Source organism: Miscanthus floridulus, chromosome 6 (genome assembly GCF_019320115.1).
Source record: "Miscanthus floridulus cultivar M001 chromosome 6, ASM1932011v1, whole genome shotgun sequence".
Classification (NCBI taxonomy): Eukaryota; Viridiplantae; Streptophyta; class Magnoliopsida; order Poales; family Poaceae; genus Miscanthus; species Miscanthus floridulus.
The window spans coordinates 2,555,674-2,626,664 of NC_089585.1; the positions used below are offsets into that span (position 1 = coordinate 2,555,674).

The 70,991-nt window shown below is 45.1% G+C and overlaps 5 protein-coding genes and 1 long non-coding RNA gene across 20 annotated transcripts in view; 1 reads left to right on the forward strand and 5 right to left on the reverse strand.

Annotated features, from left to right (window-relative positions):
• LOC136457413 (uncharacterized) overlaps positions 1–3,570 on the reverse strand; it is a 4,389-nt gene extending 819 nt beyond the window's left edge. For 2 of the 13 annotated variants that reach the window (XR_010759714.1, XR_010759718.1), the window contains exons 1-3: positions 2,944–3,563; positions 2,747–2,833; positions 799–922 (exon numbers count right to left, since the gene is read on the reverse strand). This is a non-coding gene — a long non-coding RNA (uncharacterized lncRNA). Of the gene's footprint in view, positions 94–798; positions 950–1,118; positions 1,292–2,316; positions 2,458–2,746; positions 2,834–2,943 lie in introns of all 13 variants that reach the window. The other 11 variants (XR_010759721.1, XR_010759717.1, XR_010759715.1 and 8 more) reach the window with 11 other exon arrangements.
• Positions 3,571–6,651: 3,081 nt separating this feature from the next.
• Positions 6,652–15,887, forward strand: LOC136461519 (FRIGIDA-like protein 3). Its single transcript, XM_066460783.1, has 4 exons — positions 6,652–6,784; positions 7,110–8,144; positions 13,336–13,505; positions 15,246–15,887. Exons 2-4 carry the CDS (start codon positions 7,130–7,132, stop codon positions 15,657–15,659), a joined length of 1,599 nt encoding a protein of 532 aa, XP_066316880.1. The 5' UTR covers positions 6,652–6,784; positions 7,110–7,129; the 3' UTR covers positions 15,660–15,887.
• A 2,060-nt stretch (positions 15,888–17,947) lies between these two features.
• LOC136457415 (uncharacterized) lies at positions 17,948–48,101 on the reverse strand. Of its 3 annotated transcripts, none has more exons than XM_066457441.1 (5): positions 47,823–48,101; positions 47,638–47,715; positions 35,702–35,741; positions 18,956–19,284; positions 17,948–18,755 (listed from the first exon to the last, which is right to left on the reverse strand). In XM_066457441.1, exons 4-5 carry the CDS (start codon positions 19,262–19,264, stop codon positions 18,264–18,266), a joined length of 801 nt encoding a protein of 266 aa, XP_066313538.1. In that variant the 5' UTR covers positions 19,265–19,284; positions 35,702–35,741; positions 47,638–47,715; positions 47,823–48,101; the 3' UTR covers positions 17,948–18,263. The 3 variants fall into 3 exon arrangements, with proteins under 3 accessions (XP_066313538.1, XP_066313540.1, XP_066313539.1); XM_066457443.1 differs by having other exon boundaries at positions 17,948–18,805; XM_066457442.1 differs by lacking the exon at positions 35,702–35,741.
• Positions 31,244–31,945, reverse strand: LOC136457357 (uncharacterized). Its single transcript, XM_066457384.1, has one exon. The coding sequence runs from the start codon at positions 31,943–31,945 to the stop codon at positions 31,244–31,246; it is 702 nt and encodes a 233-aa protein (XP_066313481.1).
• Positions 48,102–48,625: 524 nt separating the features above from the next.
• Positions 48,626–53,462, reverse strand: LOC136461520 (uncharacterized). Its single transcript, XM_066460784.1, has 7 exons — positions 52,982–53,462; positions 50,779–50,817; positions 50,605–50,675; positions 50,040–50,104; positions 49,871–49,960; positions 49,537–49,629; positions 48,626–49,265 (listed from the first exon to the last, which is right to left on the reverse strand). The coding sequence occupies exons 1-7, from the start codon at positions 53,368–53,370 to the stop codon at positions 48,843–48,845; spliced, it is 1,170 nt and encodes a 389-aa protein (XP_066316881.1). The 5' UTR covers positions 53,371–53,462; the 3' UTR covers positions 48,626–48,842.
• Positions 53,463–68,240: 14,778 nt separating this feature from the next.
• LOC136457416 (uncharacterized) lies at positions 68,241–69,494 on the reverse strand. The gene has a single exon (XM_066457444.1). The coding sequence runs from the start codon at positions 69,295–69,297 to the stop codon at positions 68,659–68,661; it is 639 nt and encodes a 212-aa protein (XP_066313541.1). The 5' UTR covers positions 69,298–69,494; the 3' UTR covers positions 68,241–68,658.
• Between the last annotated feature and the right edge of the window lie 1,497 nt (positions 69,495–70,991).

Sequence of the window (70,991 nt, forward strand, 5' to 3'; positions counted from 1 at the left end):
GAAGTGAGCTGCAGCCCCTTCTGCTTCTAGAAATCGATAAAAAGAACATGCACCTCAGCAGTGTCTACTATCAGGTTGCTGTTGCACTGAACACTGAGGAAAAATGCCGACATACTGAACTTAATGCACGTGAACAATAAATTGAGCTCATTGACACAATGACATAATGACAAATAAAATAAACATATTAAGCATGCAGAAACAAAACCGCCAAATATCAAGCAAGCGTATATCATGTTGTAGTCGACGACTAAATCTGGGATTTAGTGCGGCCTTAGCTAATTAAATCTAAGCAAACAGATTCGCCTAAAGATTTTAGCTATAATATCGGGCATCTAGGTCGTCTGACCACCATTTACATAAGTCAAAAAAATGAAACTAGGGTACTGGGAAATTTACTCCAAAAGGAGCCTCAAATTTACTTCAAATTTAGTTCAATGGCTAGCTGAACTGATCTAGCTATCCACACATGCAGACTTCAAAACTCATTGCAAGAGAAATTAAAATAAAAAAAATAATTGGTACCTACAGCTCAAAAAAAGACAAGGCAACTTTGATTAAACACAAGACTTGCCAAACTTGAATAAAGAAACATAGACCACAACTGCAAAAACCGAAAGGCTCAGGTACTAAAACACTGAAATGTTGATCTGCAACTGAGCTACAAGTACCCATCTGCCAACGGGCCAAGCATCCAACAAAGACAAGCAATGATTGTTTTAATGTAGTATGAAAATCAGAAAATGACATGGTCATAAATTGAATACACATTGACTTGCTAAGAAAGAGAATGTAAACCTGTAAGCAGGACTGAGGTATCGTCTGCACCACCAAAATGCCACTACAGCTGAACCAAGTACTCAGACTGCAGTTGCTTCTGACCAAACCAAGCCACACCTAGACAAGATACAGACTTGAAGTGCTGCACGAAGTAACTGAAATTTAGTACCTGAGTCACGATGAGACTAAATTACTTATAGTGAAGCTACATAATACTGAAAAAAGAAAACATGAAACACAAAACATGCACCTGCCTAGATTAAAAAAACTCCACACCAAGAAAAAAAGGAACCAATTAAAACTAAAGATACATTCTACATATATTAAAAATGACGTACCCAGTACAGAGAGCTCCCGCTCTATGCGGGGTCTGGGGAAGGATGTCAGTGGCAAGCCTTATCCTCGCCTGTGCAATGCGAGGAGACCGCGACTCGAACCCGGGACCTTCCGATCACAGGCGGTAAGACTCTACCGCTTGCACCAAGAACGCCCTTCTATTCTACATATATTACTATTACTGAAATTAGATTGAGAGAAACTTCTACTGAATATATACTGAAGCTACTTTTAAGAAACTTATATTGTAGATTGAGAGAAAATACAACACTTATACTGAATATACAATTAAGATGACATAATAAAACAAACTGAACTACAACTTAAAAACTTAACCAAAATAATTAGAGTTAATTAAAATTTGAACTAATAACGGTAATGAACCTAAAACTAAGTCTAGATACTCTGAAACCTCAACTCTAACTGAAAAAAATTAGGGCGTACCCAGTGCAGAGAGCCCCCGCTCTGTGCGGGGTCTGGGAAAGGGTGTTAGTGGCAAGCCTTACCCTCGCCTATGCAATGCGAGGAGACCGCAACTCGAACCCGAGACCTTCCGATCACAGGCGGTAAGACTCTACCGTTTGCACCAGGCCTGCCCTTCCTAGCTGAAAAAACTTAACTAAAATAAAAGTAGAGTAAACTAAAAATTGAACTGATAAGTAACTGAAACTGAAACTAAAGTCTAGGTACTCTGAAACATGAACTCAATCTCAAAAAGTAAAATCGAACAAAACTAGAATTAACTAAAAACTAAACTGATAACTATACTGAACCAGAAACTTAACTGAAAAATACTGAACTTGGACCTGAAACTAAACAAAAAAAATGAAAGGCTTAGGAACTAAACAATGAAACATTGATCTGAACTGAACTTATTAATTAGGCATTAAAACTGAACTCAACTGAACGTAATTGCTAATATTGGTCGCTGCAACTAAATACACTTTACATAATAAAACTGAACTTAAACCTGATTGCTTAACTGAACCGGAACCTTTACCCAATAGGCTAGACGAAGACTACTACATCGAACTAAACCTAAACTTGATCTTGATTGCTGCAACTAAATTAAACTGAACCTCGAAACCATACAAAGAGACAGACATGGCTATTCCAAGTTTCTAATTTACTGCAAGCAAGTAATAGATCAAATGCTCTTGAAAGCCAAGAAAGTATATTGGAATGGCAGTGCAAACCCACCGTATCAATGCGACTCTTAGTACTAGACTTGTGTATTCCCTTCGTAACTGCGATATGAAATGTGTTCCGAGCACAGTAATGTGACAACTCGACAACCAAACCATATAAAGAACAAATTTGACAGTCCAACGTATCCTCGTTCTGACACGAGTAAAACAGACATTTTCAGTATCAAACAAAGAAACTGAAACTTCGAATATTGACTCAACTATCTGCAAAAATCCTGAAAGTGCCATTGCTCAGAGTCACCACAGCAACACCCACATACAGTAATATAGAAACAGCAGCAGGCAAAACACACCATCACCAAGGCCAATAGCTATGGCCGTGGTTAGAGCAAACAGATCAAAATGAACTTAGAGCACACCACAAAGATTAGGGATCTGATGATCAGACTTTTTGCATGATTCAAGGGAGACTGTCGAAATACCTTTAGAATCTGATGAATTAAGACCAAATATCTGCAGAATCAAGTGTCCGATTGATAGACGACTGAAGAAATTAAAGAAACCAGTGCCTGCATATGGGGAAAAATCCATTCAGAAAACAAAAAAAGGAGCTAAACAACCTGCACATAGGATTCGTGTAAGGGAAGAGAAAATGCGCCACAACAACAGCAACACTAACGAGCTCATTGGACGGGTTGGGGGAGGCGAACGAGCTCTCCCGCCGGACGATTTGCGGGAGGTGAATCAACAGCGAGCAGAAGACAAAATAGAGAAAATGAAAACCACAAAACCTAAAACTCGAATCAGTGGATAGGGGAGGGGCGCTACAGCATAATAGGCGTCCTGCGAGCTGCGGCAAGCAGCGCCTCCCCCACCCCGCTTCTGGAAGAGGAGGAGTGCGCTGGATATTTCGAGAGAGAGAGAGGAAAGGTTCGGAGGGGAAAAGAATCACGATGAAACAGTAGAGGCACATTGCTCAACAAAAAAAAAAATTGAATATCCAAACTCCGAGCGTGGAGACCCAATACATATCTTCGTCTTGCCGTATATACAAAAACCTGGCTGAACGAGGGTAGCCCACGAAGACAAGCCAGCCCACAAAAAGATTCGACCGATGAGGAACAACAAAAACAGACCACAGATGGTTAGAAAATAATGTCAAAACGTTTTATAATTTAGATCGGGGAGTATGTTTTTGGGTTGATCTAATTATCCAGTATTATTATTAGAACTTGCATTCCCGCTCCCCTTGTATTGGACTCTGAAACAGGGGCGAAACTCTAGTGTCCTTCGGGGTGAAAATGCATCCCCAGCAATTGCGTGCATCCCGCTATGCCTATTAGAGGCAGAAATGCAGGATGAATGCAGATTTATAATTTACATGACAAATTCTAACGCTTCCAAAACCAAAATCGACGTTCGCTGCATTTTTCTTTTCCCGACAGTACCACGCTAAAAATGCCTGATTCAATTTATCTAATCTGATTTATGAGATAGAAACAGGCAACATGTAACACCCAGGCTCGACACATGGCATAGGCCCACTTTACCGAGGGGTGAGCCCCACCTACGTAGCACCCTGCTTACGTTTTCGTCATCGCTTCGCGTAAAACGATTAACCAAAGGTTACTACACGTCCTTGGCCTGACTATTTAAGCTAGTTCGGCGAACTCAGAACTCATGACACTATACTAAGGCCCTCTTTGGTTTCTGCAGTGCCTCCTAAAATTCCTGTCACATCGAATGTTTGGACACATACATGAAGTATTAAATATAGACTAATTACGAAACTAATTGCACAACTTGCGACTAATTTGCGAGACGAATCTTTTAAGCCTAATTAGTTCATGATTTGACAACGTGGTGCTACAGTAAACATGTTCTAATGCTAGATTAATTAGGCTTAAAAAATCATTTCGCAAATTAGCCTCCATCTATGTAATTGGTTTTGTAATTAATCTATATTTAATGCTCCTTATTAGTATCTAAATATTCGATGTGACATAAATTTTAGGAGCGACCAAAGAACCAAATACTCTCTAAATTCGCAGCTACAGTGTTTGCCACCGCTACAGTACTTGGTGCTGCAGTAGCCATAATTCGGTCCGGCCCAACTTGGTCCAATGGCCTGGGTCTCACATCCACCCACCCTTGAAGACTCGACGAACTATCGAACTAGCCTACCCAAATGGGACAAATATCCAGAATCGACTCTCTTGGTCCACGTCCATATTCCTAGCTCCCCGGGCCAAGTGTCATGCTTCTGCAGAGCCATACACAATTTGTCCGAGCTCCTGAGCCGTACATCCGTAAAACCGCGAGAGTTGGCTCTGAATACCATTTATAACATCCCAGGCCCCGCAAACGGCACAGGCCCACTCTACCGAGGGGTGGGCCCCACCTACGTAGCAACCCGCTTGAGCTTTCGTACTCGCTTCGCGCAAAACGGTTAATCGAAGGTTACTACGCGTCCTTGGCCTATGTATTTAAGCTGGTTCGGTGAACTTAGAACTCGCGATACGCGAGTAAACTTCGGTGCTACAGTAACTCGGTGCTACATCCACCCACCCTTGAGGACTCGACGTCCTTATCGAGAGCCGAACCAACCTATCCAAGTGGGACAAATGCTCAGGATCGACTCTCTTGGCCCATGTCCATATTCCTAGCTCCCCGACCCAAGTGCTATGCTCTTGTAGAGCCATGTGCAACATGTCCGAGCTCCCGAGCCATATATCCGTGAAACCGCGAGAGTTAGCTCTGATACTATTTGTAACACCCCCGCCCGGCACACAGCACAGGCCCACTCTATCGAGAGGTGAGCCCCACCTATATAGCAACTCGCTTGCACTTTCGTTCTCATTTCGCGTAAAATGATTAACCGAAAGTTACTTGTCATTGATCTAGCTTGAACTCAAAATCCAACATAATAAACTTCGCAGCTACACTGTTTTACGTAGCTACAGTACTTGTTGTTGCAGTACTAGAAATTCGGTCCGGCCCCGCTTGGCCAATGGCCTGGTCTCACACAATACGAGCAGAGTTGACGATCGAAACAGAGCACAACCGATCGACGGAGGAAACACGAGATCAATGAAAGGGACACCTGACCTAACGTGGAATTGATTGATGCGTCAGTAGATGTTGGCAGGGCGCGGGCGTGGGTGATGGTAGGGGTGGAGGAGGTTGAGACACATGATCTAGGCCGTTGAATTTGAGTGAGCAACGAGAGAGGAGGTTTAGAATAGACGTTGACAGTTTGTTTTAAAGATGTTATTTTTCTAGGTATAATTTTATCGGTGGATGGATAGAGTTTCTCAACGAGTGACGTTTATTTTTGTGTGGATTTATCAAAGAAAAAAAATGGTGAATTAGTAGAATGGATGGTAGGGGGAAGAGGTTGACACACGTGATCTTGGCCGTTGAATTTAAGTGAGTAATGAGAGAGAAAGTTTAAAATAAATCTGGATAGTCTATTTTAAAAAATGTTATTTGTAGGTACAGTTTTGTGGATGGATGGATAGGTGGCCTCTCAATGAGAGACGTTTTTTTGTGTGGATTTTTAGCGAAGAAAAAGACGGTGAATTAGTGCGTCGATGGATAGGGGGCCTCTAAGCCCGAGACGTTCTTATCGTGGATTTAGCAAAGAAAAATACGGGAAATTAGTGAGGCAGATAGATAGATAAAAACTGGGGCTGGAAATGTCCCATCATCCATTCCGAGCATGTCGACATTCCGGATTTTCTGGAACTTTGCTGTACTCCTAACCGTGACAAGCACTCCCCAGCCTCCGCTCCCCATCCGTCCCACCAGTGCGCCCACAGCGAAAAAGGAAGCCGGCTAGGATTTCTTGTCCCATCCTAGATATCCAAACAAGAGCTTATGCTATTCACCTTCCCTTATTTCTCATTTCTATTGCCCCTTTCCCACGATCTAAATGCCACGTTATCTTTTCACTGCTCCAGCGAAGGCCTACAGCCCGCTGCCGTTTCTTCGCGCCTGTATGGCAGGGCTCCGGCTTAAAAAAAAACAGCTCTAGTTCTACTCATCTGAATGAGCAACTTCATAAGTGGAGTCGCTGTTGTTTTAGTAACTTCTTCTAAGACATAAGAAGGCTGAAATATCTATAATACTCTTGTTTTTTTTTCTTATTATATATTTATTTTGTTCTTTCCCCACCACCCACCTCTCTCGGCTCGGGAGAGGACACCGGGATCCCGCGGCTCGCGCACGAGCACCGCGAACTTTCTTCTCCGCCGTCCCACCGCTCCCGCTCGGACTACCACCACCACCCCACACCTCCCGTCGCGCCGCCGAGCGACGGCGCGCATCCGCCTCCTCCGCTCCGCCTCTCCCGCCCTGCCTCCCGCGCCGTCTCGCCTCTCATCGCCGCCCCTCCTCCCTCCGTCGTTCCTGGCCGCCGGGCTTCTTCTCCGTCGCCGGCTACGCGCGTGAGGAGGAGCCGCAGCGCGTGGATCCAGGGGCAGCGGCGTCCATCCCGCGTGAGAAGGGAGAAGGAGCCGGTGAGATCTACTTTTTTCAGCTCCTCCATCTCTCTCTCAGCGCGTTTTGCGGAGATATGTCGGTGGAGCTGGTTGCTGTGAACCCAACGGGGCCGATCTTCCTCGCAGCGCCGGCGCTCCATCACCCCCCCCCCCCCCCCCCCCCCCTCTCGCCAGTCGCCTCGCGCCCTCGCCAAGGCGGGAGCCAGCAGCCGCTGGTCCACCAAGGCGGCCGCGCCGCTTTTTAGAACCCTAATCAAGAAATTGATATGATTTGTAAGGTTTTGGGTGTTTCTACTGTTTGGATTTATACCCTCTTTCGGATGTGCTGTCTTCTTTGTTGCAGGAGCATTTGCCATACCTGACATGGAGTCCGTCGCGGCCCTTATGGAATCGACAAGCTCCAAGATACAGCAGCTTCAGGAGGCATTTGCTGAGCTTCAGAGCCAGAGCGCTGTCTCCATGAACCTCAAGTGGAAGCAGCTTGAAGACCACTTTCGTGGCCTTGAACAGTCCCTCAAGAAAAAGTTTGATGAGCTAAAAGAGCAGGAGGAGGAGTTCCAGGAGACTGTCGCAAAATCAGATCTGATGCTGGAGCAGCGGGAGGCAGCTGTTGTGGCCAAGGAACTGACCTCTTTGGAGAGGTTGCAGGAGAAGAGGGATGCTGCGTTAGCTATGATCTTTAGCAAGTCCAGGCTTTCCTTACCTGTACCTGCCATCAATCCAATGAACAAGGCACTGGATAATCTTGGTGTTAAGTGGCCTAAACCGGCTTCTGAAGAGAGTGTGCACTTGCAAGATGGTAATGCTGCAGTGAGGCCTCGTTCTGAGCTTGCCTCACTCTGTGAGGAAATGAATGTGAAGGGGCTTCATAAGTTCATATCTGACAACAGGAAGAACTTGGCAGCCATCCGTGAGGAAATTCCCAGTGCACTGAAGAAAACATCTAATCCTTATGGCCTGGTGTTGGATTCCCTGGAAGACTTTTATTCTGGAGATAATCTTGTATTAGATGGAAAAAAGGATGGAGACCTTCTGGGTGTTAGAAGGACGTGCCTGATGTTGATGGAGTCACTTGGACAGCTGCAAACTAATGATATAATAACTTGTTTCTCTTCGGAGGGACGCATGCTTACAACTAATATCGTAGAGCGAGCAAAAAAGATTGCTTTTGAGTGGAAGTCCAAGTTAGATAATCTTGACATTGATGCTAGTAATGGGAACTGTCTTGAAGCTCATGCATTTCTTCAACTCCTGGCAACCTTTGGTATTTCTGCTGAATATAATGAAGATGACCTGTGCAAATTGCTTCCATATGTCAGCCGTCGTCGTCAGACACCTGAACTTTGTCGATTGCTTGGGTTGTCGCAGAAAATGCCAGGTGAGTGCTCTGGTGGACTAATGATTTATCTGTCTCAAACAACATTGAACATCTGTGAAAGATCTGTATTCTTTCAGTGTATTGAAATGCTTGACAAATATTCATAGGACATTGTTTCACACTTATGTTACTTTGGGTGTTAATTTCTGTGTAGTTTTGACTTTCTTGTTTTCTGGTTAGTGGATGTTGTGAATACTGGTCAAGGATACAAAAAAAAAAAAAACAGATTAAAATTCCAATATTACTTTTGCTGTCAAAAACTTCACATAAGCTGCATACTTCCAAACTAGCTATTCGTTTTCTTGCAATAAAGTGCCTATTGTTTGTAAAGTGTGCCAAGATAGTCTTATCTGGTCATAGGACCACAACATTTTAAACAATTGTGATTACTTGTTCTTTGAGAGCAGATCTCTTTATAATTTATACTCAGAATTTTAGTTGAGCTTAAGGTGTTCCATTGTTTTGCTTGTCTTGTTTGAGGTCACTTCATTATGCTATACAGCTTTTGTTTTGCTGAATTCCACACCGAAGAATCTCAAGTTCTTAAATGGCAGTTCTTTCTCTATCATATGTATTTAAATAAATGAAGCCATGCTTTATTCAAACCATCTTCCACTGATTTTCCCGCCAACTTATCTTTTGTCCTTTCTATTCTTTTATAGATTTGAGATTTCATACACAAAAATTAAATATTTCTAGTTTATCGTTTCACATATTGGTGTACAGTTGCTTTTGAAGATGTTCTTTATCCATGATGCACTGATTACAAGGCGATTCACTATTTTTCCCAAAATTGCTGACACAAGGCAATGCATTTTATAATTACTAATATTTGTGTGCATATTGTAAAGTGCAAAGCTAAGTAAATGTACCTGTAATCCTCACCTCCTTGCAGTTTCTCCATTCACCTAGACAAAGAAATAGCATGATGAGCAGTCAGCACATTTGTTTTTTAACAAACTAACAATACAGGGTAGTAACCATTAACGCATTTACACATCAATGAAGTTCAAACAGAGATAGCTTAGGGTTTAAATAGGCAATTTAACTTCAAACAACCATTAACAAGCAAATAGCAAACAGCCAAACAGTAAAGAATGGGAGTTCAACTTAAGTTACATTACGAACCCAAGTTTTAATTTAAATAGAAGACATTTGGACAGTGGGAGAGCATAAATCTCCTAGATATTTTCAGCTGTCTTCCAAGAGTGTTCTCTGCCTCTTCAAAAGATGCCGTCTCATCTCTCTGGTTCATCAAGAGAAAGTATCAAATTATAAAATTTTGACACCAGTAACAGATTCAAATAACTATGATGGAGTGTGTGCCAAACCGTGCTGGAAACACGCGACACCTTTTCATTGGCGTAGCCGCGTAGGGAGCGGGAGGCAGTCGCCAGCCTCCAATTCCTGGTGTGGCCATGAGCCCACGACAGAGCCCATACGAGGGGACATGTGAACTGGTTGGAGGTAAGGTGTTTTCGTTATGAGATGAAGCCCATACGAGGGGAGCAGTGGAGTGGAGTGTTACCTTTAGCCCATCGATCAACCGATATGCTGTAACAACATTGTAAAAATGGGACCCTTCACTGCCTTCCCTTCATGATTGTAGATAGCTTTTTTCACATTCTCAATCATTGTATCCTACATCTTACAAATCAAATCAGTGATGGCACGGTGCCACAGTGTGTCAGTGTCCGCTGCTTGTAGCATTTCATAGATTGGCACAGTGAATTTAACAATGTAATTCACATTGTGCCACAAGTCCATACTAAATACTCATAAATTGAGTTGGCCCATCTTGATCATCATTGCAGGTCTCCCACATATAACTAATCACCATTTGTCAAAGAGCCTGGTGACCATACAAAACCACTTCAGCATAAGAGCATCTCCAAGAGTTCCCAAAACAATCTCCCAATCCATGATTTTTGGCAAGATTGAAAAAAATACATCTCCAGCAACTCCCAATCCCACCTCCCAATCTTTTGGCACTTGGAAAAATCGACCCGTGCGCGGATAAATACGCGCGTGTATCCGTCACACCAATCTAAAGTGGAAGGATGTGGGAAAGAATAAGTAGGACAGGGTTCTGATACAAATGTATAAGAGAGAAAGAAAGTATAGAAGTGGTTGGGGTTGGGGTGATTTAGAAATAGTTCGGGATTCCTGATGTAAAATTGGAAACTGTTGGAGAAACGTTTCTTTGGTGCTCCCTATACTTTTTGCCGACTTGGGAAACTCAATGGTTTTGGGAAAAAAAATTGGGTGCTCATGGAGATGCTCTAACACAGCTGAGGCAAATCTTGTATTAGCAATAGCATGTAACTGTTTCCCCCCCTTGAACACACAGGAGAGCTGCGTATAATTATATTGAGTATTAGGAAGGAAGAGGGGCAAGAGCTCCCCCCCTCCCCACCACCCACCCACCCAAAAAAAGTACATTACAGTTCACGCCTATCCAATGTAGGAAATAGAAAGTCACTTCAGCGTGCTAAACTCAGTAAACATTGCTAGCATCATTCCATGTATTAACACTTGTCATGTGGGCCCACAGTGATATGGGTGCCCGGAGGGCTGCATGCATGGGCACCTGAAGACCAAGCAATCATGGCCAGTCCAAGGACCCCGTCTGATTGAAGGGCGCGGCTGTGGTGCTGCTGCATGCTGATCCAAGCCTAAAAATAGGGGTAACCGCGTCTCCTAAGTTTAGAGGCCAAGAGCCTATTTATTTCCCTGTAATAAGGATGATCAAGCAAGCAATGACAATATGCCTGTTCGTAATCTACCTTGTTCTTCTTAATCTCACCCCCTTCAACAATCGGGCGCTGAGGGGTAAAACCTCGCCCCAATCCTAGTGATCAAGGCTACGACCTATGTTGCCATGGTCCAGTTATCCACGACCCCAACGTCCATGACAACACTCTTCAAAGATAATTTGTTCTTCATTAGCCCATGTCATTTTAGCAGCACAAATACTCTTCAGAGCAAGATTAAGTGTATGCACAACACAAGGAGTTGAGATACTTCAGTGACATTTATGAATTGGCAGCATTGTCGGTGATGGCTTGGGCCTCATTTCTTGGACCTACTTGAATAACAGTGATAAACTTCTCAGCTTTGTAGTCCTTTGACTTACATCTTCACAATTGAGAGCTTGCAAAAACATAGTTACACCCTCAGAAGTTTCAAGAAAGTTGATGGGTGGCCGATCTGTGCATCTGTCCATCCATCTGAACAAATGGCCATACCCTTTTTAGAACATGTGCTCCTAGTCCTATCCAGTAAGATTTTGATGTGAGCCCTTTGCCTTTGAAGAAAGGTAGTCCTCAACCTGTTATATCCAGGAGGGATGTATCCAGAAATACTAATGCTGGGGGCAAAGGTATATGAATCCTGATAGTTTAGTACCGTAGTGTGGATTTCCTGCAACGTTGAAAGACAAGCCTGTAAATGTAACGCCCTAGAGTCCAAACGGCTCAGATCCACTCTGCACACTGAGTGAACCACACCTACCACCACCCCATTACGCTTTCGTCCTCGCTTCGCGTAAAAGGATTAACGCGGGGATGGTGGGATGGACTCTAGAAGCCTTATATGTTGGTCTATCCCACCTTTAACAACCAAGGTGGGACTAAACTCTCCACAATATCTCATTAACATGCACATGGGCCACTATGGGCCAAATTCCAAACTGGGCCGGATGTCACAGTAAATAACTAAATACGGAGTACATGGTTTTTGAGGCGCTGTGGCGAGGCACTGTGTCCTACCCCCCTCACAACACCTAGGCGACGCCTTACGCACATTCTAGGCGCCATGAAGGCATTGTGTAACCTATAGTTTAGATACTAGTGCAGCACATAATGTTTGTTCCTGATTCTTGAGCCCAGCACATACTAGTACAGCTAAGAGGCACTACTAATCAGTATGTATCATACTAATCAAAGAAGGAACCTTCTACTTTGTGTTCTGTAAAATTGTAAAGATAAAGAAAGAACCCATACCCTCCTCTCTTCACAGCATACATACATACAATATATATATATATATATATATATATATATATATATATATATATATATATATATATATATATATATATTAATGGGCCAGCTAAGGGTGGGCCAACTTCTTTCCACCATACAAATTTCTTGGGCTGGCCTAACTAGTCGTCCAGATGGCCTGATCGGATGACTAATTAGTCGGACCACTAGTTTTCTAGTTGAGGTAATCGTATCGAAGACCCTTATTGTGCCCTATGTTATGATAAGGATGACTAATCTTGATTAGTCCGATCTGATAACACTGCTTCACATTTCCTCCTGCCTCATCACCCTATCTTGAACCTCAACATGGCACCACAAAATAGCCCTGAGCTGAGCCTTCCATTATTCTGCCCCTCTATTCGATCACTTTGTATATTGGATTATCTTAGCAAGAAAAAACGAACAAATAAGAAAAGAAATAATTAAGCACTCAAGATCTAGAAGACAAATGAGAAGAATGGGGGATAGAAACACATTGGCATTTGGGAGGATGAAAAGGACCTCACCAATCCTATAAATGGGAATCTGCAAGGAATCAAGGGGCCAAGCCAAATTGTGGAGGAGCAGCAGTCTTGTGTCGATACGAGGAGGGGAGTTCTTGAATCGAGCTAGAGACCAGAGATGCCGTGGCGTCTACCTGCAGGTGCAGTTGAGTGTGGGGGCGAGTGTAATGAGGTGTGGGGATCAGGGTTGTCCAGGGAGGAGGGGTTGCTTGTCAAGCTGGCCATGTTGCTGAAGTGTCTGTTAATAAAATTTCTTATTTTTGGGCTTTAATTATTCGAAAGTCTGTAGATATGTGTTGGCAGCGTATCTGTGTTTAATGCAGCATTGGACACCGATATGGTGACAAAGTGAAGTGTGGGTGCATCATAGTTCTCTACAAATGTGAAATATTCCTTTCTAGTATGACAAGGAAAGTTTGATTGCAGAGTATGTTGTCGTCTTGTATCTTTCTCAGTTACAAGCCTAGCAATGTATTCACCATTGCTTTTTCATGTTAGCTTTTTCCCTGCTCTGCTGCTTTTTTTATTTTTCCATTTTCCTCTGTAATTTTACCTTTCTATATTTTATTTTTAGTTTTCATATATTACAAGGTTTTCTCTTTCAACATAAGTGGTTTACTAATGCAGTTTCTTGAAATCCAGGTGTCATTGAAGTTCTGGTGGAAAGTGGAAGACCTATTGATGCAATTAATTTGGCTTATGTGTTCGAGCTTACTGAACAGTTTGAACCAGTGCAACTGCTTAAAGCATATCTGAGGGATGTTAAGAAAGTGTCACATGCCAGGAATGTCAAAGTTTCTCCTGGGGCACAGGTACATTTTAGTCATTGTAGTTTTAAATTTTGTAATGTTTTTTCTGTAGTAGAGTTTTAAAAACTGCCCCTGTACATAACCAAACCATCAGCTTCAAAACCTGTGAATTTTGTTAGGAAGGCTCCTTCCTATCTGAGGAGTCTAATAAGGTATTTTGCTCATTGGCATAATGGACTAGCATACTATAATCTTCCCCCGCTCAGCCTTCTTTTTGAGTACTTTCTCATGCTGTGGTTAATTATTTTATCAAGAAACAGGCTAGAATAGTTGCTTCCTTTCGGGAATGTTTTTCAATATATTTTTAAAGGGAATGATGTGTTTATTTCCTCCTTTATATGTTGTAAGTTGAAACTAGCTCCACACAATTTTGGAATCATTCAAATCTTGAAACACCGGCATACAATGATGAAAGCATGTTAAGGTTATCTCAGTTTGTTTCTCATCTTACATACCTTTTATAGTCTTATTATGCCAGAGCGACCGCCGACCAGTCATTACACCCTCAGTGGAGAGCTCTGATGTTGCGACCACAACTTGATATCACTCCTGAATACTAGTACTTTTTATGTTTTGGTTAGCCGTAAGAAGTCTCTGCTGCATTTTTTTTGTTGAAACGATCAGGAGTTATGGCCGGCATATATTAATAAAGAAGAGTTAGTTTAAACATGGAATAGAAGTTCAAAAAGGAAGGGGGGGGGGGGGGGGGGGGGGGGGGCGTAAAGTCATAGACCTCCACTACAGGACTGCTCCAGATAACCTCATTGAGCCTATTGCCTCCTGGAAGGCACAAGGTCCTTGCTTCCTCCTTGTTTTTCGCAATCAAGCTTTCCTGAGTGCAATGATGTTGCTGAAAAATCCTAGCATTGCGTTCCTTCCAGTTCTCCCATGCCACCAGGATTGCCAACAACTGAATGACTTTAACAAGCCCAGCCCGAAGGGTGAGGGAACTGTCCATTGGTCCAAGTCCTCAATGCAAACCAAACTTGTTGCCTGTATTGAAAATGTGCAAGCAAGCGTACCACTGATTCATCTCTAGCTCAGTGTATCAATCCATGAAATTGCACCATGTAAGCTGATTTTGTCGAATATTCACCATTGGTGTTGAGCGTCCTCTAGATATGATCAGCTGTGCTCACATTGAGGTGTACATGCTGAAGACGATCCCAAAGGGCGACGAATTGTGTCAACTGTTGATAGAGGACAAATTAATTCTGAAGTGATTTGGTATTGAACCTTGCTGTCACAGAGCTTCAGTTAGGTTGTGGAGAAGTAATATACGAGATTGCTGAGTGCTAGCTTAGCTTGCTTTCAATAGATTAGTAATTGCTAGCTGCTCTTGCAGTTTTTATCTGGTACTGTCTCCCAAAATAAGCGAACATCTATCGAGGAGTCAAAATTTTCTAACTTTGACTAAATATATATAAAAAAGTATTAATATCTATGATGTGTAATAAGTATCATTAAATTGATTGTGGAATGTACTTTTATTATAAACTTATTTGGAGATACAAATATTTTCTATACTTAGTCAAACTTTAGAAGAGTTTGACTCCTCGATAAGCGAGATAAGCAAAAATGTGCACTTATGTTGGGACGGAGGGAGTACCGCGATTAGCTGTGGCAGTTCGTGTTACTTTTTTATTCTCTTTTATGTGTGGTTGTGAGCATATGCCTTTGTTTAAATGTTTGACATATAATACATAGTATTTAATGTTAACTAATGGCCACTTTTGTTTTCAGAATGAGATGAATGAACGTGAGTTGTCTGCACTGAAATCTGTCATTAAATGCATTGAAGAGCACAAACTTGAGGAGCAGTACCCTGTTGATCCACTTCAGAAAAGGGTTTTGCAGCTAGAGAAAGCAAAGGCAGACAAGAGGAGGGCTGTTGAAGCAGCAAAGCCACAGTCCAAGCGGCCTCGTGCCAATGGATCGGCCTTTGCGCACCGTGCTACAGGCTTTGCTGACAAGAGCTTCTACCCAGCAACCCCAGAGAGGCATCCCTCCAATCCTTACGAGAGGCAGTTTGTGTATGGTGCTGAGGCTCATCTTCCTCCAATGGTGAGCTCAGCGTCTTACACCATGCAACCTGCCCACGGACCTTATTACGGTAATGGCTACCCAGTTCAGTACCAGGTCCCGTATATCCACTAATGGAGACAGCCAGGTGCAGGTGCTCTTTCCTAACTATCTAGCTTAACCTGCTGCCCTTCGTTGTAGTTGTATCAGTTACTCTGCTAGTTTGCCTAGCTGGAATTAGTTGGACCACTCAATGTGTGTGTTCTGAGTGGCTGTTGTGAAATCTGTTAATCTTATGCCCTAATGACATGACATAAATTACTCCTAATATTTAGCTATCGATGGATATCCCTACGTACTTCATTCGCCGTCTTGTGGGGGGTGGTGTTCAGGAAAATTAGTTATTTTGATTAGAATTTCACCATACATGCATCGTCTATGACACAAGTCTATGGTTCTACGGTACAAGTGCACCATCCTTCAACTTCCTCTAGCTTTGTCACTGCTCGCTCTGAAAGACTGAAAGTGAAGCGGAAGTGGTAGTACACAGTGGCAACAACTATCGTTGATAAATGAGACGTCGCAGGTGGTGTACGGCGACGGCGACGGCTTGTTACTCGACATGGTGATCGGCGGTGACCCGAGGCAGGAGTACTACAGGTCTATCAAGCTTGTCGGCACGTCTCACGCAGGTGTCGTCTCAGGCCCCGTTTGCTTCGCTGAAAAAATAAGCTGAAACACTGTTCCGGCTGATTTGTTGAGAAAGAAAAATAATGTTTCGATTGAAAAAATAAGCTGAAAAAGATGGATTATAAGATAAGCGAATAGGGCCTCAGATGCTGCGGCCTTGAAACGTGTCGTGGATGAGATTCTTTGGAGTAGTCCTGCGTGCGTGTGTCCCTGTGTCACCGTTTGACAGTAAATCGATTTGTTAGTACTGCCTCCGTCCGAAAAGAGAATGACACTTTAGATATGGAGTAAATCAAAATTTCTAAGAATTAGTACCGTGTTGTATACTCCATTCGTGCTAAAAAAGGAATGCAATTCTAGCACTCAATAGTGTTCTAAAACGAATACAGCTCTAGTTTATGAGTAGGCGTGGTTGGTATTCTAAAAAGACGTGTTATATAGATGTCAAATGTAATAAAGCAGAGTTTATAAGTGTAGCATTTGTTGGATAATAAAATGAGTAAGTATATATGCTTTTTTTTTGTTATGTACTATTTTTTCTTGATGTGTGAGAATTGTGTTCTTTCTATGACAGGGACAGTAAGTTTATTGACCCATGGAAAAGCAAAAATGATATTATTTTTGGGACATAGAGAGTAGGTTTTCACTAGCAAATGTATTCGTCTCCTATGTTGCAATGAAATATATAGCTTGTTATGATACAAATACGTTTAGAATCAAACTTCGTACCGTAGTTTGACAGGTGTTGAAATAGACTCGATGAGCCTGAAGGTGTGTCAGCATCGTACCTATTCACCATCAGGCAACCACGGCAGAAGGAGGAGTCTGAGGCACAGCTGAAGTAGATGGAAGAATGGGCCGGGAGCCCAGGCCCAAGACCAAGAGCATGCGCTTATTCGGCCCAGAGTGGCAGCACGCGTGAGCAAGCGAGCGAGGCGTGCACAGCTCTGCCCCTCGAGTAGGCGTTAGTCTGAGAGAAGAGACACGAACATTGTCATGAACTATCTTCCCAACTGAATCGAGATTCGTCTGTTCGTTGTCCTCTGCTCTGCTTCCTTCCCCAAACTCCGATTCCTCTGTTCCCTTCCTCGCCTGCTGCTAACAAGATGGTACTGCGAAGCGAAATGACTTGCTCGGCTGTTGGGGAATGGAGGATGTGTCGTTGTACCTCTGGAAGTCTGGATCGTGCAGCGTTGGCTGTTCCAATAAATTTGGAACGGTGTTTGGATTCAGGGGCTAAGACTAGCCACAATGTTACCGAGGTCTGAAACTTTTATCTGCATGCGATGCCAGAACTTGTTTCGGCTCACAGCGTTCGGCATCGATTCTGTAGGGACCACTGAACATTTAAAATGCAAGAAACAATTCGTTTTACTCTACCTAGAAGACACATGCAACTGCATATTAATGACCAAGCATTGAGGCATGTAGAATCACCGATGCTAGCTTTTTTTTATTCAGCATCGCCTCACACAGCGTGTAAATCGATGCCTGGTTAGGAGAGAGAACATTTCAGCATCGGTTGGAAGGGCACGCTGTGGGCAGTCTAAGGGCCACCTTGGATCAGATCCAAAAGTTGTGCTGCCAAAACTAGGGCATGTCAAATTTGGTTGCCAAACTGGGACAGCCAAAATTTTGGATCTTGATTGGTTTGATGCCAAAATATATATGCCAAGGTCCATGATTCAATACCTAACCCATACAATAATCACGGTATGCATCACAGATTAAGTCCAGATAGCATATTACTATATTATGTGCATGTACAGATCATCATATACATCCATCTTCATCTAAGAAGACCACATCATAATATCCACTGTGCTAAAATAATACAAGGAGATACTGAAATCCTAACCATATAAACAAGTTCATATGCTGACGGCATGAAGCACGTCCAAAATACCCAAAATAACACCAATTTAGTCAGTGCATCCATATGCTTTCCACCTGAAGCATGGCCAAAATACCACAAGTCTCAGCACCCATATTCACATACAACTACCATATTCATAGCATACCCACTGCCACAAGTCTGAGCATCCATATTCACATAGAGCTACCATACTCACCATCATCCACACCAGTAACACGATACTTGGCACCTAGGTAATCAGTGACCCAAGTTCCAAATGACTGGTCTGATGCAGCATTCAAGTAGTTCCGCAAATGAACCTGCTCCGGCTTTGAAAGGTAGGTCGCAATGTCAACCTTGTCCCTCGGTGGGAAAGGTATATCCTCAATACGCTTCCAAAGATCAGCATACGAATCTGTAGTTGCAGGGCAACTTGATGCGATAGATTTGGCAAGCATAACAATACTTGTAGCTATTTCATCATCCCCTGTTGCTCTAGCACGCTTTGCTTTATCCTTTACATGCTTCTTCCCAGGCGACTTCTTATTCTTTCGTTTAATGCTGAAACTAGAGCCTACAAGTGGTGGGCATCTAGGAGCAATAGTGTCTGAATCATTCTCAGCATGTTCAGGAGTATATACTTCACTCCCTGATCTATTATTATCATCTTCAGCATCCACAGTGCACTGATCAACAGCCAAGGATCCATTAGCTTTGGCAGATTCTCCAAATAGCTCTTCCATAAGATGGAAAAATTTAATAGGTCGAGTAAGATAGTTGTATTTTCTAGGTTGCAATAATTATTAACAAGTGAGCCGAGTAATCTTGGAGTCTACACACATTATATGGAAAAGTAAACATACATGTATGCAGCGGATACACTTACCCCAAGCTTGGAATGTGATTTCTCTGAATAGTGAATATTGAACTTGCATGATCTTGCATCAAAACCATAGCCACTCTTGTCCATAGCTACTTTTATCCAATTCCACTTCTCCTTGAATGCCCTAAAATGGCGATCAACTTGTTGTGTGGTAGCTCCAAGTCCAAATCTAGCATTTAAAGCTTCTACGCACATATGGTGGTGGTGTTGCTTCCACGTAGAGGTAGTCAATATACCACTGAAGCATGAACTCGGTGCTGTCATCAGTCCATGTTTTGTACTTCTAACAAGATCCAACATCTGCATTCCCATCTTTCTTTTCCTTACCCATGCTAAGAATACATTTTAAAAGTAAGTAACAAACATTATTAAACATATAATAAATAATGTTTTGTTTGATAGAAAGAAAGGTAATCCATTAAGCATAACAGTAATATTATTTACACGCGTACAAGCAGCAATACAGTCTAAAGTTGATTACACACCCACCAAACTACACAAAACCAAAAGACAGCAGCAAATACTAACTAATTGTCAATGGTAACATCGTTATTAAGTCTGTCATTCCACATCTGTTGGGCAATTGAATCACGCTTCGTAGCCCACTCACGTACATCAGCCTGTCGATCGGAGACACGATTCTTACTCCTTGGTAGGTGATTGTACCAAGTTGGCTCATCATATATGAACTCATCAGGTCCATCGTCTAGTATCCAATTATGAAGGGCACATCAGGCAATGACCACCTTAGCCTGTGACTTCAAGGGTATGAATGGCTTGTTGCTAAGAATCTTGAAGCGATTCTTGAGAGCACCAAATGCTCGTTCAACTGTTGTCCTAAGTTGGGAATGACGGTGATTGAAAAGCTCTTTTGGATATTTTGGGTCTTGGGCTCCGTGAAACTCTTTTAGGTGATAGCGAACTCCACGGTAGGGCGGTAATATGCCTGGCCTAGTGGCATATCCATCATCGGCCAAATAGAACTTCCCTACAACCAAAGTTAACATAATGCCTAAAACCATATAGGCCCCTAGTTGGGTTTCGGTGATTAATGACAATACAAGATTACTATGACTAACGTGTGTTTTGCAGATGCAATTAAGTCAGGTCATGGTAATGACAATTGATTAGGCAATCATAGTTGTCATGCCCCTACGATAGAAATCATTTTGGTTTTCAAAGGATGGACAACAATGTTAAGGATGGACTAGTTCTAAGTGTCGTTTGGTATTGAAGAGACACTTAGAGTAGTTTCAGACTTTGTTTTTCCTTTGGTCGTACTATTAAGGGGGGTATGGACTAGTAGCTTGACCTAGGTGAGTCTAGTGGGTTAGGTATGGTGCACACTTGTCAAATCTAGCACTAGGTAGCTCCGAAGCAGCCCTTAGATCAATTAGAGAAAACTTCATTCACATATGATTTCGAGTTGGAAGTGAATGGAGGGTCAAATGTTGACCGGACACTGGTCTCGGTGTGACCGGACACTGATAGTAGAGTTCGATCAGTTCATTTGATCAAGTGAAGTCGTCTGGATGTGACCGGACGCTGAGTGAAATGTGATCGGACGTTGAGTGCCAGAGTCCGGTCAACTCTAGTAAGGTTCCAGAGAGGGAGAATCCTGAGCGGACGCGTCCGGTTAGTACTGACCGGATGCTGGTCAGGTTCTGGTTACTAACCGGACGCTGAACAGCAAAGTGACCGGACTTTGGGCTCCAGCGTCCGGTCAACATCAGTAAGGTTCTACAGAGCAGTTTTCATGATCAGACGCGTCCGGTCAGTGCTGACTGGACGCAGGACGCAGGTCAGAGTCCGATCACAACTTAACGGCTCTATGGCGGGGAGAACTGATCAGAGCATCCGGTCACCCGTAGAATGCCGACTCAGGCACATAACGGTTCATTTTGAATGAGGGAGGTATAAATACTTTCTCTATTCATTCAAGGGAGTACTCTTGCCCATTTCAACAGCTGAGAAACACCCTTGAGAGTGCCAAGGAGAGCAAGAGCTTAGTGAGGTGATTGAGATTTGAGAATCCAAGATTAAGGCCTCATTAGTGAAAAGAGAGTAGCAAGTGTGCATCCACCCATCTCATTAGGATTGTTGTGGTCAAGTGAGAGTTCTTACTTGTTACTCTTGGTGATCACCATCACCTAGACGGCTTGGTGGTGATTGAGAGTTTGGTGATCATCCAGCGGAGCTTGTGGATGACTCAACTTAAGTTGTGAGCGGTTGTGGGTGATGCACCACGACGGAGTGTTGAAGAATCAACCCATAGAGAGCACTTGATCCTTGCGTGGATCAAGGGGGAGCTACACCCTTATGCGGGTGCTCCAACAAGGACTAGTGGGGAGTGGTGACTCTTCGATACCTCGGTAAAACATCGCCGTGTTCCTTCTCCTCTCTTTACTTTAAGCATTAACTTTTGAGCATTTCAATTCTTGTCTTTACATTCTTAGAATTGCCATGCTAGAGTAGGATTAGAACTTAGGGTGCTAAACTTTTGTATGGTAGATCATTAGAATCACATTATAGGCACAAGGAGTGAAGTGGGCTAAGTGTAGGGTTTAATTATTACAAAGAATTTTAGAATTAGCCCAATTCACCCCCTCTCTTGGGCATCTTAATCCTTTCAATTGGTATCGGAGCCTCGTGCTCACGTATTTAGGCTTAACCGCCTAGAGAAAGATGTCTCACAAGGATGGACCTCCTCCTATCTTTGAGGGAGATGATTTTCCTTATTAGAAAATCTGCATGGAGGCGTATTTAGAAGCTTTAGATGTTGAAATTCTTAGAGCCGCCTCTCAAGGTTTCCCAAAACCTAGGGATCCCATGCACCTTCAAGGCGATGAAGTGAATTACAAAAAATGGAATATAGAGGCTAGAAACACCATCTTTAGAGGCCTTTGCAAAGATGTGTTTAACCGGGTGAGGAACCACAAAGACGCCCATGCACTATAGTCAGATATTTGTGCGCTCCATGAGGGAACTAAGAGCGAGCATGAGGAACGATATCATCTTGTTATGAAAAGTCTTAATTCATTTGAGATGCTTTCGAAAGAAAGTGCTAATGAAATATACTCACGCTTAAATGTTCTTGTAGAGGAAGTCAATGGGCTTAGACTTACACAAATGCAATCATCCAATGTTGTAAGAAAAATCTTGAGTGTCCTCCCCATTGACAAATATGGGCATATTGTGACCGTGCTTCATCAAGGTGATCTTTTCACTTCTACACCAACTCAAATCTTGGGAAAGATCAACACTCATGAGATATACATGCACATTATACCACAAGATGACTCATCCTCTACCAAGAAGAAAGACAAGGACTTGGCATTCAAGGCTAGTCAAGAGAAGGGCAAAGCAAGAATTGAGTATGAGAGCTCAAGTGATGATCAAATTGATGATGCAAGTCTTGCTCTCAAGGTGAGAAGAACTGCCAAGATGCTAAAGAAGCTCAATAAGAATGGCGTCAAGTTTGATGGCAAGAAAAAGAAGTTCTTCACTAGCACTATAAGGAAGCTAATCTCCAAGATGGATTGCTATAATTATGGAGAACTTGGTCATCTAGTGCATCAATGCCCCCAAGCCTAAGAAAGACAAATACAAGAAGAAGAACAAGGGCAAGAAAGATGACTCAAGTGATGAAGATGAAGATGAGAAGAAGAAAAACAAGCCATACAAGAAGAAGGATGGCAAGAAGGGCTTCCACAAGAAGAAGAAAAATGGCAAGACATACATCATCGGTGATTGGCTGACGGACATTGATTCATCAAGTTGCTCATCCGATGATGATAGTGACAACAAGTAGGTGGCCGCTATTGTGATTGACTCTTCATCATCTTCACCGACACCACCGCCATCATCCTCTACACACCTATACCTTATGGCCAAGTGATGTAGACAAGGCCCGATCTTCCAAAAGGTATGTGTCGGTGCAGAAAGTGACCAACAAGTAAATATTTATAGTTTTGCCATACGTTGTGATTAGAGGTGGCCTAGCACTCAATGACATAGGGTTTATACTGGTTCAGGCAATGTACCCTACATCCAGTTTGAGTCAGTCAATGACTTTATTCCTGAGCCCAGGTGCTCAAAGTTTGCAGTGGGGTTACAAACGAGAAGGAGAAAGATAGGGGTTCAAGAGGTCCGGTCGGAAGGGCCAAGAGTGACGGGAACCCTGCTATGAGCTAAGTGTTCAAGCATGTGCTTGAGGTTTGAACCTGGCGGTTCTATGGTTGTGAACTAGTGAACTTGATCAATCTGATCAATCTGGAATTACTTGAATGAACCTGAATGTTGGGAGAGAGCGCATCGCCTTTTATAGATGAAGGGGATGGCCTTACAAGTGAGAGGGAGAGAGTACGTATGCTTCTAAGGCTGTGTTTGGAGGGGCTCCGGCCGACACCGGCTCCTACACTGTAGCTGCAATGTTGAAGGGTCGAGATGGCGGACTAGAGGGGGGGGGGTGAATAGTCTTTTATAAAATTAATCGTGTCGGCTAACCGATACAAATGCGGAATTAAAACTATCGGCTAGCCAAGACTATACCCCACTATATATGTTCACTAGCACCTTGCAAAGATAACAATTATGCAACAAAAGTGTCGGGCTAGTTAGAGCTCTCCTAAACAATTCTAGGAGCAAGGTTACACAAACCTATACCACTAGTACTTTAAGCAACAAGGGAGCTCCTACACATGCTAGTAAGCAAAAGCACAAAGCTAACGATGCTCACTAGCAATGCTCAATAACAAGGCAACCAATGCCTAATTAGAGAGCGCAAATACTTAGCTACACAAACTAAGCAGTGTGACTAACAAGGTTACTAAAACCAAATTAGCCACGCAAGGGACCTACTTCTATGCTACACAAGCAAGAAGGTAATTAGCAAGCTACACAAGCTATCTAATTACAAGAGCAACTACACAAGCTTAATATGTATAAAAGTAATTGCAAGCTTGTGTAATGGGGATGCAAACCAACGGGAAGAACAAGGTTGACATGATGATTTTTCTCCCGAGGTTCACGTGTTTGCCAACACGCTAGTCCCCGTTGTGTTGACCGCTCACTTGGTGGTTTGGCGTCTAATTAGCATCACCCGCTAAGCCCGTACGTCAGGCACCACAAGAACCTACCCCGAAAGTGAGGGTAGCTCAATGACACACTTTACTAGAGTTTCTCTTCGTGGCTCCTGCGGGGCGAGCATAATGCCCCTCACAAGTACTTCTCTGGAGTGCCGCACAAGCTTCTTGCGCGCTTCGACGGAGACCACCACCAAGCCGTCTAGGAGGTGGCAACCTCCAAGAGTAACAAGCACCACCAGCTTGCAACTCTATCACCTAGTGCCACTTGATGCAACCTCATGATGCAATCGCACTAGAATCGCTCACTCACACAATCGGATGATCACTATCAAGTATGTGTGAGATGGAGGGCTCCTAAGTACTCTCAAGCATGGACACAAAGTCCCCCAAGGTGCTCCACACCAGCCATGGCCGAAGGCCACTTCTATTTATAGCCCCAAGGGCTAAACTAGCCGTTACCCCTTCACTGGGCAATGGTCGGGCCGACCGGACGCTCCGGTCGTGTTGATCGGATGCTGGACCTCAGCGTCCGGTCGCCCGCAGATGGCCATGTGTCCCGGTTCCAACGGTCACTTGACTTGACCGGATGCAGCAGCTTCAACTGACCGGACGCTGGACCCTCAACATCTGGTCGTTTCCAGTAAGCTCCCGAGCATGACCAGACGTGTCCGGTCGAACCCGATCGGACGCAGCACCAGCGTCCGGTCACTCTCCAGCTACTGCTACATTCCACATCAGCGCGACCGGACGCAGGCAGTCAGCGTCCGGTGCTTTTGGATCCAGCGTCCGGTCACTTGACCGACGCTGGCATTACCTCCATTCTCTTCACCCTTGCTCAAGTGTGCTAACACAAGAATTTGCATCCGGCGCAATAGAAAATAGGCATTCCATTTTCCCCTGCAAACACCACCTCCTTTGTAAATGTGCCAACACCACCAAGTGTACACCACCATGTGTTATGTGTGTTAGCATTTTCACAATCATTTCCCAAAGGATGTTAGCCACTCAACTTGCCACGCCACTCGATCCTAGCGACAATGCAAAGTTAGATCACTCGAGTGGCACTAGATGACCGATATGCAAACAAGTTTGCCCCTCTTGATAGTACGGCCATCTATCCTAAACCCGGTCATAAACTTCTCTACACACCTATGACCGGTGAAATAAAATGCCCTAGGTTATACCTTTGCCTTGCGCATTCCATTCCATCTCCTTCAATGTCGATGCAACACATGCACCAACATGATCAACAATGATATGATCCATTTCATATCATCACATGATCATATTGGTTCATTGATCTTGACTCTACTTGCTCTTCACCGTTGCCATCGTCTATCGGTGCCAAGTCTTGCTCAAGCTTCACCGCCACGCGGTCCATCACTCCAAAGCCTTCGACTTGCCCTTCACGCTTGCAACCGGTCCATCAAGCCAAGTCTTGTCTTGATCTTCTCCACCTTGATCACATGACTCAATGTCATGTCTCATGTGCAATAAACTCCTTCATCATCACATGTGTGAGCTTTGCAACATCTCCAAGCCATTTTCACCTTCATGGCATATGTTGCTCACACACATGTACCTATGGACTAATCACCTGTGTATCTCACATAAACATAATTAGTCCACCTAAGTTGTCACTTAATTACCAAAACCAAACAAGGACCTTTCAACTATGACGGAGCCGGTCGGAGCACCCAAAACCTAGCTCCTCGGGTTCATGTCTAGTGGCAAGCGGAGCCAAAGCCTTTTGAAGGCAGCGCACAGTGACGCACAGGACCAAATAGTGCAAGCGTAGCGGAGCCAGAGCCACTGAGAGCGTCACCAAATGTAGCCTAAGCCTTGTTGCCCACGCCGGCGGGTACAAGATTATGGTAGGCACCCACAACACTGTTGGATGTCAGATGCACGTGGGAGATTGCGTCGTCTTGTTTGGGTATGGCAGATGTTGGTACCTGCTATACTGTTGATGCCTAGAGGCATGTGAGGAGTTTCACCATGTTCATTCGGTACGGTAAATGCCGGCGCCCACAACACTGTCGATGCCTAGAGGCGTGTGGGGGGAGCCATACCGTATGGGAGTGAACAGCGGCCACAATATTGTAGAAACAATGTTGGCGCCTACAACACTGTTTGGGCTCTGTTGTGCTAGGGAGGTTGCAAAGTACTATTTTTGTAGGTGCATAGGGTATGGTCCCTGGTGTTGTGGTTTGACTTGTGCGCCCTACCTTGCTTTCTCTGTTTGTTCCCTAGTCCTTTTCGAGCGGGCGTCCCCGATCGGTTGGTCCCAGTCGGCTCTGATCATGCCAATCGGAGAAGAGCCATGAGCAGGGGTTTGACACATCCCCGGTTGGAGACGCGGGTCAGAGTCAGAAGTAGTGCCTTGGCTAGGCCTTCTGGTCAGAGAGGCCATCCGAAGGCAGGCTAGAGACTGAGGTGAGCACTCCGGTCGGAGAGGTGGGCCAGAGTTGGAAAACAGGCGCCGCTCCTCGGCCAGACCTTCCGGTCGATGATTGGATCGCTCTTCTGGCTCGTTGTTTAGATACTTGAGCCGGCCCATGAGTTGCGTGTTGTCTGCTTGGGCCGAGCCTTTGTTGAGAAGCTGGTCCGCGAGGGACCCTGGGTTTATGAACCTAACAGGAGCCCTCGAGCCCCTGGGCAATTCGGTCAGAATCGTTTGGGGGATTTTTGTCTTAACGGCAGGTGTGCGAGCACAACTGTGGGTGTAGCCCCCGAGCCTCTAGGCGATTCAGGTAGAATCGTCTAGGAGGTTTTTCATGTTGCCAGTGGGGAAGGTTTTTGTTTTGTCAGTGGGTGCGCGTGAGCGCACCTACGGATGTAGCCCTCGAGCCTGGGCGATTCGGCCAGAATCGTCTAGGGGGTGTTTGTTAGTGGGCGTGTGTGTGTGCTTTTTAATCAAGATGGAGTCGTCAACCAAGGCATCGTTGCACAGCCAAGGCAGTTTAGTTTTAGGGATCGAGTGAGACGGAGCTCGTGGGTCCTAGCATCGGTGCGCGCTGTGGGATTGGGCGAGGCAGTTAGTTTTTAGGGATTGGACGAGACAGAGCTCACGAATCCTGGCGCCGGTGCGCACCATGGGATCGAGCGAGTCAGAGTCATGGATCCTGGCCTTGGTGTAGCCCACACAGCCAAGGCTGTTAGTCAGGTAGTTTAGGGATCAGGCGAGCCAGAGTTCGTAGATCCTGATGGGGCGAGTTCGGGGTCACAAACCTAGGTGTTTGGTGTGTAGTTAAAGCATAGACAATGGATGGGGCGAGTTTGGGGTCATAGACCTAAGGATTTGGTGTGTAGTCAAAGCATAGCTGAGTGGATGGGGCGAGTTCGGGGTCATAGACCCAGGCGTTTGGTGTGCAGTCGAAGCGTAGCTGAGTGAATGGGGCGAGTTCGGGGTCGTAGCCCTAGGCATTTGGTATGGAGTCAAAGCATAGCCGAGTGGATGGGGTGAGTTCGGGACGCAGACCCAGATTTTTGGTGTGCCTTGAGCCCCCGAGCCCTATTGGGCTTTTGGTAGGGGTCAGTTTGAGCCGTGTGCGTTACCCCATCCTCGGTTTCTCACAACCAGAGGGGCTAAGTTTTGTCCCTTATCCTGATCGCTCGGGCTTGAGTGACACACTCGGTGAGTTCGCTAACGGGTATGATCGAGTGGAATCCAGGTCCATCGTTCATGACGGGGTCGGCATAGCCCTCTTGTGACAATCCACTGCTCCTTTACCTACAACCCGGCAGATGCCTAGGTCGTTCTGGAGACCGACCCGGGTGGCCTGACGGCCTTCCCTCAATGGAGATTCTATGGGCTTAGTAGAGGTTTAGGATCGAATGAGAAGGTTGAGATGATCCTGTCTACTTTAGGGCAGACTGGGCGAGAGCCGCATAGGGCTCATCTGCATTTTCTCCCCTAGCTCTGTTTGACGTGGGGCGGCCTCGAGCCTTTCGTGGGCTAGCCTTTGAGCCACGGTCGGTCGTTGCTCAAGTCAAATGAGGCAACTGCCGCTCTATGATGCAACATGGAGCGTTGTGATGCATTTCGCTGCACGTGCGATGGCTTAGTTCCCGAGCCGCTGGACGGTTTAGGGCCTGAATCATCCGGGGGGCATGGGCGTATGGAATGAATGCATGTATGGATGTATGAAATGATTATAAAGAAATAGCGAGGGTCGGTAGCGTTACCTTGATGACTCGAGTGACGGGGTTTGAAGAGCTCGAATCAGAAATGTCCGACCAGGACCCATGCTCGTCGTTTGTGATGGAGTTGGCGTGGCCTATATGGGGCATCCCTTCGCTCCTTACCTATCTCTCAGTGTTTTCCTAAGCCGTTCGATCGACTTGGGAAGCCCAATGGTCTCTCCTGGCGGAGATCCCATCGTTTGGGTTTTTCCAAATCTCGCCTGGGGAGGCAGAGAGCTGCCTGCGTGTGGTGACACTTTGGTTTTCACGCCCAGCGTGCGATAGTGGTGGGCCATACCCAGGCCACGTCCTGTCTTACTAGGTAGCATTCTGTCTGACCAGGCATCGTTCCATCGGTCAGTGTGTGTCCTATCGGTCAGGGTGCGTCCCATCGTTTCCCATCCGCATTGAATGGGGGAAGGGAGAGAGTTTTTTTCGCTCTGATCCTTTTCCCCTCTTTAGCTATCGCGTTTTCTCCTTAAATAGGGGGAGGGAGAGGGCTCTCTGTCACAGTCCTTTGTCTATTCTCCAACTATTGTGTCTCCTCCTTCCTCCTCACCGAGAGTGCTTGTATGCCACGGCGGTTCCTAAGTGAGAGAGAGGATAAGCGAGGGTGAGGACTTATAGATCCTTTCATGAATCTGGAGCATGATGTTGAGCTGGAGGTTGCCTAGGGCGGTGCTGGCCATCTTTGCCTAAGAAGGGGTAGCTTTCGCTGAAGGGGGTGGCATGCTAGATTCATCTGCGAGGCCTTTTTTGAGATGGAGTCATGTGTGGATTTTCTTCGGTGGATCTTCATCGGGCGAGCCTTGTCAGAGGGGAAGTTGCCTAGGATCATGCCAGTGGAGGGTTCCACACCTGCAGCTATTCAGGTTGACCAGTTCATAAAGTTTGATGAGATCTCTTCTAGCCATGGCGGCCATACCTCGGTAGCAGCGTCCTTGCCTAGGAGCTGCCTTGACTGCATGAGAAGGTCAGGAGCTCCATGCTCTTCTACTGAGCATCTATGGGTTTGACGCTCTTGAGGTACCCATTGCGCTCGCCGAAGTCGAGGGGACAGAACCGAGCGGGTCCCTTGAGGTACCCATTGCGCTCGCCGAAGTCGAGGGAGTGGAACCGGACGGGTCCCCTATAGCGGTGGTTACGTCTGGCGGCATGTGTCGTGGTCTCTCCTTTGGCGTCAGGCAATGTCGTTGAGGGGCCATAGTAGTATTTAGATTAGAAGTAGTTAGAAAATGTAATAGTTGTGGGTGAGCCCCCGTGTGAACAGTTTTTGTATCAATGAATCCATCAGTTCTGTTCTTATGATTGAACCACTATCCGTTCCTTGTTTTTTTATCATGGCATAACTTTTGTTTTTATCTTTTCTTTTTTGCACCTGCTTGTTAGTTCTGTAGGCTGCAGCTATTAAGAACCTAGGCATGGCCCATGGGGCTTGGCTGGGAGTAAGAACAGAGTCACGTAGGGCAATCAAAGGAATGGAATGCGCTTCCTTTCGGGGACAAAGTTGTTACCATGTGATAGTAAAAAACAGAGGTAGTATTTAGTATTGCACCCTCATGGAGCCCCCGAGTGACCCAGGCTGAAAATGTTTGGGCTGGGGTGCTTTACAGGAGCAAGTGTTGACTAAAAAGTGATAAGACCAAATTTCGGGGGGGAAACGACGTAGCTATTCAATGTTCCAAGTATTGGTGAGAACGTTGTTGTTGTCTTCTTCCAGTCGGTAGGTGCCTAGTCGGATTACTTTGGTCACCGTATAGGGCCCTTCTCATGGTGGAGAGAGTTTGTGTTTTTCCTTCGTTGATTGGGTCCTTTAGAGTACGAGATCACCGACTTTGAGTATCCTCCCCCTGATCTTCCTTTTGTGGTACCTACGGAGGGTTTGTTGGTAGCGAGCGGAGCAGATGACGGTCATCTCGTGGGCCTCTTTGAGCAGGTCGACTGTGTCTTGCTGAGCCTCCAAGGCTCGGTCGCGGTCAAAAGCCTTCACTCTTGGGGCGCCATGGTCGAGGTCGAAGAGCAGCACTGCCTTAGCTCCGTAGGCCAGGAAGAAGGGTGTGAACCCTATGGATCGATTTTGGGTCGTTCTTAGGCTCTAGAGGATTGCTGGGACCTCTGCAGCCCATCGCCCGGCATACTTGTTGAGATGGTCGAAGATACATGATTTAAGTCCTTGGAGGACCATACCATTGGCACGCTCGACCTAACCATTAGTTCATGGATGTCCGACTGAGGCCTAGTCAATCCTGATGCCATATCCATCACTGAAGTCTAAGAACTTCTTTCTGGTGAAGTTAGTCCCGTGGTCAGTGATGATACAATTAGGAATGCCAAACTGGTAGATGATGTCGAGGAAGAATTTGACCACCTCTTCCGAGCGGATGTTGGTGATAGGCTTGGCCTCTATCCACTTGGTGAACTTGTCGACTGCTACAAGTGGGTGAGTGAAGCCGCCTGGGCCCTTTTTGAGGGGTCCTACCATGTCGAGGCCCCAGACCGTGAATGGCCAGGTGATGGGGATGGTTTAAAGTTCCTATGCTAGCAAATGAGTTTGTTGAGCATAGAATTGACATCCCTCACACCTACGGACGACCTCCTCTGCATCTCGTAGTGCGGTGGGCCAGTAAAAACCTTGGCGGAAGGCTTTTTTTACTAGCGACCTTGGGGCCACGTGATGTCTGTAGATCCCAGCATGGACATTGAGGAGGAGCTGCTTCCCCTAGTTGGTGGGGATGCACTTCATGAGTACCTTCGATGGACTTTGTTTGTAGAGTTCACCATCGAGCGTGACGAAGGTCTTAGCGCGTTGAGCGATCCATCAAGCTTCAGTCATTTCGGGTGGGAGAACCTCCTCTAGGAGGTAGGCGAGTAGTGTCGCTCGCCAGTCGGTTTGATCGAGTGCCAATATGACAACATTAGCGGGTTGCGTCATCATAGAGGTACTGGGGTTGGAGCCCCCGAGCGCTGGCTTGGCGTCGAGGTCGGAGCCCCTAGGCACTGGCTTGGCATCAGGGCATGTCTAGATTAGACCTTCCAGGACACAGGCAGACGGCTCGTGGAGATCATTGATGAAGACCCTGCTCGGGGACGGATCCCGCCTGGTGGCCAATTTTGCGAGAAAATCGATGACATCATTGTCCTTTTGGGGGATGTGATGCAACTCGATTTCTTGGAATTTGTCCTCAAGCTTACGCACCTCTTGACAGTATGCCACCATGATGGGGCTTTTGCAGGAGGACTCCTTCATGACATGATCGACGACAAGCTCTGAGTCACCATGAAAGTAGAGTCGTGTGGCACCAAGTTCGATGGTGATGCGTAGTCCGTTGATGAGGGCCTCATACTTTGCGGCATTGTTCGAGGCTAAAAAGTGGAGGCGGATGGCGTAGCGGAGCCTACTCCCACCTAGGGAGATCAGAACCACTCCAGCCCCTGATCCGGGTGCCATGATGGACCTGTCGAAGTACATTGTCCAATACTCATGGGTGATGTCTAGGGTCGGTAGCTGGACCTCCATCCATTCGGTAACAAAATCCATGAGAGCTTGAGACTTAATGGCGGTACGGGAGATATACCTGATGTTGTGGCCCATGAGTTCGAGTGCCCACTTAGAGATCCATCCTACAGCATCACGGTTGCGGATGATGTCCCCGAGTGGGTATGAAGTGACGACCGTGACCTCACGATTGGTGAAGTAGTGCAGGAGCTTCTGGGTCGCCATCAGCACGGCATATAGGAGTTTCTGCACCTGGGGGTACCAGACCTTAGGGTCGGTGAGTACTTCCCCAATGAAGTATACGGGCCACCGGACCTTAAGTTGGTGTCCCGACTCCTCCCTTTCGACGACCAGCGCGACGCTTACCACATGGTTGCTGGCCATGATGTAGAGGAGAAGGGGTTCTCCCCATTCGGGAGCGACGAGGATCGGGGCTGACGTCAGGGACGCTTTGAGGCTCTCCAGGGCCAACTAAGCTTCCTTAGTCCAGACAAAAGTATCCATCTTTTTGAGGAGTTTGTAGAGTGTCATCCCCCATTCGCCGAGCCAGGAGATGAATTGGTTTAGGGTAGCCAGACAGCCGGTGAGCCTTTGCACGCCCTTGACGTTGCGTATGGGGCCCATGTTGGATATGGCCATGATTTTTTTTGGGGTTGGCCTCGATGCCGTGCTCGGACACAATGTATCCTAGCAGCTTCCCCTTTGGAACCCCGAAAGCACATTTTTCAGGATTTAGCCTGATGTTGAATCTTCGGAGGTTCGCAAATGTCATGGCCAAGTTTGTGATCAGGTTGCAAGCTTGAGTTGTTTTGACCACTATGTCATCAACATAGACGACGATCATTGGTCTTGGCCACTCAGCTTGATCAAGCTGATCGAATGGGTCGATTTGGTCGGTGAAGCATTACTGCATGCACCTTTGGTAGGTGGCGCCAGCGTTCTTCAAGCCAAAAGGCATGGTTATGTAGTAGTATAAACCATATGTGGTGATGAATAAGGTTGCGAGCTGATCGAACTCTTTCATCATGATCTAGTGATAGCCTGAGTAGGCATCCAGAAAAGAGAGGATCTTGTAACCCGTGGTGGAGTCGACTATCTGGTCTATACGCGGCAAAGGAAAGTGATCCTTTGGACATGCTTTGTTGAGGCCAGTATAATCAACACACATTCTCTACTTCTCGGTCTTCTTTTTAATAAGAACGGGATTGGCAAGCCAGTTGGAGTGGAATACCTCTCTGATGAATCCGGCTGCTAGGAGTTTGGTGATCACTTCGCCTATGGCCCTGCGCCTCTCATTGTCGAAGCGACACAGGCACTGCTTAGCGGGCTTCGAGCCTAGGATGAGGCACAGGGCGCGCTCGGCAACCTCCCGTGGTATGCCCGGCATGTCAGAGGGCTACCATGTGAAGACATCATGATTGGCGCATAGGAAGTCAACAAGCTCGCATTCCTATTTGGCCAGGAGCTGGGTCTCGATCTGCACCATCTTGGCTGGGTCTATGGGGTCGATCCCCACTGCCTTGGTTTCCTTGAGCAGACAGAAGGCCATTGAGGAGGTTGGTTTGTTGCAGTCTGGGACTACCAGGATCGACGATTCCTCGAGCCACGGGAGCTCGGTCGAGTTGATGACCATAGTGGTGAGCTCGTAGTGCTTGCGGTCGCACGTGAAGGCATGTGAAAAGGCACTGCTCATGGTGATGACGCTGTTCGGTCCCAACATCTTCAGCTTGAGGTAGGTGTAGTTGAGGATTGCCATGAATTTGGCGTAGCATGGCCGCCCCAAGATGCATGGTAGGACCCTAGAAAGTCCACCACTTTGAAGGTGAGGACCTCCAAGTAGAAGTTGGCTTGGTTTCTGAACGTGACTGGCAGGTCGCTCTGCCTAAGCAGGTATGCCTGTGCTCCTAGGATCACCCCATGGAAGGGAGAGCCCACCAAGCGGAGCTCCGACCGAGGGATGTGCATGGCATCGAGGGTCTTGATGTAGAGGATGTTAAGGCCGCTGCCTCTGCCCATTAGCACCTTGGTGAGGCGCTTCTTGCGGACGATGGGATCGATGATGAGCGGGTAACATCTTGGTCTCACGACGTGGGATGCACGGTCCCTCTGATCGAAGGTGATCGGAGATTCTAACCAGCTGAGGAAGGAGGGGACGGCCGTCTCAGCGGCGCATGCCTCCCTATAGCGCACCTTGTGCTGGTGCTTGGACTAGATGGCATTGGATCCACCGAAGATCATGATGCATTCCTCAAGGTCAGGGAAGCTGTCTCTGTCCTTGCTTGTCGCGCCTCTTTTCTTGGCTGCCACCTCTCTGCCGTCTCCATCTTTTAGCCCGCCAAACTATCATAGGAAACATTTGAGGAGCTCATAGTCCTTATAGAGGTGTTTGACGGGGTAGGCGTGGTTGGTGCATGGATTGTCCATGAGCTTGTTGAAGTGGTCAGGCAGTCCCTTTTGGGGCTGCTTGCCCATGCGATCAGCCGCGGCGACCAACACGGTGTTGTCCGATCGGTGCCAATCCTTTTTGTTCTTCTTGCCCCTTTGTGTGGAGGGGCCCTCGTCTTGGTCCATGCGCTTGGCCTTGCCTTTGTCCCAGCCCCCATTGAAGACCGCTCCGACCACCTCCTCATCGGAGGCGTGGTTAGTGGTGACATTGAGCAGGTCACGGGTGGTATGGGGCTTCAGCCATCCAAGCTTATGGATCAAGGCCTCACATGTCCCAGAGAGAAATGCGCTGATGACATCTGCATCGACGACATCAGGGAGGAAGTTGCATCATTGGGAGAACTTGCAGATGTAATCCCATAGGGATTCGCTGGGCTCCTGCTGGCAACTCTTGAGGTCCTAGGAGTTTCCAGGGTGGACGTACGTCCCCTAGAAATTTCTGAACAAGACCCTGTTGAGGTCTACCTAGTCACGGATGCTGTCATGCGAAAGGAATTCAAGCCATGCCCGAACATGTTCCCCTATGCAGATGGGGAGATACTGAATGATGAAATAGTCATCATCCACCCCTCTGGCTCAGCTAGTGAGCCAAAAGTCTTTGAGCCAAATACCAGGGTTTGTCTCCCTAGTGTACTTGGTGATGTTGGTGGGCGGTCGAAAGCGCTGTGGGAACGACGCTCTTCGGATACGCCGGTTAAAGGCCGTGGTCCTAGGCCCTCAGGGCTGGGACTCCGGTCATTTGGTCAGCGACCGTGCCTAGGGCGCGTTTCACCGCTCCCCTCAATGGTATGGCCGGGATCCGTGTCGCCTGCTCTCACCGCCATTCGGTGGACATCATCATCATTCCAGGCCTAATGCCGGTTGCTGACGACGCTATGAGTGTCCTGGTGCAGACTGGACCATTCGTGTACCAGCGGTCGGTGCAGAGCAGGCGCCAGGTCGGACCGTGGTGCCGCTGCTGCCTCCTAAGCCGCACCTAGCGGCTGTAGTGGCGAGCGGATGGAGCGATCCATCTGGCGCGTCCCCGCACCCTCGGTGGGGAGAGAGGGCGCGTGCCAGAGTTGCGACGTGGAGCTTTTCGCCTGTTGAAAGGCGGTGGCTTCTACCAGAACCCAGAGGTTCTGGTAGACCGCCCGCCCCTGGGGGTCGACAGGCTCAGGTACTGTGACAGAACCACCCAGTTTATACAAGATCAAGTACGGCTATCCCCGTTTAGCACGTTGACACGCACATACTTTCACTTATATAAACCCGGTAGTCCGCCGAGTGTCACAAAGGACCTCGGTAAATCAGCATCACAACCAAGATCGTATGATTAAGCAAATACACATCACATACGCAGGGTTGCAGCGGAAATAATATTACAAATGGGTTCACAAATAATAGTACAAGTTTGGGTTTCAAAACCGCTTAGTGAAAACAACATAGCTTTCAAATGATTACATTAATATAAGTTCCAAATACATTGCTAGCATAAGTGACATCCTTAGACAAAAGCATATAGATGAGAACTAAATATAGAGTCACCGAGCCCACCAGCGGTTAGCCACCATCTTCAGTAGGCCGAGAACTTCACCTACAATATGGTGGGATAAACCATGAGTACTCGAATGTACTTAGCTAGACTTACCCGTCATAAAACAAAAATAAATGACACCAAGGAGTATACAAGGCTTTATCAGTGGATCTTGCTAGACAACCTTTTTGCATAAAAGCTTGTGTAATCATTATCATTATTCACCTATACTATCAGTGACTTTTAGCCATTACCTACCATCTATATTAGCACATGTACTAATTAATCACTTGATTAAGTTGCAAATAATAATAACCATATCAGGTATTTCATGGCTCATTATCATTATCATCATCATCATTTAATCATATCTTTAATTTTAGTGAATCTATGTTGCCACTGCTCAGCCAAGTTCTCACTATCCGGGAGAGACGACGATTTAAATCGATTCCTATCTAGCTGGAGGAGTATTCCTAACACAAACCCTGCTTCCCCATCTAGGTTGCAATCAAATCACCTTTGGTACAACTCAGGAGTAAAAAAAGAAAAGTCGTGGGTCCGGACAGCGCCGCATTCTCAAGGGTGACACTCTGCTAGGAAGTGCAGGACTTTTAAACACCTGACCCCTTGGACTCACGCCAATGTCCCCAAGCACATCCTTACTGCCTCCAGAATGCGCATGACCCCCCGGTTCCCGGCCTGAGTCGAACTACTAGGCTTCGTGATCGAAATGACTTATCCGACCAGCTAAGTGTTAGGCTACGTTCAACATGACATGAGGACGTACAGCGAATTGGTCCTTAAACAATACAGACGGGGATAGATTCACACCCAAGACCTCCATACCTTGTTGCTGCACTACCATCATCCCGTCCGGTCTCTTTTCATTATTAACGCATGGTTCTTTTCTACGATAGCAAATATAACCAACCGTGACCAGAGCTCATCCTACATCTCGCAGGTGACAGGAAATCACCTGACTTCTACTGGTCTAAGCATAGCTAAACATCATTTGATCTTACACTTAATTAGGATTCATAGGATTTTATCTGGACAAGGTAAGGATATAATGCTACAATTGGTTCCAACCAATTCCTATACTTAATGCATCATCAACAATAAAAGATACTCAAGATATTTATAAAAACATAGGAGACTTAGAATGCTCTAGGGCTTGCCTAGAATCCAACACTATGTTAGTGTTTGTTAGACGACACTCGCTTGGTGAGCATCTCCTGTTCAGGCATGTACTCTAGGGGTCCTTCTATCTTTGGGTTCGGTTCCAACATCCTGTCTTTCTCGTGGTTCATCTAGCATACCTAAATGAGATGCAAGATGCAAGTACATGAATATGAAGAATGGTAATATGAGATGCATCACATAATAGCATTCAAGGCAAACATAAGACCATGCAAGACATAGGCACCTAGAGTTATTTAACTAAACATCACACAACCTATTATAAAGGGATAGTAAACATATTAGGCATAGCACACAAGTGAACTTAAGTTCAGACATTGCACACATGCATTAATAAAGAACTAACCAACATGTTTAGCCAAAACAAGAGCAAGCTAAGGCAATCACCTAGCACATGTATAGAAATCTAGACAGCAGCACAACAGTCACTTGTTTTATCCATAACTAGAGATATAAGCATCCAACAAGGGCGACCCTAGACTTTCTGGAAAGCTAATGAAATTACCTACAACATTGTTATTATCACCAAAATCTCATTCGAAAGCTAACTAGGTCAACCATACCAATGTTTTAGACCTGCCTAGAACTAGGACAGAAAAGTAGTAGTACTTTCAGAAATGTAAGACTAGAGTTACGGACATCAAACAAGTATGAACCTTAACTTTATAGAAATCTTATTCAATTATCTAAAACATGTTTATTATCACGACAAGGTGATTCTACCATTAACAAGGTCAATCAAGCACAATTGAGCACCTCTGTCCAGACTTAGACAGATTCTGCCATGGAACTTCACAAACTTATAACTAGAGTTGTACTAATCCAAAAGACATGAAACAAGACAATATGGAAATATTATGAAATTTTCTACAATTCATATTTAATCAGCCTAGCATGATTCCCAAGTTAAAAGGGTCAAACAGTCACATTTATCAAATCTGGTCCAGAAATTCCAGAGAACTACAATTTCTGAAGACCAACTTAGAACAGTCATAACTCACAAACTATTTAGCCAAATGCCATGAAAATTTAACACAAGCTAGTTAATTGAGTTATATACAACTTCCTTATTATCATATTAAGATGATTCTATAGATAACAAGGTCAATTAATCCAATGAATGAATCTCTATTTAAAACATAGACAGAAACTGATATGCCACTTCAAACAGCTATAACTAGAGTTCTACATATCCAATAAATGTGGTTCTAGACTTATTAGAAATCTTAGCAAATTCTAAACAACTTTATTTTAAACACCTAGAGCTAATTCTACTATTAAGAAGGCCCACAATACCAACAAGTCAACCATGTCTAGGTTTGGGCAGAAACAGCCATAGAGATTTAAGCAACCATAACTCAAGATCTACTTAACCAAAAATTATGCTATTTAGCTTTTTGAAAATCTTAAGAAAAGTACTACAACTCATGTATTGTCATAAAGTCATGATTCATAACTTAACTGAGCCAATTAATTCAAACATGCAGGCCTATTTAGAATAGGAGCAAAGCAACACAGGGAATTTGTTATTTTTATAGCTCTTAAACTATGAATCATAAACTCCTAAAATTTTTACCAGACAACAATCATCACTTGGTTAGCACTCCATAAAAATTTCATATTTATTTGAGCACAAAAACTACAGTTATGAAAACAACAAGACACAACTAATATTAAAAACCTAACTGCATAAATCTATTTTTACAGCACAATATTTAAACTAAAACATGCCATATTATATATCTACTACATAGAAAATTTCACAAGAATTCCAAAAAGTACTCATTTACTATTTTACGATTTTTCTACTAATTACTACGAATTTTCAAACTTGATTATTCAAATCTACATAAATCAAAGAAAAAGGGATGTAGATCTTACATCGGGGTCCCTGTAGAAAACACAAAATAAATGCTACAAACTAGTCCTTCTTAGCACTATTCAAACGAGTCTATGGTTTGCAGATCGACCCTCCCACTTTTTCAAATTCTTGCCCGCGGTCCTTCGCCTTCTTCCACAACAGAGAGCAGGGAGAGATGGCCGGCTCAGGATGGTGAAGCTCGTCGACGGCGAGTGGCGGTGCTGGGGGCGTGCGCGTTCCTAGGGGAGCCCATGAGGCTAGCCATGGGGCGTAGCTCGGCCACAATGACCTGGACAGCTTGGCCGTGGTGAGGCTTCAATGAGGCTCGAGGCTAGCTTAACTGGTGACCGGCCGAGGTACGTCGGTGGAGCGAGGTCGACGAGCGAGGCCGACCGAGGTGGCCGGGGCATCGGCAAGCAGCAGTGCTCGGACCGACGGCCATGGAGAGGGAGTAGGGGAATGTGGCGGCCATAGAGTACAGCTCGGTGGCCATGGCTTTCTGCTACCGCCGTGCCTGGCTGAAGGAGGAGAACAGCAAGGGAGAAAGAGAGAATGCAGAGGAAGGGAGAGACAGCAGCGTCCATTTCATGTCTTTAGCACACGCGCACGCCCGAGGTGAGTGGGGGCTCGGCTTGAGCATGATGGCCATGTGGCGGCAAGCATCTGTACAGGTGGCCATGTTCAAATGCTTGAGGCTAGCTCAAAAATACCTGAAAAACCGACTGAACCTCTATTCTCTCGCCTCTCTATCTCCTAAACCATTTAGTTCCGGCACAAAATGTAGTAACAAAAGTTGTAGATCTACGCGAGATCTTCAACTTTGTTTAAAAGATTAAAGTCTAATTCGGCCTGGTTAGAGATATACAAGGTTCTAAAGTGGGGTTCACAAAACTTGAAAACTGAATATTTCAGTTCCAACACTTAGCCGATTTTTGGAGCTTCAAAACAGCGCTGAGTTGATTGTTGAAATCCCTAATCGAGACACTTAGAAGTCGAATAAAGCCTTGATCCAAAAATAAAGTTTGTTCTACATAACATGGACTACAACTTTTATTTAAGTTCCACTGCCATACAAACACTCTAAGCCATAGTTGAAACTAAGTCAAAGCAGCATCACGATAAAGCTTAAATTACCCTTTTTGATCTATTGGAACATTTTCTGGCAACTTGCTCAACATGAATCCTTCATAACTTTTGTTCATGAGTGTAAGTAGAGTTGTTTGAGCAAGGTTGTAATGTTTGTTTGTCATCACATGTTCTCATTCACCTAATAAAGCAATTCAGGCGAGAACATAACTTGTCATTTCATGTGACTTCTTGATTCCAAACTTCATGAAACTTTTCCAATCATCCATGTGGGTGGAAATTGATGTGAGGCACATGAAAGAAGCACCTTCAACATTACTTAGGTGTATATCTAAAAAGGGCCAATAAGCAAGCAAAGGTGTGTTGCCCAAGTTTATGTTGGAGCTCACTCTTGTAGATTTGATCTTAACACCTTCATCACCACTGAACATATCATGTTTGAGTTCAAACCCATTGCTTAACTGGTGACAAACACCTGGGGTGTTACAGGAACACCACGTAGAAGCATTGCTGCAGCAGCGATGTTCTGGTTAGCCCAAGTGAATTGTGGGGGATAGTTTCCCTCATTCATGACGTCATGTTGGACCTAACGGGCACGACCCCGAGCGCCGCCCGCCGGGTTATGTGCATGGGGTGCAACGTGCTGCACCGAGCATGCCAGCGCAGGCGGCGGCTGGTTCTGCCGCCATTATCATAGTTCCTCGGCATGCCCTTGTGCAAACGCGAGGGCCCCCACACGCGAAGGAACTTTGATGATCTGCTGAAAAAGAGTGATCGGACGCTGCACTGGACTTTGGAGTCCAGCATCTGGTCAGTTCACAAGAGGTGGACAGAAGCTACGAAGGAGTGACCGGATGCTGAAATAGTTCTTTCCCTATGTCCGGTCAGATGGTGTTCCTACATCCGGTCAAGCGAAGAAGAAGATCTAAGGATCGATCGGACTCTGGCTGCGTCCGATCAGTGGTGATCCGACACATCTGGTCATGACTTGGGAGGTTTTGGACCTCTTTGTTGTCGACTGGACTTTGGGTGGCAGCGTTCGGTCGTTGCCACCAGAGCGTCCGGTCAATAGAAAACATTTAGATAGCGGACTCTATTTCGTTTCCTTTCTTAACCCATCACGGGGGCCACCATATAATCCCACATCCACACCACCCGTACCCATCTTGCACGCGCCGACATCGCCATGCAAAGCCCTAGCCATGCTTCTATAGCTATCGTGACCTCTCTGTGCTGCCTACCCACGCCGCGCCCACGTAGGCCCCGTGCCACCGCAAGCTCCAGCACCGTATTGCTCCGTCCTTCACTCACGCCGCCGTGCCCGCGTTTGCGCCGCCGCAGCCTCTTCCATCGGGAGCCCACGTGCCATGCCCTAGCCGTGCCCCACGGACCTACGCCATCATGTCGCACCACGCTGCACCTGCCTTGTGCAACCAGAGCCGCCTCGATCTTGCCATGCCCCAACAGTGCCGCCGACTAGCGCCGCATTGCTGTCGTCGGAACCCTAACCTTAATTACCAATTCTGGTGGTGCACGTGATCCGTTCCTCTTTTCTTCGATCACTGGTTCATCAGGTAGCAAGCCATCACCTCTAATCTCATATCTATTGCTTGCTTCTTAGGGTTTCATATCTCTAGATGTATATTGAAATTATTCATATATCTGATCTATTCTACCGTGCAGCGAGTCGGTGTGTTTGAGGTCACTTTGACAGTTGTCAGTTAACTCAGGGCCAAGCTCGCGAGTATGGATCGAGGCCAAGCCTCAAAAGTGATAGTTGGCAGTTGTTTCTTAGCAATGGTAGTTGCTCTTTTTAGGTCTAGCAATGGCACATGTCAAGAACACCAGAGGTGGTCCAGGTGATGAGGATCCGAGGTCTCCGCCTCGCTTGCCTGCTAAGTTGAAAGACAAGGGGACAAAGAAGACTACATCAAAGAAGCAGAAGTTTGTAGATGCTGATACAATGAGAGCAGCAACAGTAGCAGCCACCACAGAGCTTGTAGAGAGAGGAGGTGCTTGGAGTGATATTGTCATTACAGATCAGCTTTCACCAGCATAGAGAGCAGCCATTGAACAGGTTGAGCATCGTCATGGTAGTCCAGTTGGGACTATCATGCTTGAGGGACGACGTGTTGTTTTGGAGGAGACTCAGCCTCAGGGGGAGCCACAGCAGCAGACATAGCCACCAGTGTAGTCAGAGGGTGCTGAGCAGACTCAGGAGGGAGTGCAGACAGAAGAGACAGAGCAGGCACCTAAGCCACAGTTACGCCGCTCTAGTCATACCCATACCCAGGTGACACCAAGGCCAGAGACACAGAGAAGGGGCTTTCATCCGCCTCCTAGACCACAGGGTCTGCCTCTAGTGACTCATCTGGATTTGAGGGCCGCCACAAACAAGCAGGTGCAGCAGCTCAGGTTTGTTTAGTTTAAGGACTGGTTCACACCGAGGAGGGATGAGCGTGCTTTAGAGGGTTTCTATACACCACTACAGGAGGATTTCTATAATGCTTATTTGAACAGTGGTGTGGCTTTTAGATCTTAGAGAGTATGCTCTATTAAGGCCATTGCAGTAGCAGCTGGTGAGCAGATTTGCCCATATCTCTCTTACTTGCCAGGGCTGACAGACTTACTTGGACAGATAGGCAGATATATTCCATCTTGGGTCCATGAGTTCTATGCTACACTATGGATTGACCCAGCTCACAGGTTCATACACTTTGCATTCAGAGGTCGTGACTACAGGCTGATGAGCTTTAGGGTCAGAGAGATCCTCGAGTTATAGGAGTCACCCATCCACTTTCATGAGGTTTGCTATGGATACACAGAGCCTCCTAGATGCCCTCACGGTGGTCTCATGCCTCCCACATATCTCATCTGACCTTGCTTCATAAAGCCATTCGGTGAGGGGTCGAGCAGGACACCTAGGGATCTTACTCCTATAGCTAGACTGCTTGATGCTATCATGAGGATGACCCTACTACCAAGGATGGGATATCACGAGGGATTGACTCGTATTCAGTTGTGGCTACTGAACTCCCTGATCCAATAGATAGTATTTGATATATGGGATCTCATTCTTTCTGAGATGGAGGATACACTTGCAGAGGGATTCCAAGGTCATAGGCAGTTATCGTATGCTCACTAGATCAGATTTCTGATTCACAGGGCAGTCATAGTGAGGCCTCCTAAGATGTTGGCAGAGTATTCTGGTGCTACTATAGAGTTTCTAGCATATAACATGACTCAAATGCTCTGCCATAGTGTAGTGAGGACACCTAGCCAGCCACACTATCGCCTAGAGGTGCCAGAGACTACAGCCCAGCAGGATGAGATCATCAGGGGTGTCGAAGCTATAGAGGAGGAGCAGCTAGATGCTCAATAGGAGGGTATGGTTGAGAGTGACCCCAGCGACAGTTTAGATGATGACTACTAGGATATCCCTTAGATGCCTCCATGGCGACATGATGATGAGGCCAGTGGCTCCAGCTCAGCTCCACAGGCACCACAGATAGACCTCGCTCTTCTTGAGATTCTTAAGCGGATGAGGCAAGATCAGGCTTGTCCGACCTAGGAGACCGTAGCTGCTCTAGCACAGGTTTAGGCTAGACAAGATGAGTTCCAGCGATAGTAGCAGGCTATCTAGCAGTAGCAGCAGGCCATGCAGCAGCAGCAACTTCTCATGTAGCAGTAGTTACTTGGATTCATGTAGCATGTCGTCTCTGCTATTGGGGCTCCACCGCCATAGCTTACACCTCAGCTCAGCCAGCCTGCCACCACTACAGTGACTTGAGGTTTTTAGCCCAGTGGGCTTCAGAGTTAGGAACAGCTAGCTACCTTGTTCGCCTCACCTACAGAGTAGATGTCCTAGTGGTTTGCTTCGCTAGTGCCATCCCAGGGTCTTTCCTTCACACTTCTACATAAGGGCTTCACACTGGCTCAGAGTTCATCGCTGCTTGTGACAGACACCCCAGTTTCCAGGAGCCTTGGTGCTACATTCAGTGAGTTGATAGGGCAGCCTACACCGCCAGAGTTACATGTCCCTAGTCGTTCCACAGTTGTTCCTATTACTAGGACTACAGAGACGCTTCCATCATTAGTTACATCATCAGAGCCACCTGCTACAGTCATACCTATAGAGTCACAGGTCGCACCAGTTCCAGATCTGACCCAGACCGCTTCAGCATCACTTCTAGTGATAGAGGGTCAGACTGCTCAGAGCTCAAGATCATATGATGATGCTACCTAGTTTCAGATTAGTCACCGTGACTCAGCGCCTGACTCGTCTGCTCCAGCCCCGCCGACTAACCCTTAGGTTTTGGTGTTTGATGCCAAAGGGGGAGGGGTTTTGAGTATGATAGACTTAGAGGGAGCGATATATCTAGGGGGAGCTTATTTATTATATTTGGTTTTTTATGTGTGATACATTATTATGCATTCATGTTTACTTTCATGCATTGAACTACATACGTGTGATCGTGATATTTATGTGATCGTGGTATTTATGTGATAGTGAGATTTATGTGATATGTGACATGTGTGCTCTCTACTTTGATCTTTATATATGTCATGTCATTTGGTTATGCTCATTTGCTTTGCTTTCGTGTTTTACTTCGATGCAAATGGGCTTTATTTCTTATACTCATGCTTATTTCATATCTATTGAGTATATCATATTGGCTTGGGTCATATAAGCTTGCCTAACTCTTTTGTTCTTATTCTCAAAAGCTTATATGAACTAAGCATGTTGAAAACCTCATCTCTTTTACATACTCGAGGTTGTATTGCCATCAATCACCAAAAAAGGAGAGATTAAAAGCATCTAGGCCTCTAGTTGGGTTTCAGTGATTAATGACAATACGAGATTACTATGACTAATGTATATTTTGCAGATGTAATTAAGTCAGGTCATGGTAATGGCAATTGATTGGACAATCATGGTTGTCATGCCCCTACGATAGAAATCGTTTTGGTTTTCAAAGGATGAACGACAAGGTTAAGGATAGACTAGTTCTAAGTGTCGTTTGGTATTGAAGAGACACTTAGAGTAGTTTAGGACTTTGTTTTTCCTTTGGCCATACTATTAAGGGCGGTATGGATTAGTAGCTTGACCTAGGTGAGTCTAGTGGGTTAGGTGTGGTGCACACTTGTCAAATCTAGCACTAGGTAGCTCCGAAGCAGCCTTTAGATCAATTAGAGAAAACTTCATTCACATATGATTTCGAGTTGGAAGTGAATGGAGGGTCAAATGTTGACCGGACGCTAGTTCGGTGTGACCGGACGCTGGTAGTAGAGTCTGGTCAGTTCATTTGATCAAGTGAAGTCGTCTGGATGCGACCGGACGCTGAGTGAAATGTGACCGGATGCTGGGTGCCAGAGTTCGGTCAACTCTAGTAAGGTTCTAGAGAGGGAGAATCCTGATCGGACGTGTCCGGTCAGTGCTGACCGGACGCTGGTCAGGTTCCTATTACTGACCAGACGCTTAACAGCGAAGTGACCGGACTCTAGGCTCCAGCGTCCGGTCAACATCAGTAAGGTTCCAGAGAGCAGTTTTTGTGAACAGACATGTCTGGTCAGTGCTGATCGAACGTAGGTCAGAGTCCGGTCACAACTTAACGGCTCTGTAGCGGGGAGAACTGACCGGAGCACCCGGTCACCTTGATCGGAGCGTCCGGTCACCCCGCAGAATGCTGACTCAGACACATAATGGTTTGTTTTGAATGAGGGGGTATAAATACTTCCTCTATTCATTCAAGGGAGTACTCTTGTCTATTTCAATAGCTAAGAAACACCCTTGAGAGTGCCAAGGAGAGCAAGAGCCTAGTGAGGTGATTGAGATTTGAGAATCTAAGATTAAGGCATCATTAGTGAAAAGAGAGTAGCAAGTGTGTATCCACCCTTCTCATTAGGCTTGTTGTGGTCAGGTGAGAGTTCTTGCTTGTTACTCTTGGTGATCGCCATCACCTAGATAGCTTGGTGGTGATTGAGAGTTTGGTGATCACCCGACGGAGCTTGTGGATGACCCAACTCAAGTTGTGAGCGGTTGTGGGTGATTCACCGTGATGGAGTATCAAAGAGTCAACCCATAGAGAGCACTTGATCCTTGCGCGGATCAAGGGGGAGCTACACCCTTGCGTGGGTGCTCCAATGAGGACTAGTGGGGAGTGGCGACTCTCTGATACCTCAGCAAAACATCGCCGCGTTCCTTCTCCTCTCTTTACTTTAAGCATTTACTTTTGAGCAATTCAATTCTTGTCTTTCATTCTTAGAATTGTCATGCTAGAGTAGGATTGGAACTTAGGGTGCTAAACTTTTGTGTGATAGATCATTAGAATCTTAATCTAGGCACAAGGGATGAAGTGGGCTAAGTGTAGAGTTTAATTATTGCAAAGAATTTTAGAATTAGCCCAATTCACCCCCTCCCTCTTGGGTATCTTGATCGTTTCAATGCCTAATGTGACATCATAACGGTGAGACTATGTCACAATTTTCAAAATCCATGAATACCTTTAGGAATTTCAGTCCATTTGGACGAGAAAGGGCATCTTGCAACACGAGAGAATCATGAGCGGATCCCTCCCACCCTGCTAGGACATAAGTAAAGTGTAGGTCGAAGTCGACAACTGCTAGGACATTTTGTGTGGGGTATGAATTGCGGCCCCTAAACCTATCCACAGATTTAGCAGTCACACATGCCTTGATGTGAGTGACATCTAGTGCCCCTATACAACCCTATGTACAGAGACAAACATGTGTCAAAGCACTTATATCTAAAATTGCATATAAAAGATATATCGCTTACACTATTGAGAGTTGCCTCAAAATATGGATAGAACTTGTTAAGACTCTCAGTGATCTTTGGGTGCGTGGATATAGATCTCACATAAATTAGCTTAGGAGCTCACTTGACAATGGCACGCACGACGGTATTAAAGTACGTACTCACTGTCCATCCCGATCTCCACATTGCTATTGCTACAGAGGAATGTGTGTGGTACTGCCCAACAATCTTCAAAAACATTGCCAGCTGCTCCTCTACTGAAACATGAAGTGTGTCAACTAATAGTCCCCTCTCCCTAAGCCAAGCACAAAGCTTGTAGAATACAGGCCGGGACATCCTGAGCTCACGCATACATATTCTGTCCGAAGTATCAATCAACCTAATTAGCTCACTACTACTCCATATATCCCTTTGCACCAGTGGAGCATACTTTATGCGTTTGGCTGTACTCTTGTAATTTTTGTTCCTCCACCACAAGGCCAGCAGTAGAACAAAAAAATCTAGGGCCTTTTGCCTTGACATACAGCAACAGAGGAATTTTTGCTGAACATTGCCAATCAAGGTGTAGGCGTGTAGGCAATGTGCACGAACAAAAAATAAAAAATAAATTGCAAAGCATGTATCAGCAGGAAGTTAATTAAAATAACTTTTGATATGCACAAGCATAAATGACAAAGGAAGTAGTACTTGGCATGTATAGTAGCCAATAAATTATATTATTTTAGTGAACGGGCCGGTTTAACTGAAACTAAGATATGCAACTAAACTAAAGTGATTTGAACTCACGTACACGATGTGGAGCATCAAACAATTGTCAGTTATATCTAGATTTTTTTAATGGGCAAGGTGAATTGTTTAACCATCATATAAATAATGCTGAAATCTTAACAGAGGAATATGCAATGGGCTTATGCAGTTGGGACTCTGACTATATGAGGAACAACAACTACAATCGTAGTAACTTGCTGTAAGCCTGTAGCCATGCAGAGACTCAGATAGAGACAAAAGGAACTCGATTTGAAAGATTTTACCTCCAGAAATGGACCAACGGATCTAGCTGGGGCGATTGCCTCCTGGTACATTTTCCTCTGCACTTTGTTGCAGTAGATCTGTAAACGGATGATAGATTAGACACTCATACCTAGAAAATGGATGGAGGATTGGAGGAAAACACTGCTAGTAGGAATAGATGGATTAATCGGAGATGAAAGGCCACCAGATGAGGGAAGATGCTCCTTGTTCCCCAACGGATTAAGGGATCTGTTATGAAGGTAGGGATGTAAGGATATGTCCCTTTAATCTGCGATAGGAACACGTGATGGACTGGGGGATCCCATGGACTGGTGGAGGTTCAGGACTGGCATAGGCGACGGAGGAGATGAGTGGCAGCGGCCATGAAAAGTGACGACGGAGAAGGAGGGGATTAGAGGGAAGTGGTGGCTGCTGTGTCGGTGGGAGGGTGATACTGTAAAATAACGAGGGCAATAGGAGTGCCATGAAGGCAGCCAAAATATTGGCACTCAACGTCTCGTGTCCGCCGCCGATTCGGCTGGAAGGTTCGGCGCACCAATTCTTTGGTTTCAAACCAAACGAGCGCCAAAGGTTTGGGACTGCCGTGGATTTGGCCAGGCGGATTTTGGACAACATCCAAGCAGGCCCTAAAGTTTAGCCCATGTCACATCGGATGGTCGGGAGTTAATTAGAAGGATTAGACATGAGCTAATTATAAAATTAATTGTAGAAGTCATGGCTAATTCGTGAGACGAATCTATAAGCCTAATTAATCCATCTTTAGCATATGGTACTGTAGCACCATATTATCAAATCATGGACTAATTAGACTTAATAAATTCATCTTACACAGTAGTCTCAGTGCAATTAATTTTATAATTAATCTATATTTAATACCCCAAATTAGTGGGATGGTCTCCTGTCAGAGTCCCTCAACTACCTGTAAGTTCATATCTGCCCATAAATGATTGATAAATCCAATGTGACCACAAAAACTGACAAGAAACGACACCAAAACAAACAATCCATACTCCTCTTCCCACTGTTATTAGATAGATAGACACGTACTGTAGTTACAGAACACAAATGCATCCATCTCCGTACACAAAGCTATAGATATACCACTATGAAGAGACACAACCAAGAACCGAGACACAATACGGCGTCCATGGAACCACCGTGCTGCGAACCCCCACCTTGCCCTTGCCCCCTTGCGGCCGGCCATTCATCCGGTCTGCCGCCGGAGCCGGAGCATCCCGTCCATCCAGCCGATGATCTCGGCGCCGACCTCGTCGCGCTCGGGCTCGAAGAGCAGGTCGTGCAAGAAGCCGTCGTACAGCCGCAGGTCCTTGTGCCTGGACGCCGCCGCGCCGTAGAGCTCCCGCGACGCCAGCGGGTCCGTCACCCGGTCGGCGGTGCCGTGCAGCACCATGAACGGGACGGTCACCTTCTTCAGGCTGTGCAGCAGGTAGGAGGAGATGCGCAGGATCTCGTGCCCCGTCCGCACCCTGATCGGCCCCGTGTACACCAGCGGGTCCGAGTACTTGGCCAGCAGGGCGGCAGGGTCGCGGGAAACCGGGATGCCCCTCTTGTTGGCGCCTTTGAACTGGAACTTGGGCGCCACCAGAGAGAAGATCGGCGCCACAGCCTGCATTTGAATTGACGTGATCAGAGAAAGAAAGACCTCAGTTAGGTTCTTCGGCCCAAATCAATAAACTGGAGCGGTCGCTGTTTTGCAAAAGGCTTCATGGAAATGAAATGAGAATGAGCTTAAATCAACTTTTTTTTTCTTCTTCAATGATGCATAGCTCAATTGTTCCTTTTGGGGCAATGGCCAACTTGTTCAACAGAAGCCCATGTCATACAGACTTAATCATCACCAGTTCATGGTAAGCAGGAAACAAGAGTAGTTGCGTTACCCCAACAATAGGATGAGCAGGCTTCACACGCAGCGCGGGTGATGTCAGAATGATGCCTTCCAGTTTCTCTCTGATACGAGGGTACAGAGATGCCTGCCAAGTTGTAAGCCAGCGATGAGCACAATCAAGATAATAGCATCAGGCATGTAAAATGAGCTTATGCATGCAGCCAAACCATTTTTCAAGTTTGAACCAGGCTACTTTGTTAACGTTTTGCACCATTTCTCTGCCCCGTCAGGGTATCCGTTGTTCACAGGCCCAGAGAAGTAGGGTCAGTGTCTAAATCTGGCCTAAATAGGCTGATGAAAAAACTATCTAGCTTCACATTGCATACCTTCAGGACTACAGCCCCTCCAGTGGAGTGACCGAGGAGGAAACAGGGGACCCCTGGATTCTCCATCATAATTTTGTCAAGAAGCACCTCCTGTTTCCAGATGATAATGTTAATCAAGCATTACATGGGGAACAATAAGATGGACTAGTCGTCAGAAGTATAAACTAACAATGTCTTCGATAACGTAATCTAGTGAAGGAACATAGCCGTGCAGGCCATCACTTCCACCATGCCCTGTCGTCATGCATAAGAAACAAGAGTTAGCCTCTTGTGTATTGAAAAAAAAAAAAACTAAGCTCACATGGAAATACAGATTGCAAAATCTGGCCTAAAGTTACTAGCAAGTGTGAATAGTTTACAAGTATGAAGACTTTACCCAAAGACATTAAGTATACTGAACACAGTTAAAAGCTAATATTTGGCTGTAAATAGATTGATATAACATAACATTGCCCATGCCGAATAACTAACACACTGTTAGTTAGATTACATGATCCACGAGATAAAATACACTTTCGTGAATAAAATGAAAAACTAAAAGTTGATATAAATTGTTATTCGAAACCTTTTTTTAAGGGAAACATGAGGTGCATGTCACTTTTTGGTGAAATAATTAGGTAAGATCAACATTCCATTCTTCCTTTCTAAATGCAGCGCAATTCTTTCACCAAACTATATATACATATTTCAGAAAACATATGCATGTTCAGAAAACCAAAAACAGTGCTCTGTACCTATCCAATCCATTGCGTATACTCCAAAACCACATGCTGTCAGCTGCTCAGCAAAGTGCAAGTACCTTCCACTGGAAACGCAGGATCAAGTGCATAGAAATACATCAGCAAGTTGTTGGACATTCCTGAAAAAAAAATAATGATGGGGAGGAGAACATAACAGAATTTCCTAACCTGTGCTCATTCAACCCATGTATAATGACCAAAATGCCCCTGAAGTAGGAGGAAAATAATCAGTGAGTTTTTCACAGGGAAGCAATTGCATAACAGTGTCAGAGCAGAGATTGAATTAGAACACAAATGCATACTCAAGGCTCTGTTCGGCTGGCATTATATGGTACAGTATTTTTTTCTCCCAACAAATCAGTCATACAAATAAACTCAAGCGGCTTATAGACCAGCCAAACAAAGCCAAAGGTCCAAACTATACTCAGTACTATTTCCAATTTACAACAAAGAGGATAACGAGTTGTACAGGACCACACTTTGAGAAGGTGTAAACCAATGCCTAACTTACATTTAATCAGAAGCAGTAGGAGTGGTGGATTACCTAAACTGGTTTCCTACCTTTGTTTGGTGCTACACTGATATTAAATTAAGAACAGAGACAATGCAACTAGTCACGGAGGCATCACACAAGAACAAGTCCAGCAGGTGATGCGGATAAAGGATAGCATCACCCAGATTCTGTAGTACAACTTAGGGTATTAGGAACAGAGAAGAATGTAAAGTAATCTTCTGCTCTCCCTCTGTACGTGCGGCAGAGACGGGCGTCGAAAGGGCTCCCCCGCTGCTGCACTGTAGCCGCGGCAGGGGCAGACGTCAAAAGGCTCTTCTGTCGCACTGTAGCCACAGCAGGGGCAGACACTAAAGTTAGTCCCGCTGTCACATCTAGTCACTGTAGTAGCATGGCAGCCTGACATGTCTGTGTACTAGGATTAGATGGGTAGAGTTATATATATAGCTTCCCACTGCAACTCAGTGAAGATAGTTCAGTTTGCCACATTCAGAAGCAGAGCTTTCGGCCAGCGCTGGGCTTGTGTTGTGCGTGTGAGCTGTTCTCAATATCTTCTTTTCCTTATAGCCATAGTGAGTGAGTGTGCTGATAAGCTTACTGTTTATCTGTGCATGACAAGCGAGGTACCAACAAAGAATTCTACCCCTTATCTTAAAAGCCAAGTTGTTCTGAGCCGGTAGCACTTAAAAAAATATTTTTTTTTCTTCATGGCCAATTGAGAGATATGATGGGGAAAAAGTTGCAGTCTTGCAGACATGGCACTGCTTTATGGTAATCCATTGCACTTTAGTAGGCCATCTATCTAAATTCTAAAAGTATGTTTTCACTATTCTCAGAAAAATATTCTGCATTCAACATCGTCATCTTTTTCTCTCGATCGGACGTTGTGGCCCGTTTTTCATTAAGAGGACAACATCATCATCACAAGTTTAGCCCATATGCTTTGCTGGGAATTCAGAATCGGTGACACGGTGATAGGTATATAGTCAAACAGTTCGGTTTTTAAATGACAACTCATGTGCAGAAGGGTGACAGCCAATCCATTTGACCTCACAACCAGCAACTCAACGGCGACTAAAACTGAACCAATGATTGAAGACAAAGATCGCGTGGTGATGATATGTTCAATGCAATCCCAGGCGGTGCGATGAATGCAAGAGCACACTGACGCTGCGCAAAGCGGGTGTACTCGACGTGAATTGCACGGCACGTCTTTGCTCTGACTTTTGCGAGGCTAGGACGGAAGTAACTAACCGCAGCAGAACGCTACAGGGTTGGGTTGGCTAATGGCATCTGGTGTCGTGTAAAAAACACTCTTCTCGGGTGATCAAAACCCTAAACAGGTGTTCATCGCGCATTGCTGTTTGTGCATGAAACAGATCGAAAACAAAGGGTCGAGACCCGCAATAACCAGTCGCCATCAAAGGCCGGAAAACAAGGGGTATGTTGAACAAAAGTCGTTGCTTTATTTTTCAAAACAAATGATGAAAAGTTTCGAGTTTCTCGGGGATCCTCGTCCACAAACCAGAATTCCAAACAAGTTATCGACAAGAGGAACTTAAAAAAATCCAAGGAAAACACACGACTTAAAGTATTTTACGCAAATGTGGCCAGTTATGGTGAAATCAGAGCCACAGAGTAGAAGGAAGAAGAACAAAATACAATTCAGAAATGATGCCTACGGTGAAAACGACGAAATCTCCAGAAACAAACAAACGTTTTTTTTAAAAAAAATAGAGCATTGTTTCAAAATAAATAAGAGAGAGAGAGAGAGAGCAGCGGACACTTCGAACCACCGGAACCTCCAAGGAAGCCAAGCCACAATTAATCGCAAACGCCGCCGGCGTGGTAATCGCTCACCTCATCTCGTCGGCGGCCGGTGTCCAGAGGCGGCAGAAGAGCGCGTTCCTCCTGGCCCCGGTGACGAGGAACGTGGCCCACCTGGTGGCCCGGTCCTCCTCCATGGGCACCTCCTCCGCGAGCGCCCTGCGGCGGCGGACGTCCTCCTCCTCCGCGGCCTGCAGCCGGCGCCGGCGCCGCGCGTTCCAGGACCCGCCCCCCGTCCCGGCTTCCAACGCCGACGCATCGGCGCCGGACCCCGCCCGGCGCAGGCGGAGGCCGCGGGCGAGGAGCAGCAGCCAGAGGAAGAGCGAGTGCAGCGCCACGGCGACGCGGAGCAGCGCGCGCCGCGACAGCACGGAGCGGAACACCGGCACGATCCGGCCCGTCGCGCCCGAGGTCATCATCATCTCGTCCCCGCGGCCGCCACCGCCGCCGGCCCGGACCCCTTCCTCCCTCGGCTCTGCCTCCTTTTCCCCCCTTTTACTTTTTCTTCGCTGTGTTACGCGGTGGCGCGTATTTATAGGACGGGGAGGGAAGGCTGAAGAAGGAGACGGCGCGCGGCTGGGCTGGCTTCTTCCTGGAATTCGGCCCTGCTGCGGACCTGCCCCTGACCTGGTTGCCGTCTCCTCTGCTCTGGCCTCTCTCTGCCCATTCCATTCGATGGCCTCGCGGGAGGCAGTCGTTCCGAATTTTTTTTTTTTAGCCTTTTTTTCAATTTTTCACAAATATACCCCTAGAAAGCTCACAATTTCATCCTCATTGGCTTTGCATCCTCGCCGTGCGGTGCTCGTCAGGTGGTCACCTGATTTACGATAATATTTGTACTAATTTACAATAATAATAATACATATTTACGATACATGGGTTACTATAATTCAAGATGATACTTACCGTAATGCTATAGTAAATCACTTATGAGGGAGTTACTATAATCTCGTAAATTAGTATAGTAATTATCGTAACTCAAAGTGGCCACATAATAACTTATTCTGTGGCCACTTTGAGTTACGATAATTACTAATAGACGTACTGTTCTGTAGCTGGCCGCAGAATAAGTTATTCTGTGGTCACTTTGAGTTACGATAATTACTATACTAATTTACGAGATTATGGTAACTCTCTCATAAGTGATTTACTATAACATTATGGTAAGTATCATCTTGAATTATAGTAACTCATGTATCGTAAATGTGTATTGTCATTATCGTAAAATAAGTTATTCTGTAGTCACCTCCATTTACGATAATTTTATATACTAATTTACGATAATTTCAATACATATTTACGATAGTTGGGTTACTATAACCCATGAAGATATTTACCATAATGTTATAGTAAACCACTTAGTAAGGAGTTACTATAATCTCGTAAATTAACATAGTAATTATCGTAACTTAAAGTGGCTACAGAATAAATTATTTTGTAGTTAGCTACTTCCCTCCGTTTGTGTTTACTTGTCAGCAATTTTTTACTGTAGCAAATTTGACCATCTGTTTTTTCTTCTAAAAAAATCTTAGATACTTCAATGTATATAACACTAATGAAGTATGTTCAATAAAGAATCATATATGAGAAAACCTGATGTATCTAAAAATCTTTTGTAGAAAAAAACGTATGGTCAAAATTGCTACAGTAAAAATTCAGTGACAAGTAAACGAAAACGGAGGTAGTACATTGTTTTACGCATGTGACTCTATTATATACATATTTTTTGTTTGACATTTCCTTTTCTTGTATACTAGCACTTAATTTAAGTAATATTACAAGTCGCCTACATTGTTCATATGCCACATTATATGACAACACCATGTAACTATTTAATGTCGTGATCAGCTTGTTGAAACCATGAGACAACTATATATTAAGATAAGAAATGCTATTTTATTCATCATCATCCAAAACATGTAAGCCGGCATACTATTGAAAACAACACGATGAAACACACTTCTAGTGTAACAAGCATGCAACGCATACAACTTATTATTATACTTTTATTAGATTTAATTTGGCTTGGCCAACTTTTACTTATTTTAGTTACAACATGCATGTGCTTGTAGATTTGTTTTGAGGGCACTTGCACGTACAGGGAATGATAGTTTAAATGCCCCATGCCCTTGTATGAGGCTGGTCACTACGCCAGATTCGCACGGTAGGAACGGATGTATTTTTACTGTAGGGGTGGCTGGGGTTGGGGGCGTCCTTAAAGTGGGCGTCCTCGGGCCCCAGCAGCCCAGCTGCACCTAAAGATGGCACTGTAGGGGCGGCTGGTAACCTGAGCCGCCCCTACAGTTGGGGCTGATCTGTAGGGGCGGCTCAATCACCAGTCGCCCCTGCAGTGCCCATTTATAGGGGCGGCTGCCACCAGCCGCCCCTGCTGTTCGACTATAGGGGCGGCTGAATCACCAGCCGCCCCTACTGATGGCGCACGAATAAATAGCAGCCACCCCCATCTTCCACCTCGGGACACACTCTTCTAAAAAATGTTGGGATGCCTTGGGCTCCTCCTAAAAATTGCTCTACTAAGGGGGAAGGTTTTGATCTCAAATTCTTTGGTGGAGAGGCTCTAAAAGGTAAGGAAATGCTTCTCCAACTCTTTATTTGAAGTTTAATTTGTTGGTTAGTGAGTAATTTGATTTTTGGTTTTCTCTCTCTTCCATGGAGCTTGAGCTAGTTATAAGTGAAATTGGATCCTAATTTTTACTATACTATGGTAAATTAGGTAGGGAAGTAAGATTGCACCCTTTTGTTAGTACATCTTTATTAATTTTAGTGTAGTATTAGTGAAGTTTGATGCACGTGTCATGAAACCCTATATCTAGATCTAGATCTAGGATTTTGTTTTTTTTTCTTTTTCAAATTTTTCTTTATGTGAATAGGGTTTGCACGTAGGTGAATGTGTAAGATTTTAATTGTTGCTAATGTGTAAAATATCCTCTACCATGGCTACTAATTATCATTTAATATTTATTTTAATTTCTTTCTATAATGTGTGTTTTTAATTAGTTATGGATAAATAGACCACTAATTAATTATCCTCTACCATGAAATTGGAATGGAGTTTGCATGAAAGGTAGTGAATGAAATATTAAATGTTGCTAATTGTTTTATTTGAAATTGTTTATTTGAACCAATTAATTTATATTTTAAAATATTTATGCATTAATAGTCAATTAATTAACTATCCTCTACTACCATGGTGCGTGTCTCAGGTATATACAATTATTCTCGAGTAATATTCTTTCTTTGGTTGTTTTGTTTCTATAAGATGGACTACAGGAATTCTTGGATGTATGGTTTGTTAAGACACGATGCTTTTTTCCGTGATGAGGTGGACAAATTCATCAAAGCCGCAGAGAAGCATGCAGCGACATTGAAAGAGAATAGTGACACGATTATTTGTCCCTGCAAAGATTGCAAGAACCTTATTGCATTTCGAGATGTGAGTACCATCAAAGAACATCTGATTAGGAGAGGATTTATTCTAAACTAGACAGTGTGGATTTATCATGGTGAAACAGTGGTTATTGATGACAGTGACGATGATCTAGCTGATGAAGCTGAAACCCAAGCATACTTATCCCGATTCACAGACGATCTTGAGCAACAAATGGATCATGACTATGGCAATGAACAAGGTGGTGGCTTTGGCAATGAACAAGGTGGTGGCTTTGGCAATGAACAAGGTGGTGATGATGCTGGTGGTGCCAGCAATGATGGCGAAGCACGTGAGGGGGATGCAGATGACGGTGACAACTTGGATGAAATGCTTGGGGCCTTTAGATCAAAAATATTAGAAAAGTGCAAGAGAGGTCTAGAAAATCTTGAGAGGGTGACAAAAGCATCGAAGAAGACTATGTATGATGCTGAGAAGGGTTGTCCGACATACTTCACACTGTTACGTTTTGTGCTTGAGCTACTCATCCTGAAGGCTAAGTACGGCTGGTCGGACTGCAGTTTCAATGATCTGTTGTGCCTCATGTCACGGTTGCTCCCATGGCCGAACACAGTTCTCGCCAACACATACTAAGCGAAGAAGGTTATAAGTCCACTTACATTGGGGGTTGAAAAATCCATGCATGCCCTAACCACTGTATCCTTTTTCGGCGTGGCACATCATTTGAGACTTTAGATACATGTCCTAGGTGTGGGGCTAGTCGGTACAAGAACAATGTCCTTCAAAGTGGGGTGGAAGCCTCCACAGGAAAGAGGAAGAAGGGTGGGAAGAAGGTGGTGCAAGAATCTCAGCCCCCAGAGGAAACTCCATTAGGCAATGATGCAAATAAGAGAAGAATTCCTGTCCTGGTTATGTGGTACTTGCCAGTGACTGACCGCTTGATGCGTATGTTCCTAAACCCTAAGGAAGCCGCACTGATGACATGGTGGGATGATGAGCGCAAGGTGGATGATGATATGATCGCACACCCGACCGATTGTAGCCAGAGGCAAGCGTTCGATGCCAAGTACAAAGCAGAATTCAGTGATGACCCATGAAATGTATGGTTCGGCTTGAGCACCGATGGAATGAATCCCTTCAATGAGAGGATGACCGACCACAGCACATGGCCAGTCATCTTGACCATGTACAACCTCCCAACGTATTTGTGTCAGAAGAGGAAGTACCTTCTCCTCACCATTCTTATCTTCGGCCCCAAACAACCAGGCATTGATATAGACGTGTTCTTGGAGCCTCTGATGCAAGAAATGGAGAGGCTATGGAGGTATGGAGAGCCGATGTACAATGCGTTTCAGTGGGAGGACTTCATATGCAAAGCAATAATATTTGTTACTACCAATGATTACCCCGTGCTGTTTGCCCTGTCTGGACAGTTCAAAGGCAAGACTAGATGCTTAGTCTGTTTGGATGGTACTAAATGGGTGTTCCTAGATGGATCTAGGAAGATAGTTTACATAAGGAACCGACGCTTCTTAAAGACAGGTCACAAGTACCGTGACAAATTGTACCTAAGATACTATGGCAACATCCCGGAGGATGAACCCCCTCCAGAGAGACGTCATAATGGAGAACATGTGTTCAGAATGGTCCAAAACATACACATCATCTATGGAAAGAAGAATTCGGATGGAACGATCAGAGATAGAAGCACACCTCCCATCGAAGGCGTACCATTCAAGAAGCAATCGATCTTCTTTTAGTACCTGCCTTATTGGCCAGACTTGGAGGTCCCCCATGCCATTGATGCGATGCATGTGCAGAAGAATGTCTTTGAGAGTCTCATGGCTACCTTGATGGACACGAGCAAGTCAAAGGATGGTCTCAGATCATGGAAAGATATGGTGCAGCTGAACGTGATGCGGGAGCTTTGGCCGGTACAGCAAGATAATGGTAAGTACAGTCTTCCCACGGCTAGCTTCAACCTAACCCTAGAGGAGAGGAGAGCTATATGCAATTTCCTTAGGGGGGTCAGAGTGCCGACTGGGTTTTCGACGAACCCGAAGAAGCTAGTGTCGATGAAGGACCTATCATTAACATACTGCAAGGCTCACGATTGTCATGTGATGCTGATAGTGTTCCTACTAATTGTAATAAGGGCTATAAAGCCAGAGTTCCTAAAGATGGCCATCACCCGCATGTGCTACTTCTTTTCAAAGATCTCACAGAAGATGATTCACAGGCAAGAGCTAAGTGGCCTACATGAATTCATGGTGGAGACCCAGAACCAGCTAGAGATGTGTTTACCTCCTGCTTTTTTTTGATATAATGGTACATCTCATGATTCACCTGGTTCATCAGATCGAGGCGCTGGGCCCTAGCTTCTTGCATGAAATGTGGTCCTACGAGCGGTTCATGTCGGTTCTAAGCCAATACGTGCATAACCGAACACACCCAGAGGACTCCATGATAGAGGGTTACAATTCTGAAGAAGTCGTCGAGTGCTGCCAAGAGTGGCTAAAAGTACAGAGAGGGATTGGTAATCCCAATTCTCGTCACAAGGGAAGGCTAGCTGGGAAGGGCATAAGTGGTAGGAAAGTGTTTCTTGACAATGATTACAGAGAGGTGAGTCGGGCGCATTACAGTGTCTTGCAGAGTATGGCAGTGATGCAATCGTACATTGATGAACACATGGCTATCATTATGGCCGAGAAGAATGGCCGTTCAGATGATTGGGTCATAAAATAGCATAAGCAATGCCTAACATCATGGTTGAAGGACTAGAACATACAGCCTGGAGAAACCATATATTCTATTACCATCAGTCGGTTGGCGGCCGGGTCATTGAAACAGGTGATGTCTTGGAATGCTTATGACATCAATGGGTACACATACTATACCGACACAAAGGACAGGAAATCTGTGAATCGAAACAGCGGTGTCCGAATAGAGGTTCTCGACGGAGTGGGGCAAAAGGTCTTATACTTTGGCATAATTGAAGATATATGGGAACTTGACTATGGAAGGGATATAAAGGTGGCCCTATTTCGATGCCGCTGGAACAAGCAACATCAGTTCAATGAGATCGGACAGAGAGTCATCGACCTCCAGAATATAGGCTACTAGGATGACCCTTGGGTGCTCGTTGAACGTGTCGCGGAAGTCTTCTATATGCTCGACCCGCAAAGTAACCTCCCCCCCCAAAGAAGAAGACAAAGCACGTGGTGGCCTCCGGGAAACAACATATCATCGGAGTTGATGGCATGGACGATGTTGAAGCTTACAATAAGTGTGATGAGATGCCGCTATTCATAGACTTTTTAAGAAGATCGAGGCTGTGGAAAAGAACCTGTCCAAAGATGTATTGCCATGGGAACAAAAAGGTGTTAAGGGGAAAGTTGTCACGGTGGGCTAGCTAGTTTATGTAAGTGTGTCAGTGTTCGTAAGACTATATTCATGTATATATGTGTGAGACTACATTTATGTATGTGTGTGTGAGACTACATTTATGTATGTGTGTGTGAGACTACATTCATGTATGTAAGACTACATTTATGTATGTGTGTTTGAAACTACATTTATGTGTGTGTGTGTTTGAGACTACATTCACGTATGTTTGTGTGAACAATGTGTACTAAGAATTTATCAAATTATGAAATTACCAAAATAAAAGTTGTAGATCTCCATGAGTTATTCAACTTTGGTATTCATTACTTTTTCAGTTGAAATGATTTGGGGGTCCAAATTATGGTTTCAACTTGTCTTTTTTTAAATTTCAAAATTTAAAATGTTCAAATTTAGTCAAATGACAAGATAACCAAAATAAAACTTGTAGATCTTGATGAGTTGAACAACTTTTGTATTCATCACTTTTACATCTGAAATAATTTAGGGTTTGAAAATTTAGTTTGAATTTGTTAAATTTCAAATTTTAAAATGTGTAAAACATTGTCACATCCAAGTTTGATCAAACTTAAATGCTGAAGCATGATTTTAGAAATTTTTAGGAAAAAACCATCATATTTGGAGTTAGTATGAGGGAGAATAACTAGTTACAAAGTTTACCCACAGATTAAAAAGAGAAATCACACTGTTCTAGATGATCCTTACATGATCATAGTGAACAGTGTGATTTTTTTTAATCTGTGGGTCAACTTTGTAACTAGTTTTTCTTTCTCATACTAACTCCAAATCTGATGATTTTTTTCTTAAAATTTTCTAAAATCATTCTCTATCAATTTATTTTGTTGGTTTTGTCAAAATATACATATGAAAAGTTTGAGCAATTTAAATTTTGAATTTCAAAAAAATGCAACTTCAGACAAGATTTTGGACCCTAAATGATTTCAGCTGAAAAAGTGATAAATACCAAAGTTGAATAATTCATCAAGATCTACAACTTTTGTATTGGTTATTTCTTCATATGACAAAGTGGTAATGACATTGTTCACAAATGTGACACATCTCTCATAAGGTTTTATAAACTATATGAGACATGTGTAAGATTAGTGAACAATGTGTGCTAAGAATTTGTTAAATAAAGAAATGACCAAAATAAAAGTTGTAGATATTCATGAGTTGAACAACTTTGGTATTCATCACTTTTTATGTTGAAATCAATTTGGGTCTCAAATTTTTGTTCGAACTTGTTGTTTTTTAAAATTTCAAATTTGAAAGGTTCAAATTTTGTCAAATGACAAGATGACTAAAATAAAAGTTATAGATATTAATGAGTTGAACAACTTTGGTATTTATCACTTTTTATGTTGAAATCATTTTGGGTCCCAAATTTTGGTTCAAACTTGTTATTTTTTAAATTTTCAAATTTGAAAGGTTCAAATTTTGTCGAATGACAAGATGACTAAAATAAAAGTTGTAGACCTTCATGACCTCTACAACTTTGATGTTTATCAAATTTTCATTTGAGATCATTTGATGTCTCAAAATTATTTTAGTAATTTTGATTTTAATTTTTTCCCTATTTTTAAAGGTTCAATTTTGCAATTTTAAACTATTGTAGTTGTTTTAGTTATTGTATATATAAATATATCTATAAAAAATAATTATAAATTTTTGTATTGTATTATTTATTATTTACATGTGAATAATTAATTTTGAAAAAAAAATTCAACTGTAGGGGCGACTTATAACCTCAGCCGCCCCTACAGCGGCTCTGAGGTATTTTGAAAAAAAATTCAACTGTAGGGGAGGCTTATAACCTCAGCCGCCCCTACAACGGCTCTGAGGTATTTACATGTACCGCCGGCGCCGAAATCATACACTTTGGGCGAAATCATACACTTGACCGTCAGGCTGCCCAATTTCGCCGCCGCTGCCGCTGCACCGCCGCACCTGCACCGTCGTCGCCTGCCCCTCCCTGACCCCTCCACCGTCTCCCTGACCCCAACCGCCGTTCCCCAGGCCGCGACGGTGGCTAGGGTTTGGGAGCGCTCCTCGGCACGGCCCATCTGTCTGCTCCCACGGCGCACGACTAGAGTTCGTTGTGCGGCTGCCCCCGCCCCATCCTCACCATCCTCTTCGACCTCGACGCCCCTCGCCGTCTCGCCGCCGCTGATCTCGCAGCCATCGATCCCCGGTGCTCCGATAGTCAAAGGTCAGTCCGCCCTCATCACCAGATGACTTCCCACTCATATCTCCTCCCTATCGATCGCTTTCGACTTGCGTGGTTTCCCGGCGCTCCTAGGGCCGCGCCGCCCCTGATCTTGGTCTCGATTTGGTTCCGGCGAGTGCCTTATTATTAGGTCTCTAAATATGTATATGCTGATTGTATACTAGAGTTCTACATATATACATCGGGATTTCAAGTGGTGCACAATTTTTTGTTATTAGAAAAGATTTTGCATATACTAGAAATGATAAGTTTGAATGTCAGATTTATGTATACTAAGAATGGTATTAGTTTAATTACGATAATACAATAACAACCGGTCCTTAAAAGAAATAAGTTGTAATTTCAAAGAGTAGAAGCTTGATAGTGACAACTAATATTTTTATATAAAAAAATGTATGGTGTGCACTGATAGATAAGGAAGAAAGACCAAACAACTGGAAAATTACCTTCTCCAAAAACTTTCAAGCAGGCGATGAATTTCTTATTTTCAATGATACATCTATGTGATGGATCACACTCCTTGATAAGAGGATCTTCCGAGAAATCTCGTGCTTGTGAAGGCTTTGTTATGCTGTTATCTTTGTCCTTTGGCTGCGGTACCGAGTCATCTCTTCTGATGCTGGTTACTTCTGTTGAGTTATCCTTCTTATTGTTGTCACCAATATCATTGCTGACTCCTTCCTGGTGGATCACATGCTCTTTATTAGGATTAGGATTTGTCTAATCATGCTGTTCTAATTTCCCAAGGCCTGACTGTGCACTAGAGCTATCACTATTTGTTTCGGCTGGTGGCGTATCAGCACTACCCTAAATTCAAAAGGAAAGATGCATCACATAGAAGACCAACACATAGCTACAACATCAGTTAGCCAAATGCCCCTTTGATACAACTTGCTTGTTTCAGAAATGTCCTTGCAGTCCCCGAGGCTATCAGTATTCCCACTAGTTACTTGAATTAGCAGAATAACTATTATGTGATCACAGCCGATACGTGAAGAACAAGTGGCCCCTGGAGCAGGTGATGCACAAGTTGACAAGGATGTGCCCGAATGGGAAGCTCAAAATAAAATCCCAATCAAGATAAGGCCATCGTATGTGGGCATTAATGACGTCTCATCGGTGCACAAGTGGATGGCCCATGACTAGTTCAAGCCTAAGAACCAAGTAAAAGAATTCAGAGCACTAGCTTCTGAGGAGGGCACCACTAGCAAACTGCATAATGTGTTTAATAAGTATCCAGCTGTTGATAACCTCAAATGGTCAAATGATTGCCCGAATAAATATGAAAAGGCAAGAACTTCCTACCAAACCGAGTCATACAGTGCTTGCCATATGGAATGAGAAAGTTCCACGATTGGTACTTGCGTGCTCAGATAATAGAACTAGAAATCTTACAAGCATGGATCCCTGCTGGCACATTTGGAGCCCCAGGTGGGCAAATTGCCGTTGAGTTTAAGGATATCCAGGCATGCTTCCACCTCGAATGAATGGAAATGAATCTAATTCGCATATGGTGCCTGTAAGTCCTTGCCCTCTCGATATGATATGAATGTAATCTTTTAATTTTGTTGTAACTAACCCGCGCCGTGATTTGTAGAATGCAAGTGGACTTTGTGAAAAAGAGGTCAGCTCTGAAACATGGGTATATAGACCCTTCACCTATAGCATCAACAAATTTTAATTACCCTAAAGAGTGGAAACTAGATTGCAAAGAACTAGGAGCTGGAAAGACACTTAAGAAGAAAGAGGACATCAGGAACAAGAAAAAATTGAAAGAGTCCCTCAAGGTTGCGGCATACATTGCCCTATGTTTTAAAAATCTCCAACAACATGATAATATATGGATACCATACCACTTCAAGTAAGTTCGACTGTATACTTAGCTTTGTTCAATATACTTTGTTCGATGCAAAAGAGCTTATGTGTTCCTTCTATGACTAAATTCATGTAGCGGTCACTGGATTTGCATAGACGTCTGGCTCTCACATAGTATGGCATGGGTCTTTGATTCAGCGGATTTCCCAGTCGAGACATACAAAAGACTTCATAGCGATTGTCAAGACGTATACATATTGACAATCCTTATTTTAGCTACTATATTTGTATACATACTTGTAAGGTTTAATGTGGGATACTAATAAGTTGCATTTGCTAAAACCATTGGAACAGGGCATTCGGGCACTATGTCTAGGAACATAAGGGAAGGCATCATCCAAATAGGAAGGAAAAGTTATATGCCAAAACTCTATATGCTGTAAGTGTCATTTACTTTGTTACTCCATATATTACGTGTCTGTTAATAGCATTACTTAACATCTCCATATGCAAAACATATAGTGCCCCAAACAGAAGCCTAGGAGTCTACATTGTGGATACTACACATGTATTATGATGAGTACCATCGGTGGCTACAATAGAAACCCCAATCTAGTAAGTTTCAACTTCTTCGCTCGTAGTATAAAAACTTCGCATATGTTGTGATATAGTAAATCTAAACTTGTTCTCTTATAGTTGGAGAAAGATAACGACACAAGAAGGAACCCATACAAGGATGACGAGCTCTTAGAGATGGTCGACGACCTTTGCAACTTCATAATGGACCAGATTGTGTATCATAAAGGCACTTACCATCATCTTCTTTCCGACTTAGGTAGTAATCCTCTATACCAACACCTTCGGGAGACTGATAGGCTAGCCCTAGGCCGTTGATAACAATGTGGACTTGTGGTATGATTTGGATCAGACTTTGGAATGGTTTGAACTTTATTTTGCATGTGGACTTGTGGATTTCTTAATGGACTATGTTATAATGATGGACTTCATAATGGGCTATGTTGTAATGATGGACTTTTGTGAATTATGATTTGTGATGATGTTCTAAATAATGGTCTTGTGTTTGTGGATGTATATATGTATATTTGTGACGGTCAGATTCGAATTTGAATTATATATATATATATGTGGTCAGAGTTGAATTTGAATTATTTATTTTTTTGCTGGAAAATCCACTGTAGGGGCGGTTCTTGATTGAACCGCCCTTACAAATACACACAGCAGGGGCGGCTGGTAATACAGCCGTCCTTATAGAAGTCCACTACAGGGGCGGCTGATATTACCAGCCGCCCTTACAGAGGGAACTATAGGAGAGGCTGAAAACACCGACCGCCCCTACAGAGGGCACTGCATGGGCGGTCAGGAAACCGCCCCTACAGAGGCACCCTCTGTAGGAACACCCTGGGAAGGGCGGCTGGAGCAGCCGCCCCTACAGTTAACTTCTGTAGTAGTGGGTCACAACACAACAATACGCTGGCAATCAGATGATCAGATAAGCAATAGGCGACCACGCCTCTAGCATCGACAAAGGAGGGGCACAGAAAGAAAACTATGGATGAACAGTGCTACAAAGGCCAGAACACAAGCATGAAAAAGATAAGGAAAGCAAACGTAATCTTTTTCTGATTTATTTAATTATTACATGGTTAATTTTGGTAGATGTACTGTCGGGTTCATAAACCCAGGGTCCCTGATGGGCCCGCTTCCCAGCAAAAGCTTGGCCTAGCAGACGACATTACAACAACGCGTGACTCCTGGGCCGGCCTAGATACCTGACAAGCCGGAAGAGCGATCCAGTCTCCGACCGAAGGGTCAGGCCAAGGAGGGGACGACGCTCGCTTCCGACTCCGACCTGCTTTTCCGACTAGAAATACGCCAAACCTTTGCTTACAGCTCTTCTCCGACCGATACGGTCGGAGCCGACTGGGAACGACCGACCGGGGACGCTCTTTTGTGAGGACCCAAGAATCAGGCGGAGCAGATAAGGCAATGCGCTCAAGTCAACCGTAATACCGAGGACAGTACCGCCAGGACATGCCAGAAGGGTGCTTTGCAACCTTTCAGGCATGTCAGAGCCCAAACAATGTTGTAGACGCCGACATTTGTCTTACAGTGTTGTGGGCGCCGTCATTTGCCATACCAAGCGAACACGGTAAAGCCTGCCACATGCGTCTGACACAAATAGTATTATGGGCGCCAATTATCGTCTTGTACCCGACAACGTGGGCAACAAGACTTAATAACATACGTACACACACTCTCTCTTGTAAGGCCACCCCCTTCACCTATAAAAGGGGATGCGCTCTCTCCCAACAGGGGACGTTCATTCCGACTCTCTCTCTCTCTGCTTAGCTTAGACATTCTGAGCACTTGAACAGCTCCACAGCTCCAGAATTCTAAAGCTACACAGAGCATACGTTCTAATACTTAGCGCACGTTAGAACTCCCGCCACTCTTGGCCCTTCGGTTCAGAGCCCGACCGGACCTTTAACACCCCTTTCTATTCCCAATCGTTTGTAATCCTACAGTAAACTTCGAGCACCTGGGCTCAGGAATAAAGTCACCGACCGACTTGAACTAGACGTAGGGCACATTACCTGAACCAGTATAAACCCTGTATCATTGAGTGTTAGGCCACATCCGATCACTACGCATGGCAAAACTACAAATATTTACTTGTTGGTCACTTTTCACACCGACATGTACTCTATTGAGATTCATTTAGCATACGTTGACGCAATAAAATATGACCGTTTAAAAATGTATGTAGAGATGAAGTTCCATTCAATACAATCAAAGGGCAAAAAGGGAAACAAAAGTCATATGTTAAGCTTAGCATGTGAAGAGTATAATGGAAGTGGTCATGAGGGTCCCCTTGAATGTCGTCCTGCCCATAAGGAATCAAACCACCCTAGATGATTTGATGTCTTGTTAAATGTTAATGTAGTGGTTTATTCATTGTATGTAGGTGATAATTTTCGATCAACATCAAATTTATTTAAGTGCACGTGGCCTGGTGACTTTTTCAGTCTTACTAGCCATGGTCTTCTGGCTGCTGCTCTCGTGGCGTAATTCGTGACTGCGAGTTAATTTTGGCGACGACGACGATCGCTGCGTGGCGTAGCGGCGTGTGCTCCGCAGCTAGCTAGTAGTACAGTGGTGTCTAGTGACATGAGGAAACGAGAAATGAAACAGAGGAAGAAAAATAATCCAAGTGAGTCTCCTTGCAGGATTATGAAGAAGATCATGGTCGGTGGGACGATGCTGATGAGAATATATACCAGGTGACGCAAATGAGGCGACGAGGGACCACATAATCTGAATCGCTTGAATTGCCTCAACAACCACGGCGTCTCCACTCGCTTGAATCGCTTGATAGTGATAGCTTCCCTCGTTTCCTCGTCTTCTGCTCCTTCTACAGTGACGTGAGTACAACTTTTTGCTCGGCACGTCCCCCTTTGCGATATATGTAATGTAAGATAAGAGGGCTTTGAGATTATTAGCATTCTTAAATGGGCCAACGGCCCAACTTCCACAAATTACCAGGTACATCTAGCTGGGCCTCTCGCACGTTTCTCTAGGAATTGCGAAGATCCGGGCTCACCAGGCTCTGCACTCAGGCGTTACTTGGCCCATAGCGTGTGGCTTGTAGCCCAAAACGGCCACTTCGACGTTCAAAGTGAAATTAAAAACAGGACCCTCAGCTAACCTAAAAAAAACGGTGGAACTAAGTCCAGTTTTTGAGCGTGTTAAGTTCAGTCCATACATAATTCATCGTGTGGGAACATCTGAGAGTACCGGAGCCACGCCAGGACTGTGAATTGTGGTAGTGTGATACTACAATAGTTTATAAACTTTTCTAAGCCATATAGTTTAGAAAACAAACCAACCCTATTTTTATCTTCATATAAACCTTTTGGCCACGTCAGGTTGCCCATTTCTTTTCATTTTTTTTTTCATTTCGATGTACAACACTTCAATTCGGATGCTAAACACGCGATGATGATCGAATAAAATAACCCAAAAAAGGGTCATATATTCAGGTGCTAAGAGGCTAAAAACCCCATCGTGTTTGGGAGGTAAATATATGTATAGCATTTGAACTAGCCATTAACAATTGTTTTTTTTCTCGATCACGCAAAAGGTTTACGTGTCTCTGTATTAAGATAGAGAAAAAAATTCAATACAACATGCCTCTGGACGCCCTAAGGGGTCAGTAAAGGTTTATAAGGAAGCTCAGACCCTCTCTAGTGTACTGTAAGCCAGTGGCGTGTTCACTTGAACTTATCAGCCGGCTTATCAGTTAGAATCTACAGTATTTTTCTCTCACAACAAAACAGCTTCAGTCGACTTATCAATCGGCTTTAATACCAGCCAAACATATCTTAGATTGTTACATTGGACAGATATCGACCTAGATTTAGGACGCTAGCAAGGAGGCCCTACCTGTCGGACGGCGGCGCCGCTTACGCCGGTCTACGTCGCATTGTGATATCCACAATTTTCTAGCAAAATTTATACGGAGTAGGTAGCTTGTATTACAGCCAAAACGTATCACACAGCAAACAAAACCACGGTCTCCTGACGAAAAGATTGATGAAATTAAGATAGCTAACAAAACCCCATAAATAAAAAATAACTACAGACTTAACTACCATGTTCTTGACAGTACACAACATACGTGCAGAAGATACATGCCCATCCATGACCACCCATGCATGCCGAGCTAGCTAATGAAGTACTGTGGGGTGTATATAGGAGCAACGAGCAATAATGAAGCTGAAGCCGCCTTTGATGCATGCATGCAGCACCCCAACCAATGAACCAAATGCTCATCAATCAATTGAAGTCCTTGGTGATGGCGGGGATGCAGCTGGAGCTCCTGGCGAGCGCGCCGGCGGGGCCGCCGTGGTCCCGGGGGCTGTTGGACCTGCACCGCTTCCGGAGGATCTCCCGCATGGCCTCCGTCTGCATGAGCACGGGGCTGGCGAGCCCCACGCGGTTGAACCGCCCGCACACGGCCATGTGCGCCGCCAGCGCGTCCTCCACCGTGCGTGTGCCGCCGCCGCCGCCGGCCCTCTCGGCCTCGGCGTTGACCGCCGCCGCGCACAGCCCGCACACCCAGCGCCCGCAGTAGCGGTCCTGGACGCGGCGCACGTACTGCGCCGTGCACTCCTCCTGCATGCCGCAGCACTCGCACCGCGCCAGCTCCTCCTCCTCCTGCTGCTGCTCCGCGATCGCCGGCAGCTCTGGCACCTGCTGCTGCTGCTTGGCAGCGGCGTCGGCGGCCGCGGCCGCGGCCTGCTTCTTGCTGTCCCTGGACAGCTCCAGGGCCAGGTCGGACATGGCGCGCTGCAGCCCCTCCATCGAGATCCTCCTCGGCTTCGACGACGGCCGCCGCGCCGCCTGCTTCTTTGGTGCCGCCGGAGCCGCTGCCTGTGCGGCCGCGACGACCGCTGCGTCTCCATTTGGCGCCATGAAGAATCAAACCAAATAGTCGGTGAACAATCTCTTGTACTCTATGTTGTATCGATACTGAGAAAGAACAGCTAGGGTAATGGGGAACTCTAGCTTGGTATTAATACTGAATATATAATTATGAGCTAATTGAGGAGTGAGAGATGATGACAATAATTCTCAAAATTGTTTTTGTTTGTAGCAACTAATTAGCTCGATCTTTGCTGGAATGTGGAGTGTGGTAATGTACAGGAGGTACTTTATATATACAGGCCCAAGCGTAGTGCCCCTGGCTTGCAGAGAAAAAGTGCAGTGTAGATTAATTAGTGGAGCAGATGCGTCGTTAGCTCGTGACATGATGCATCCATGGATGGAGGAGCTGGAAGATGAACGCGAGGGCCGGGAGGACGCCTGAAAGCCCTAGATCACTCCAGATCTGCGGCTGGGATCAAACCGGCGGCTAGCTGGTTCCGGCCGGGACTTGTCTCGCCGCGTCCATGTCAGCGTCCCATACATGCTCGTGAGCGAGATAGTGAAGTTCCCTGTTAGATTTTCCGTCCCCGTGCATCTAGCAAAGATCGGACGGACATGCGGCATCCGTCGTCGTTGCATCTTGCAATAAACTGCGAGCGTTGGATCGTACCATTTCTGTACTTTTGATTTGAAACAATGGCCGGCTGGGGCATACGTTTGCTTGGTTTGCTTCTCGCCGTCTCTACGTAACGTTGTGTCATGTAAACAGCTAGCTATGCACGAACCGCGACGTGCATGTTCAGATACGTGTATCTACACACACTGACCCACGTGCTTTGTTTTTAATCAAATGCTTTAGCCGAGCTTTATTGGAAAGGGTAATACTGAAAGCCCGAGCCGTCACTGGAGATACCAGTTTACAAAGAGGCATTCAACAAATTCTTGCACATAGGCAAAAGCAGAAACCAAAAACTCTTACCATCCCAAAGTTTTGAACTTCGATCTAGCCCAACACACTCACTAATATAAGTACCATCTAAACAACGAACCTAAACAAAAACCGACAAATTCTTACAACTCTTTGTTCACTCTACTTAAGATCGCTACATATGCATAATATTGAGCTTCAACTTATCAACAAGCTCATCCGCCCTCTCCACCGTCTTCTTCTTGACTAAAGGTCTCCATGTCTTCAACAACATGTTCGCACACGAACACGTCACCGTGTGCCCCCGGCGATGAGCGCGATACGCAGGACACGTCGCCGGAGGAGCCTCGCCGGGAAGTGTGTTCGCACACGAACACGTCACTGTGTGCCCCCGGCGATGAGCGTGATACACAGGACACGTCGCCGAAGGAGCCTCGCCCGGAGCGCGATACGCATGACACGTCGGCAAGGTCTCTTGGAACCCGAAACCCCACACGCCCGGGAGGGACCCCGTCAGGGCGAGTGGCGGCTATGGGCTGCCCTAGCTGGCATGACCGCTCTAGGGCTTCGCCATCGTTGAAGCAATGAACATCGTCGACAACGAAGAACAAAAAGAAATAGTAGATTAGAAAAGTAAGATAAAAGATAAAAAATAGATGTATTGATAGATTCAATTGTGTGTATAGGGCGGCTAGTCTTTCCTACATGGATATCTCTAGAATTACAACCAGACAAGGTTTCCGTGCGCTAGCAGCCGTATTAATTTGTGAGTCCTAGTAGAACACGGCAGCGTACATGCGTATTATATGACCGA

Bases quoted from the DNA above. Each gene is read 5' to 3' on its own strand.
- LOC136457415 (XM_066457442.1), bottom strand. From the start codon at position 19,264: ATGGGAATGCAGATGTTGGATCTTGTTAGAAGTACAAAACATGGACTG. The intron at 18,756-18,955 runs GTAAGTGTATCC...GCTGTTGATCAG, and splicing joins AATCACATTCCAAGCTTGGG to TGCACTGTGGATGCTGAAGA.
- LOC136457357 (XM_066457384.1), bottom strand. From the start codon at position 31,945: ATGGCGACCCAGAAGCTCCTGCACTACTTCACCAATCGTGAGGTCACG.
- LOC136461520 (XM_066460784.1), bottom strand. From the start codon at position 53,370: ATGATGATGACCTCGGGCGCGACGGGCCGGATCGTGCCGGTGTTCCGC. The intron at 49,961-50,039 runs GTTAGTTTATAC...ATCTGGAAACAG, and splicing joins ATTACGTTATCGAAGACATT to GAGGTGCTTCTTGACAAAAT. The intron at 49,630-49,870 runs GTATGCAATGTG...ACAACTTGGCAG, and splicing joins GAGGGGCTGTAGTCCTGAAG to GCATCTCTGTACCCTCGTAT.
- LOC136461519 (XM_066460783.1), top strand. From the start codon at position 7,130: ATGGAGTCCGTCGCGGCCCTTATGGAATCGACAAGCTCCAAGATACAG. The intron at 8,145-13,335 runs GTGAGTGCTCTG...CTTGAAATCCAG, and splicing joins GTTGTCGCAGAAAATGCCAG to GTGTCATTGAAGTTCTGGTG. The intron at 13,506-15,245 runs GTACATTTTAGT...TTTTGTTTTCAG, and splicing joins AAGTTTCTCCTGGGGCACAG to AATGAGATGAATGAACGTGA.
- LOC136457416 (XM_066457444.1), bottom strand. From the start codon at position 69,297: ATGGCGCCAAATGGAGACGCAGCGGTCGTCGCGGCCGCACAGGCAGCG.